Below are 72,089 nucleotides of genomic sequence, written 5' to 3' on the forward strand. Positions count from 1 at the left end.
ATAAAGTTAAATATTGCCATGTTACTTTTGTTTAGAAATCTGCTGTTAAACCTCCAGCTAGATAAATATTACTTTCAATTTGAAAACCAGAGAGAAATTTACGGAACTTAATTGAAAATTGCATTACATTTAAATGTCCTCTAGATGGCACTGTTGACTTTCTCATTTCCCAAGAGACAGAAGTAGTTTTATGCATTCTTTCCGCTATACTTATAGGCTATACAATATGTGTGGTGTAAGCCAATGTGCATGCATGTCCTATTTTAATTTACAGAAGTATGGTCTTTTTCGAGTCGTTATTCGTTCTTATAATCAGCATTATCAGCATTAGTAGGCCTATTAGTATTAAAAGTGACTTCGCTATGGGAACGTAGTAGGTGTTTCTACACAAATCTCGCGATGAGTCGTTGCCGGTATTCTCCAAGGACAACGTACGCCTTTGGCGTTGACGTTCTTGCGTCAATCACATACCATTACGTGCAATAATGTGCGTATCCCACCTACAACTACTACTACTACTTTACAGAGTTGAGTGCTGAGTTTGTGAGAGGGAATGTCAAGCGGAGAAACATTGGTTAGTGAGGCAGACGGGAACGGCGGCATAATGGGTGAGTTTTCTCACATTTTGAAATATTTCCTGTTCTCTTGTGTGTGTAAAGTTGACCCAAGTCCAAAGTTAACAGAGACTTTTGTCCAGCGAACCGTTTCTGTTTAACGCTGAGCGAAATGAAAGGCTTGGAGATAAAACCGCTCGACAATAGTTACTCAGTGTTTAACGTTAGCCTAGCCCCTGGTAACCACTCTCGTAGGGGAATATCACACCAAACCCCATGTAGAAATATGATCGTTTAATGCCTCAGTGCTTTTTCGTTCAGCGTAGCGAACATTGCACACCTCGGAGATCATTGTGGTCTTCCGGTAATTTTGGTGCATAACCTTAGCACCTATTTTAGAAACTTAACCTCGTTCACCCTGGTCGCTACCGCCCACCATGCTGTGTTATGGTGTAACTTGGGAGTTATTGTTAACATTATTCGTCGGGCTAACGTTATAGAAAAGTGTGTCGTAAAGTTGAAAATCTCTAGCTGAATCTGTTGCTTGAGTTGTCGTCGTAACCTTATGCTAAATTGAAAACTGGATTTTAATGAGTGCTAGACTGACTTAACGTAACATTATGCTAAGACAACGATTAGCCTGTAACGTTATGTTACACGTTCCAGCTATGCACAATCTTCAGATGCATGAATGGAGTTTGGCTAGGAGCTATCTAAATAACATTTAACAATATAAGTTGACATGGTCGTTTTAACGATACGGCCGTAGTTGGTTTACACGTTAGCCTGGTATTTCCTGTGTTTTGTCATGAGTGAGTAACGTTAGCTACGTAACTTTAGCCAAGCCTGCTCATTACAAGTGTAGCTAACGTTAAGTTAAGACTTGCTGTTGTTGCTATCAAACCAACCAAGACTATCTAAAACGGTGAGACGTTGTTTTCCAAAAATACGTCGCAATAGCTGAATATGGCTTAACTTAGCTACGTAGGTCAGTGTCATCCTAAAACAGGTCTCTCTGCAATCCTGACTTGTAATGCTATTGCATTGTGGATCGATCACGTCATTGATTTCACCCGTGTTCCTGTTGAGTTTGCGGGTGGTTGGCTTATAATGTGACATGTTTGGTGCTACATGACTCATGTTACATGCCTGGTCTTCAAAGTTATGCCCACTACATCCAGACCCACAACATTCACATCTAATTGGATCTGAATAAGGACACCGCTGCAGCCGCATGCCATGCCATCCAGGAGAGAAGAGGGGGTAGAAGTAACGTTAGATGCAGTAATTAAACCTCTCATCATGGGAACAAAATTGGTGGTATCTTGCCGTCAGAGCCAAGTGGCATGTTGCCTGCGCTGTTTGCATAGTGGCAATGACATAGCACAGATGGGCAGGTCAGGCGTTCAGCCAGACAGACAGAGAGTGTCAGATGGCGTGGCAGTCAAATACCAGGGGAAGTCTGTGGTGACCGAGCTGCGTGTGTGTGTGCTCTCAGTTTGTTCAGGTGTGAGTGTTATAGAGTTCACCCTCTCATTTCTAAGGGTGTAAATTACCATCATTTCTCTACATGCAGTGAGGTGTTGTAAGTCAGCAGTTGCACCACATGTCTAAATTGAATTGTCCTTATCTATACAGTGATGTTACTGTGCACAGACACTCATGTCTCTTTTGGCCGTTTGCTGTGCGTGTGGTCTAGCTTACATTTCTGTGAATGTAAATGAAGTCTTCCGTTTCAGTGTTTGCTCTGTTGCAAATGGGGAATAAGTTGTTGTCAGTGCAGTGCTGTCAGCTTCAGTATGCTCCAGTGTGTGTATTGAAATGGACTGTAATTTGTGTTCAGGCTCAGATGCATGCCCTCACATCTGATTTTATAGCATAGACTCATGAGGTTGAGATTAGATTTTGAAAATCAGAAAATGAGACAAAACATCAGATCGTTGTGTTGTGAGTGCATAGGAACTATATCATGTGAATAATTTCAATATTTATTGGATGTTTGCGCATGTTTTATTATTTGCCATCTAATGTTAAGATTCTGCAAACAGTTCGCTTTATCCTAGGCAAAAAGAAATCCTGATAATAATCAAGCTCAACAGGATTTGAACCTTTTTATGATTTGATGTGTGTATCACAGACAAAAACACGTATTCCAGTGATACAATCGAAATGTAGCTGAATGCATTCGGCCATAGGATTCATGTGATGCTGCCTTGTGGGCTTAGTAGCACTTAGTGTGTGAGATGCTGAGAAACATCTGTTCATGTGAAAAGTGCACTGCAAATGCCAGGAGAGAATGTATGTCATATGCAGGATGTGATGTCACGTCACCATGAAGCAAAATTGTGACAGTTATGTGGACAATTGAATGAACGGTGCACAAAACATATGAAAGAAACATGTACGGTGCAGGGGTGCAATTAAAGTGATCTATTGTTTAATCAACATGCTTCAAGATTTGAAACTGAGTGCTATTGAATATTTTCCACTTGTAGATACTGTGTTTCACTAACATACTGAAGTGTCATGTGCTGACATGTCACTTGTGCTACTGGCCAATACTTCACACATGAAATGAACTGAAACATTGATATTTTGACAATATGCACTATTTGGCTTATAGCTAGCTCTGTTCAATGCTACACTCACTATGTTTGCCATACCGGGCTGACAATTCGCCACAGCTAATCCCACTAATTTAGCAGTTAAAGTAGCGTTAATCACATCAGCAACACCTGCCTACAAAATATCTTTTCAAGTGGTGAATTGGCACTGCATATGTGGTGGAAGAATGCAAATTGCATGCAGGGTGCAATGTTACCATGAAATAGCATGCTGACAATAATTATCTCAGCTAAGGAGGTTGTTGTCGGTCTGGTTTGCCGGTTTGTTTCGGTAAAGCTGCTGATTAATGTATAATGTGAGAGTAAATAACCCTCATGATGTCATCATTTTAGCTCTGGCATGGAGACTATAGATTGAACTCACTGACCATCTTTAACATTTCGTATAAAAATGGGGGTAAAATGTAAAAGTAGCTCATCTTAAACTTGCTGTAAACATTTTAAAGGAATTTGCTGTAAACTGTCCATCTCTTTGAAACTCTGTCTATTCCCATGTGAGGGAACCCAGTTCGAATGGAGCCAAGTCACATCAACAGAGACGTTTGTAAGAATAACAGTGTGGGATGATGCATGAAATGTCTGAGCTCTCCTAAGGTCGTGGGAAGGGGTTTGTCAAAAAACACTGTTCAACCTCAGCGCTGTCGAATTCATACTCAATGCTGAGAGTCCTGCCTCTAGGCTAGTTGAACCTCCTGGTTACCCCGGCTTCCTGGAGGCTCACCACATTGTTTCCGGTAGTTGAGCAAACAGCAGAGTGCACCGTGCATTTTTCTGTCTGTAACTGTCACATTGCTTTCCTGCAGTGATTTCATTTGTCGGTGACACTGGCTTGGCGCTTCAGCTAAAGATACAGATGTTGGCCCTCTTTGAGAGAATGGAACTTGTTCCACCTTTTGCAGTGGTGTTATAATTATTTATTGAATGGTGCTTTTTAAATAAGCTCTGCCTTCATTTGGTCAACACCTCTCAATATGTCAGCAAGTATTAAAAAATGTTGTTTTTCCTAATTTTTGCATTGATTCTGTGCAGGGCAACTGCAATTACCCCAAACAAGTTGCCTCAATTCTGATTTCTGTGATGACAGTGTAGAACCCAATAGACTTAAAGTAAGGCATGTCTGTCTGTGACTGAAAGCTGATGCACAAATGGACGCAAATTCAGCAAGCTATTTTCTGAAATACAAGCCAGGTTTTAAAAAGGTTGGATGCTATGTAAAACATGAATAAAAACAGAATACAGTCATTTGCAAACTAGCTGTATTTACTTCCTGAGCCCATGAGTAATCTCCTTTGTACAATCATGTGTTCACAAAGCAGTGAACCTTGCTCCATCCTCGCTTGTGAACCACTGAGCCTTTCGATGATGCCCTTTTCATGCCCAATCGCGATACGATCACCTGTTACCAATCAACCTGTTTACCTGTGGAATGATCCAAACAGGTGTTTTTGGAGCGTTCCACAACTTTCCCAGTCTGTTGTTGCTCCTGTACCAACTTGTTTGAAAGGTGTTGCTACATATAAGCATATATTTACAAAAATCAATGAAGTAGATGAGGTCGAACATGAAATATGCTATCTTTGTACTGTTTTCAATTGAGTATGTATCAAAAAGGATTAGCAAATGATGGCATTTTTATGTTTTACACAGCGTTACAACAGGGTTTTATTTGTGTGCATTCATGGTTACAGTTTGGCTGAGAAATTGCAACCTAGCTCATGTGACACCTCTCCTGTCAATAATAGCACCATATCTACAAAGTGTTATAATAAAGCAGTTCAGTGGCTGCTGAAGCCTCAACATATGCGAAAGTATACAGCACAGAGACATCATTTTTTAGTTCAATGTAGACCAGAGCATTTGACCATTAGTTGCACACTGTTCTTGTGTATGTCGTGTATCCCTTCACATTGGAGATGAGGTTACATTTGCAGCCGTTTGCACATTGTTTCAGGCTGAATGTTTGACTGCTCTGCTTTTTGTCAACTGTCTCCAACATGGGAAGCAGTTAGCAGAGGGCTCATGGACATAAGCCAATAGGCTGCATGTGTGTCTGCGTGTGTGTGTACATACAGTGAGGCCAGTGTGACGACTGGAGGATGCATCATCTTAAGCGTTCAGATTAACTGGTGACAGTAACTATAAACACACAGGAAATAACTGTTTTATGATACTGTCCAGTTGCTCTACTCTGGGTCTGACTTTGTTGAGCCACAGCATTGAAATAATGTGATGTGCTAACAGTCTGTTTCAACAATGTTTGCTGAAGCTGTCTTCAAATCAGACTCTTGTCATATGTATTTTTCATGGCCCCCTTGTGAAACTTTGTTAGCTGAGGTGATAACGGTGGCAGTCTAACGGATGAAAAATGTGTGTCCAGCTGGTGAATGCAGAACTTAAAACATAAAACAAGGGAGTGGTTGGCCTCACAGTATTGCACATGGGGAATATTGATATTGCACACATGAGTATGCACTGATATTGCACGAGTTAATTTGTCAGATTCAGGTGTGTGGTCCTCTGGGAGACCGCAGCAGGAAGGAAGGACCTGCCGTATCTCTCCTTCTCACACAGAAGGTGAAGCTACCTGTCTAAGAAGGAGCTGCCTAGTGCCTTCAGAGTGTCCTGCAAAGTGACGTCCCACCCCACGCCGGACAGTCTGACACCATCATCTGGCTAAACGATCATCCCTGACAGCTAAGCTACCATTAGGCATGATAGCTTAGCTGTCATCCTCCTTTCTCCCACTACCTTCACTGGGCCAAGAGGGGCATCCCAGAGCAGAGCTGGCCTTCTTAACCAGTCTGTTATCAGATGAAGCTTTATTACATACATCTAGCTAAAACTAATGCAGACTATTACAACAATCCTGCAATGACTCCTCCCTACACGATGGTTATAATGTTCGGTTTTTGTTAAAACTGTTTCAGAGAGGTGGTGAATCAAGTGCATGATGATTTTGGAGCATGTAGTTTGTAGTACTGTTGAACTGTACTGATTTATACAGAGAGGCATTTCTGTTATTTAGCATACCTGTCTTGCTATAAATGGGGTGGACAAATAATTTAGAGTCAAATCTGAACACAAAGATGTACACATACTGTGCTCCAATGCGAATAGCACATGAACTGCTAATACATGCAACATGCACGTGACTGAGCTTCTTTAGCTGCTGCTGTATTTAAGAAAAGCTTAATATTATACTTTATATTAATTATATTAAAAGCTATATATTGTTGGATGTTTCATGTCTGTTAACAGGCAAATAGAGATGCATAAAAACACCAAAACTTGTTCTCCATATACATTCATTTGTGTCTGCTGTTATGCGAAACAGGATATTTCATCCTTGTCTAGGTTGTGCCTGTTTTATGTCTTTATGTATATTGGTGAAGAGCAAGGCTAAAAGAGAATTGCTGTGTCATTGAAAGTGTCCTTTTACCAATTTCTCTCTCTGGTTCTCTTTTCTCTTGTTGTGCTCCTGCCTTATGGACCTGCCGTCATTGACTGCTGCCTTCCGACGTCAATTGTTTTATCATCTTGACAATCTGTCCGCTCTCCAACCCAGCTGTGAGTACTCTGCGTATTTTTCATCAGCCTGGAGGCCCTCTGTGCAGTACAGATTGTAGTAAAATGACTCATATAAATTCATTGTTCACTAAATGCCTATAGATACAGTTGTCTTTGTTTTTTTCGTTATTTTTCGAGTTGAGACATTTGAGTCTAGACATATGTGTACTGTAAATGAGTTAGTTGATTGTACAGTGCACCTTTTAAAGTAAAAGTAGAATAATAATTAAGCTTTTAGAATAGAACAGGTTGCATTTTTAAAATTAGGTAACATAAAAACATTTTAACCACTTATACAACCACTTGATGAGATTTAATTGATGTTTTGACCCTCTTTTCATCACCATGATACATATTGTTACACATTTGAATGTAAAGTTTACTGTTGACCTTGAAAACAATAGTTTGACACCTCATCCCACCACTACTAAAAACCATCTTGACTCCTGGAGGGCTGGGCGATAAAATGATGTCGATAGTGGATCTGTACATTGATAATGATGATAAGCTTTGGGCATCTCTATATGATATGGATTGATTTGACAGCCTATCACACAGCAGTAATAAAGATGGAGCCAGTCAGAACAGCCAGTCAGTCTGCAGTTTTTGGCTTGCGCATTAAAGTATAACCCCATTTCCTACCGCACATCATCGTTTGAGCTACAGGTGATGAAAGTAGATTTGAATGTCTTCTAGAAGAGAGTGACCTTTGCCGCGCTGCCTCTGCTCTCTCTCTCCTGGAAATCCTGGAAAACAGTTGACCACTTTTCCATCCATGAAAAACACATGGAAAATGAGAGGAAAAGTAAAATGTTCTGAATAATCTTGTGTTGTCCTGAAACATTATCCATCACTCAACTATTTTCCTCAAGTCATTGCCATCTAGCTTAAGTTATGTTCAGGATCAGATTAAAATTCAAATGGGAGTTGATGGACTGTGTTTTGAATAGGCTGCTCTTGGTAACGTTGTGGAATAGCTGTGAACACACACCTAAGTCATGTCACATGGTGCCACATGCAGGCTGCATGACATTACATTTAAAGTGCTCCAAACTCTGAATAATCTAAGTTACATTATCGTTGAAATGTAAATATTAGTCACTGCTGGTGGGTAACTATGATAGTTTTTATTACGTTGATAGGTTAACTAAGCTCTCCTCCCAAATTGTTTTACATGGCTGAATAATGTGAAATTGGTTAGAATGTTTGGTTCCATTGGTTATATCTTCAATGGTTTAAGGTTTGTGATTCGACTTTGGCATAGGGCAATGGTCTCAGATGTACGTTGAGCATTGTTAAGAGGGTCGGATAATAATGACTGGGAAGCCAGGGTCAAAACAATGAATGGTAGCCCAACTCTATGTGAGTCAAATACAGTACTTCAAACAACAGCACTTCTACTGTCATTGCCTCTTCAAACGCAGTGCTGCATCATTAAAGTAAAATGATGTAATGATGCAGTAATGGTTAGTACAATTCAAAAGAAAAAAGGGATAAACAATAGTGATAATAATACATTTTATTTACACAGCACTTGACAAGCATAGACCACAAATAAAATCAAATGAGGCAATGCTATAAAAACTTAAAAATACAATGACAGTGTTAAAACAGACAAGGGAAGCTATATAAAGAATATTCAACAACCCAACAACATACTGGTTTAAGTCAAATCTCACAAAGAAGAAAATCGGACTTGTTTTGTCTTAACGTAACTGTGCTCAGTTCAGTTCAATCAGAAATCAGCTGTTTATGCAGGCACAATGTATTTATTTTGTTATTGAGGCACCGCAGGATAATTGGGTCATTTTCAAAGTGCTTTGTGACATCTGAGCTTACTAATGTTGCTATCTGCCACAACCTGTGCTTGTTTTCTACTATACTATTGTGGCCCTTGAAGAAAAGTATCAGCTATGTTTTCTTTTTCGTCCACAGCAACAGAAGAACCTGGAGGGCTATGTGGGCTTTGCAAATCTCCCCAACCAAGTTTACAGAAAATCTGTCAAGAGAGGTTTCGAGTTCACACTCATGGTTGTGGGTGAGTAATTGTGTTTGAGCTCTGTTGTACATCCTTCCTTTCCTCAGTCTATGACAGAATCAGGCATTCATTTAAACAAGCGCTGAGAGGCCTACACTCTCTCAATCTGTTATCTTATTCAAGTGTGAAGGTTTTAAAAGATGTTGGTAGATGTAGATAGAGTAAACCTGCGTCTGTGTAAGAGGTTGTGGCTCCTGCTGTACTGTACATGTGTTGAGCAGGATTGAGTTTCACAGAAACGTCATGGCCGAAAGCGCAAGCAGCTGGCTCCCCAAATGCATTAGAGATGGGTTTCATTGAGGAGGATAAGTTGCACATAAAACAAGACTCCAGGAAACTGTATTTAAAACAAATGTTTGCCATTCAGCAGTACAGGCAGTCCACTTCTGCTGCATGAGTGCCTTTGTGCTTGTGTGTGTTTCACTTGTGTCTTTTGGGTTGTGTGGTGGGAGGAGGTTTCCTGTCATTTCATTCACGCAGCCAAAGTCAAAAGCCCAAGCAGCTGATTCGAAGGGAGGCGCACCCATAGGACCCTTCCTTTTGCTGCTGCACGTTGTCCAGCGGTACCTGAGCAGGAAGCTGCACTGAATGCCTGCATGATGTCACATCCTGCCCCCTGGGTTCATGGCTTTCAGTGCCTACCTGCCTCCAGGCACAAAGAGCCTGTCTCCATGGCGATCAGATCACCCTTCTCCCTTCTGGCTTCGTTCATGTAGTCACGCCCTGGAGTTTCCCCCTGCTGTGTGCTCTCAGGAAGGAGGCTGTTATGTAGCAATTTTGTGTGCAGCATGTAATTAGAATAGCAGGGTAATTGGCAAAGTCAAGTGCTTGTCACACTGGAGTAGATGAAGCGTCAGATAGCGTGCGCTTTTCCTTAATTTTGAAGGGGTTGGTGGTAGTGCTATAAAACACATTTACCCACTGGGGACCCACCAGTTATGGAATTTATGGGATATAATGGAATTTCTACAGGCATATTTCAGAAAGAGACAGTTGTGAAGTGAGGGAATTTATGTTACAAACTTTACTTTTTTCACTGTATTTTAGTGCTCACTTTATGAGACATTACAGCATTTTAATAAATAAATATGGTAGAAACCAGACTGCTCACACCCTCAGGAAAGTATAAACACTCTAGAAATGACTACAGTTTTTTTGGTATCTTAACTATGTGCATATATATACACAACTAGTACACACCCAGTACCCACCCATTATTGAACTTGTTGGAGAGTTACATCTGCATTGTAGCTTGCATGACAGAAAGTCGTGACAGTGATAAAATTCTACACAGATACACACATACAAATGCAAAGAATACCAATAACTAGACTTGAAGTGACATATAACTGGGTCTGAGCACACTGACCTGCCAAGAATATCGTTAAGTAAGGATTAAACAGATGGTTCAACTCAGGTCTGTTTGCATGTATGGGCAGCCTCGGAAGAGGATTTTTTTTTGTCTCTTTTTAAAATAGTTTCTCAAAAAACTTTATATAAAAAAAAATGCAAAATTTCCTTTCGATGTTGTAAAGAACGATTCAATTTAAGAGATCAATTCTCCACTATGAAAGAGGCTGGATAACAGTGGATGGTAATGCACTTCCTAACTGCCGATGGTGCTAGATCAATGGAAATGTCAGAGCCCTAGTGGGAGCCATAAAACCGGTGTATTTTTTATTGTTCAATGTATATGGGTTTAAATGTACATTAGTGTTAGTGCGGATGTAGTGGGGGGGCTGTTCACAGAATGCAAGTGGAAGTGGGCCAGAGCCATTTGTTGGTCAAAGTCAATATTTGGCAGTGATTTGCACATTGGCAGGAACTGACCTTGATGTTGGCCTGTAGCTGGAGCTCATTGTGTTTGGTTCTGGTTGACAGAGAGTTGAATGAGCTCTGTTGTATCCTTATTGGAAAGAACCACCTCACATAAACAAGAGGAGCTTTGAGGAGGAGGAGGCGAATCTGACACAGGCAGAAGGAAATTGATGGCTTTGCCAACAGATATGTGTGTAACCCTTCTGCCGTTTTCTAAATGTGTTCAACTTTTACTGTCTCCTGCCCCTTTTGAAGGGAAAGTCCCTTCATAAACATAGAGCGGTGAAGAGAAGATGACTGCTTTCAAACGCTAATGTTGAACATACAGAATTTCCCTCTGACAAACGAGCAGACGTGCACATTATTAGCCCAGTGTCTTGGAAGCCCTGTCAAATGAATGAACCCAACGCAGGCTCCCTCTCACAAGCCAAACTTTTCCTGCTTCCCCTCTACCAGCCTCTCGTATGCAGTGGGAAGTGCCTTTGAATAAACCCCCATGGTTTACACAGCTGCTGGAAATTTCCTTTAAAGGAAGTGTGTTGGCTGCTGAGCGAGCCAAGCAGCGAGCCGGTGGGCCCGGCTTGGTGGGCCAACTCAGTGAGAGTGGTCTTCCTCTGGTGCTGCAGTTGGGATGCCCGGCTGTAATGACAGTGAGTGGCTTCTTTATATGTCCCACTTCAATTAGCTGGCATGGAGGACTTTAATGAAACTCTGTAATAGCAAGGAGCCTTCATCACTATGTTTGTGCTGACTAATGCAAAAGACCCATACAGCATTCAAGCACCCTGCAGAGTTCCTCCTAGTAATGGCGTCTGATCTTAAAACTAGAGCTGCCCCTTAAATGTCACTGACAACATGGGATAACAGCATGGCAGGTTACAAAGTTTTTCAAAGGTAGTCTTGTTTAAAAATGACCTAACTGGAAAACCCAACTGTAATGGAAGTCAGAAGAAGGCTGATGGAAAAGGAGGGCAGAGCAGCATGATGCACGCCCTGTTTCATCACCTTCCTCTCTCGCCCCTGGAAACTCAGCTGTGGGGCTGAACGCTAGTGAGGTCAGTTAAACTACTCCTGAACCAGACTGCACTCTGGCACTGCTTCCACCACTGCCATACAGCAGCATGACTACCACTTTTCTGACAGTGCTGTTGGCAATGACCAAGAGACGTTCCACAGTTTGTTAGGATTGCATTACTGAATTACAATTAGGAAGCAAACGTTTTTATTCCTTTCAATATGTCTCTTCCTGTGCACCTGGGCCATCAGACCAAACTAAGGAAAAAGATTTGACTTTTACAGTTCTAGTTCTGGAACAGCCCTACTGAAAATTATAGACAATTTCACTAATTATACAGTGTAACTCATTATCTTTCTGCATTTTTTTTTCTTTCTTAAATTGAGAGGTAGAAATGTAGGGAAAAGAGGAGGGGAATAACATGCCACCAAGCCCTCAGCTGGACTTAAACCAAGGACCTGGCAGTGTGCGTAGTTTGCCCCATCAATCTGCAAGTTACTAAGTACAACTTAGCCACAGCTAAACCTACAGTTTTATTAATTTGTAGTACAACACTTACTTATTCTTTTAAATATGAGAAAATTGCATTGAACATTACACTTTTTAAGCTCTAAAAATGATTTTGCTCCCAAAAATCCTGGCTAAGATCAATTATGTATTACTGGATTTTGTATAATTCAAACTTCACCAAGACTACCAAAATTCACAAGAATCAAGAATCAGAATTCAGTTTGCACTTCAGAGAGCTCAGGTCAGTGAGTGTTATAACTCACCAGCACCACAAGCATTGGGTGAACTGTGGGTAAAGAGTCAACTTCATATAACTTCATATATTGGTTTAGTCTGACTCACAGAGCAGCAGGGAGGGGTGCTGAATATTTTTCAGTCAGTCAAAGCCCATTATCATCTCATCACATTTATGTATAATGGTTCACTTTTACTCAGATTCTCGACCCCCTCCCATCCAAACAAGCAGCCACAGCTCTGACCAAACACGATCAGCATCTTCACTCAACCCACCACCGCCACCACCATCAAAAGAAAGATGAAAGAGTTTGGTTCTCTTGTAACCAGAGCCCCTCATCTCCCCTCTCCTCACACTGGGCTGAGACTTGGACCTGGACCTCACTGCGTCTCCCTGGTCCCGCTGTTCTCGTCAGCTTTTAGCTTCCCTAATTCAAGCCGACATTTTTATCGCATATTTCACCCACAGTTTGCACAAAACCACAGCCTTCCCCTGGTACCCATCAGTCTTCAGTGCATAAGAGCTCTCCATTCCCTTTCAGCCTTGAAGAAATGTTTACAGCGGTCTTGCATGTTTCATCACAGACCAGCTACAATCGCCGAAACATTTCTGTGATTGCAAGATAAATGTGACTCGGCCCGCTTAGGAAAATATTTATGACTCTGAGAGCGCGTTGAGTGAAGGATCCTTTTGTGCGGTGTTTTCTTCATCTTGCCGTCCTCCTCCCTGTTGGAGCGCTGAGTGGCTGAGTTGTTGGCAGCAGTGGCTCGTTCTGGCCTTGGCTACTTGTAAAGGTCAGGAGCAGCTCTTTGGCTGCGGTGCCAGCCCGGCGTATGACTGCCTCTTCTCTCACACTGAAGCCTTTGTTCAGCACCTCCTTGTTGCCCTCCACTCGCCCCAATCTTAACAGGCACACTGCTGATGGTATTGGATTACTACAGTCAGTCCCTCCAGGTTCTTGCAGAAATGTTTGTAACTCTTGTAGCTTTAAAAGCTCCTGAAAAATGTAGAAAAAAACACTGAATTTCATGCCCTTCACAATTTCTGTGCGTTTAAGTTGGCATCTTCAGATTGCTTGTTTTGTATGAGTAACAGTCTTCAACCCCTTAAATATTCAATTTACATTGATATAAAACCAAGAAAAGCAGCTGATAGCCACACTTGGGAAGCTGGAATCTGGTATTTTTGCTTAATAAATGACGTGATTAATTGATTATCAAAACTGGTCCCATTTATTTTTTTGTTGATTGTTTATTCAAGGTTTAGTTCTACAAAAACATAAGCAAAAGTAAAGACAGATTACCTGCTCTAACGTCTAATGCTAGCATACCTGGCTACAGATACTATCCTACACCTAACGCTAGGATCGCTCCCAAAGCCAAGAGGTAGCATCTAATTAGTTACCATGCCGTGTGGCACTAACAGCAAGCTCCATAAACCACCAGCAGGCTTCCATCAGTGGAGGTTCTTATAGTGGAAGGAAGTAGTGGAAATATATTAAGCTTCAAAGGAAAACAAAAGAAAGTAAATTGATCCAGGTACGACATTTGTCAGGATCTGTCTGTGGCATTGATTGATTGATCCTATCGTACGCTCACCCTGCAGGAAACAATGTCAGGGAGAAAAATGAAATGCAAGTGGGAATGATTTAACTGCTGGGCTGTGTAATTTCTGAAAACGTAATACTGCTGTTAGTTCCTTCATTCAGTAGAAGTAGCCAGTTAAATGTTGGAACTGACAAGTGTCATTATTTGTCATTATACAATAGAACTGCACAATGAAGTGCAGTTGGCACACTCCTCCATACTACACACACGCAGATATGTATAAGCATTTGATGCCAACTTTGACTTCTTGAGTGTTTTGACACTTTTACGGACACAGTTTGATCGATAATAAAAGTATTTAGATTTGATGCTCAATCCCGCCTAACCATGTTTTATTTTGTCAAATGATCAAAGTTTATATTAAAATAAAAGAAAGGACCTGTGTGAGAAGATTGTGCCTCACCTCTGTTACTCTATAGAAACTCCTTTTTATAGTAGTGGAGTGGATGGAAGTGTCGGTTGTCTGATTGCTTCCTGTGCCTCGGATGTCTTCGAGTACAATGAAATCTGTGCTTTTGATTTCTGTTTTCATTCCCATGTTAGAGTGAAAATTCATGATGACTGTGGTGGTTAAAAAAACCTTCCTTCCCCTCTCCTCCCTTCCCATGATTCTCCGATTAGATTCCTGAAATGCAGACAGGAAAAGAATTTGGGAGGACAGAACTTCCACCCTGTCTGTCTCCTCCTTCGTCTCATGTTAACGCTAGCCTGTTTTTAAAAAAAAGGGGGTTAAAAGGAGCCATTTCCTGTCCTGAAAAAATGGTTTTGAATCTGAAACATGTAAAGAATGAGAAACGGTGAAAGACTGCATTAGAAGTGGAGTTGATAAACATCTGGAGATCGTGTCATGTTGCGCCTCAGTCTGCCATGAAAAAGCGGATTAGAAAACAAGTATAGCGTGAAATGCATCTCTCGAGTTCTCCCGCTCACTCTGGCTCTGTCTTTGTCTTTCAGGGGAATCTGGGCTGGGGAAGTCGACGCTGATCAACTCACTCTTTCTGACAGATCTGTACTCCCCTGAATACCCAGGTCCTTCGCATAGAATCAAAAAAACTGTACAGGTAATTTATTTATGTATTTATTTTCCCCAGAAATAGTCCACACCTTCCATCTCATCTCAAGTGTCAAGACTGTAATGATTTCGATCTCTGGCAAACTTTTCTTTGTTCTTTGTGGATGAAGCCTTCCTCTTGGTATGACTTAGCCACTGATCTCACACAGGGCCAAAGGTTTGTCTGCTAATGGAAACATGATAGACGGCCCTCACCCTGACACCGGCCAGTTTAAGTGTCAGAGCCTGAGGCTGCTATAACACAGGTGTGCCCTAACCTTTTTTCACAGTGTCTCAGCGTTGCAGCCGTCAACTGAATAGTTGCTGTGTGAGACTTATTTTGTGAGGCTGCTCCTCCTGGCTGTTGCCACCCATGTGTTTGTGTTAGACAGTGAAACCGGTTCATCTGCTCAGCTGCTAACAAAGGGATGGTTTGTTGGCCAAAGGCAAAGATTTGTTATAATTTCAAATTCGGTAATGCAATGCGATTGTTATTAGGTTTACAGCTATAACACTTTTTTTAAATTAAGCATTTAACACAAAATCGACCCCAAAACAGGCCTGAGATATTCCAGAGATTTTGTTTAGGCGGCCATGATGAGCCACACTTGAAAATACACATCCACAACTTTTGATGATATCATCTGAATGGAATTCTTGGAGCTAATCCTTTGACGGGGAAAAAGAAATTCCCAAAGCGTAGTCACCATTTACAACCGAGGAATACTTGGATGGAAATACATGGCCCATGTTCACAGATTCAAGGATGGCCAGTCACATTTTCAAACGTTCTGTGTGTTTTTAATCTATTGAGAGACCTAAAGTGGTCACACATTAGTTAAATAAATAATTGCATGAGTATGAAATAAATAATCTTAGAAATAAATACAGACAAAATATTAAATTAACACTGAAACTGTGACTGATCCAATGAACTTGAAAAAGTCTTCTCAGTGTCACAATGTTTTTTCACCCTGCTTTTTCTGTTCAGCTGTCAGCGGCTCAGTCAGAACAAAGCATCAGACAAAGCCTTGGTCCTTTTTGTCTTCACCATAGGACAAAGACTTTGTGATGAAAAGAGGGCTGTATGTGTATAAAGCATAAAATGTCTTGGATCATTTCACAATTTGATGACAGTATTGCACATTTTGTCTGTATTCATTCACATGATTATTCATTTCATAACGTTCTATCTATTTATTTATTTATGAACCTTTTTGCATCTCCATATTGAGCCAGAGTGCATTTTGCACTATAAATCAGTACAAGTGGGAGTCGAACATCACTGTTACTGCTATGTAAAACAAATTGTATGACCAAACACATATATTTCTGAAAATTCCATAGCATAAGTATCTTTGCCAAAGTTGTCTCATTGCATCCTGTTACAGTAATAACAAATCAATTATGACTGAATGAAGCATCCTCAAACAGCTCTCCTAATGCTTCTTCTCTGTAAATCACTGCTTTAGCAGAACCACCACGCCGGCTCTGGCTGTGTGGAGTTTGTGGAGTTTGGAAAAAGGAGGCCCATGGCTGCAGCAAAGCTCTGCTTGAATGGGCTGACTTGCCAGCCCCCACAGAACCTCTGTTATGTGGGCTGGAGTATGGATGAAATGCACAAGAGGGAACATGAAATTTGTGCAGAGTAAATAACAGCAGATAGATGCGATGCGATGTGAAGTGAAGTGAGGAAGGCTACCTTATTGATTGATACTGCTGGTTTCTGGAACTGCGTGGGCTCCTTCCACGACTGTGTGAATGAATGAGGCTGTGCTACAGGAAGGGTAAGAGTCCTTTTAGTTTCTCTTGAATAAGTTAACTCTGAAACAGTATATTGTTGTGCTGAAAGGGAAGGCTGGTTTATAGTATGTGCATGCAGTTGGAGTGAGGGAGTGAAAGTGCATGTGTCATATGTAAACACTTTAATGGAAAGACGTGTGCCAGTGCCAGTTGTGACAGTAGAGGATTTAGTCTGAGTGGAGATGGCCAGTAGCTGTGCTTGATTGGATATGGACATCTCAGTAAACAACATATTTACTTTTGTCTGCTCCAAAAGGCTCCAATGTAAACATTAAGGAAATATTGCCAAAAAAGGGGCCTGTCTTTGTTTCTCTTAAAGAACCAGTATCTCTCATTCCTGTGAAGACATGAGTGGATTTAAAATCCAAAAGGTTTTCATTATATAAATGCATGCATGAAGACAAATGGACACATTCCATGCAATGGGTTTAGTATTACCATGTCAAATGACATTGATTCTTTTACTAAGTTTTCTTTATTAACCCTTTGAACCAGATTTGTGGCAATTGTTAACTAAAAAGTTAACTCAAAGAATGGGAGGAAGTCACTTATTTCCATGTTACATTATACTTCCTTTCTAACCCAAAGCATACTGGGAGCCCTGGTACATGGTACTTCCTGTGTCTCAAAGATAGTAGATCTCATACACCTCATTAAAGTGATTACTGCTCAGAAGCTCAAACAAACAGACACCTTCCTCTCATGATGCACTGATAAAACGAGGCACGCGCCTCAGTATGCAGTACCCTGCCCTCCGCATTCAATGACAAGAAGCTTCCTCTTGATATATGACAGCAGCATGACTCTGCAATGGCTGATTATTACTTCACACTGACCCTTGTGTGTTAGACTTCCTCTGAAAGATGAATTTTGCACTGAGTTTAAATTGATCCTTTGAATGGTGTGACCCAAACACAGTCTCCTCTTTCAAAGAGTCACACCAAGCTGAAAAGCATTGTGTGGTGGACTCCTTATAGTCTTGTAGTAAGTTATAGACTAGTTTCAAGTAGGACTCTCAAATCTCATATTCTGATATATGGCATTTTATATCTAGATAATGATAATGATTTTCTCCTTTTATTTAGAACCTTGTAACAAAATATAACATTTTAATGTAGAAAATATAAAAAGGTAAATATAAAACACTTCTCAGCTGTAGTTGCAAACAAAATAAACACAGGCCTAAAATGTGAATATGGTCAAAAATATCAAAACCAAGCAAACAATACTCGTTTGACAACAAGTATATGATCACCCATTGATTCTTGGCACTTGGTAAAAGATGTTAGTGGTGTTTAAGCGTGTTGTGGCGCCTGATCTGTAGCATCGTTTTCAGTGTGTGTTTTTCTGGCCCGTTTTCATGCCCAAACCACGCGGCTGAAGATACCTTCTTTTAGCTACGAGCTCCTCATTTAGTCTTGGCTGGTTGGAGTCCTTTTCCTGTTGTCACATTCACTCCCATTCATGTTTGTTTGTGTTGTCTTCATGCAGATTTTCTGCCTGTGTCCGAGCCGTGCGGAAGAACGCAAACCGTTGTCCAAATGATGAAAAATATTGCCATCAAGAGTGTGATTTGCAGCACAATGAACGTAATATGAAAGGACAGCTGGTTTTCTATCATCACAGCAAACATTTGCTCATATTGCACAGCCCTGGTTTCAGGTCTGTTGCACCTCTGGCCACACCTAGCATCAAAAACAATGTGCTGTAATAGTGCAAGGCATGTCAGTCACCCAGCACGTTTATCCAGGTCACATGTTGTCAGGTCAGTCACTTGGACCATTGAACAACAGGTTTTTATGACTGCTTCACTATCACTTATACTTAACCAGCTTTGTCATTTGAGAGCTAATGTATCACAGCACTGGTGAAGCACATGAAACTTCCATTGCAATAAACATGATCAATAGACAACATGGTGAAGTGACTCAATCATAGGATTTAGTGTAAGTTACACCCAGCTATACTAACTACCCAGTTCTAGTTGATTCCAAACAAATTAGATTTTTCCCTCCCAGACATCTGTTTGCAATAGCAAATGTTAACGCTTTCATGAGCTCACTATAGGCTGAATAATTGCCATGTTAAATCAAGCAGTAACACATCAAAGCTGTAGATGTGACTGTGCCAAGAATGAATTTGCTACCAGGAGCGATACAGAATGTGTGAGGCATGTGGTTTATGCATCCTGAGTCTTCAATCTTTGATGCTGTTTGCAGTGACTGTGCAGGCGATTAGGGTTTGGCAGTTTCCTCAAATAGAGCGCACAGCTGCATAGTTTGACTCGAGCTTTCTTTTGAAGAGTGAAAGTTGATACTGTTGGTGCGAAGGAGCTCCAGCAGGCTTGTCTTCCCTGTCCTCAGCCTGTAGCAGGGAATTGTAAGTGTTCAGTTTGGCTGGTGTACAGTAGATCAGCTGCATGATGAGGATCTTCCCTTCACCTGTTCCTTTTGATCTGCTTCTTAGCTTTAAATCTCCTTTAATCCCTGGCAACACAATGAGGGGCTCTGTCTGTCCTCGCCCCACTGCTACTTCCAATTTGTTTACCTGCCTATTACACCTCCTCAGCTCTTATTAAAAGTTTAAATGAGATTTAGACATTGTGTGCGCGTGCCTGTGTTGGCTCCCAGACTGAATGCTTGAAGGTTCCTCGAGGTTTCCTGTCCAAAAGGCAAAAATTGAGAGCTGAAATATATGGTTAAAATGAAATGTTCAATATGTGTGTGTGTGTTACGTGTTGTTTATCATTTCAAGAGCTAAGACAATAAATATGGAGAACAGAGTTCTTCTTTTTGTCTCTCCGGGAACCACAAACTAATTACATTGCAAATAATTGTGGCCATTTTTTTCCAAGTCAAGCCAGAGAATGTGATTAAACCCAGAGGAATGCTGTGTGTAACAGAATCCAATTTATCATTTAAAAGAGAGGAAGAAGATGATGATGACAGCCGGGTGGACTGAGTGGATGTTAGCTGTTAGAGGTGATAGGCCAGGGAGGATGTCTCTGTGGTTCCTCGTTAATAATGCTCCGTGGCACTGCAGAGCATACAAGGACAGGGACTTGGTGATTAGCCAGAAAACTGCCTTATGCACTGAGCTCAGTCTTGTCCTGCCGGCGCACAGACATGCCTCATTTTTTATACCAGACACTTGCTCCTGCTTCAGGGGAACTGTAGAGATCAAAATAACAAGATAATCAGATGGAGTCAGAATTAGGGCAGGGCCTCTCTCTTATTCTCAGTTTGTGTCACTTCTTCTAGATCAATAGTTTTTGCCAGCAGTTGTAGTTTTAGCCTGAACTCCATTTGACTGTTTAAAAGAATAATAATAGTTGGTAATGGTATAATAGTTTTTACTGTAATGTTTCTGGCCATGGTACAATAGGGTTGGGTAATGTGACAATAAATGCCATGAGATGCTATAAGTTAGTCTATAGTTAGAGTGGTATCAAAGTAAAGAAGGACCTTGACTCTTCAGGACTTTCATTCACTGGATCAACCAAAAATGGATGTTCTGTCTGTTCTCAACTAATCCAGAAATAGTTTGACTTAGCTGAAGGTTTACTAAAGAGCTTTTTCTGGAGCTTTCAGTCTTCCTGGAGCATCTTACAGTCTTCATCAACAGATGAAAGGTTTTTTTCATTAGGTTTGCATTTGCTTTTGTTCTTGACCCAGGTGTTAAGGCGCAGACTGTGAATTGCAGCATCCCTGGTTCACATCTGGCTGGGACTTAAGTTGCATGCCATTCCCCCTCTCTTTCTCCCATCATTTCCTGTTGCTTTTTAAAAGGAATAAAAAATGCTCCAAAAAAGTATTTTACTAAGTCATCTTGGTCGCTTGGTCTCCTGTGCTGCTGCCTGCAGCTTTGACACGATCATGTCCGGGAGAGCTGGAGAGCCCCTGCACTTCTAGACACAGCAGTTCCAGACCCACCGTGTTAGATGTATGCATGTGCCACCACCCCCACCTTTTATTAAGCTATGTTACTGACACAGTATTGTTGCAGTATGCCACCAGTTTTACACTGTTCATTGACGTGAGCCACATGACGTGAGCCACACCTAAACAATAATAATCTTTCTTGTTACTTGTGCTTCTTTGTTGAATGACATTTAATCAAATGAATCTAGGCCGGAGACATGACAAGACTGCATAAATGAAAAGCAAGATCACTCTAGGTATTAAAAATGTCTAAATGTACAGTTATATAGATTATAGACTAAGTTCTTCATCCAGACGTAACAGTGAACGAACAAAATCGATCAAATCATTAACATTAAAACTCAAATTAGTGAATGCTATCTTAGGTATAACCAGCACCGTTGAGAGAAAGGGTTAACCCTAACCTTCTCTCTACATGGCTCTCGGTATAAAGTAGTCATTGACTGTTTTTTAAACCTGCACATGCAGGGCGATGTATCTCTTTTTATGTTTCTGAGAACCGCTCACACTCGACATTGCGCTTTATTGGGTCCAATGATAATGCACCCACCCAGTGTGAAGTCCATCAGATGAAAGATTGTTGAGAGAATTGAAGGACAGACATAAATACATACAGTGCTTAACAAATTAATTAGACAACCTGTCATAAAAATGGGGAAAGCACAAATATTTTAGAAATCTGTCAAAAACCTGTTTCAGACAAAACATTTAATTGCTTTTTATTCAGCAAATAACAAACTGGAACAATCAAATTGTCCGTATCCACATATATTAACCAAATATCTTAATATTTTTATGACCTCCGTTGCCCCTGATAACAGCTTACTGGCATTGTTTTTATGTACTTTTCGACAGTGTTTTTTGTTATTGACCCTAACCCTAACCCTTCCAAATAGTTTCTAGCTGTTCTCAGAGCCTTGCTTTGGATGAAATTTTTTTGTGATCTATTTTTGAATTTAATAAATCCCAGATCTGTTCAAAGGGATTCAAGTCCAGACTTTGACTTGGCCAGTCCATCAGTTCCAGAACTCCAGATTCCTTTTTGTTGGTCAAGTGGTCTCTGCACAGCTTTGCAGTATGCATGGGGTCATTGTCTCCTTGTTATATCAACCCCTGACCCATCAGGTTCAACCCAGAAGGGATTCCATGATGCACCTGTTGTGGTAGACCTTCTAGTTCATGATGCCGCCGATTTTAACTCATTTGCCCATGCCGTTTCCACAAAGGGAACCCTATGCCATAATGGAATGTAATGATTTCACTGTGTGTGTGCAGCGCCTCTAACATCAGAACGTTCAATTCAAACTTGGACTTGTTTGTCCAGAGTCCCTTCTTCCAGTCATCCACAGTCCAGTGTTTGTGCTCCCTGCCAGAGTTTAGGCGTTTCTGGATGTTTGCAGGCCTCGATAACGGCTTCTTAGCATCTATTCTTCCCTTTAAGCCCTGTTCCTTCAGTCATCTGCTTATGGTCATTCTGGACACTTTCTCAGATTCTGATCTAGAAACATTAATCTCTCCCTGAAGATCAGCAGCGGTCTGTAGTACTAGAAATCTTGAGGTGCCTGACACCTGCTTCAGTTAGCTTTTTTTTTTAAGTAATAAGAAAGAAAAGTAATAATTTTGCATTTAGAAACTTAACATAATTGAAAATACAATGCTTTTACTTCTGTGGTTACATACAGTATATTGCTGATGTAAGCACACAGTTGTACAGGAACAGACAACATGAGCAACTTAGATTCACCTATTGTTAAGCTGTGGTGACATTAGCTGCCGGTGAAGCTGCTCTGCATTTAGGCTTGAAACAGGATATGATGTCACAGCATTCACAGGATGCAATAAATACTGAGCAGAGCGGTCACAAACTGAGAGCGATGGTGCAGTTTGCAGTCAGGTCATGTTGTACTAAACATGGTGACGGTGCATCATTAGAGTAATGACTTGTATTTCAAACTGGCAGATCAAAGATAGGCCTGAGATCGCATCAAAACATGAAGCACATTCTTGAAATTGGGCTGCAGCTGAAATGAATGAATAAACAGAGCATTCACTGGATGGAAGGATCTACCCTGATGCACCCTCAGTCCATCATGTGTAGTTTGTTTACTACAAATGAGTGTTTTTATTCCAAGTAAATAAGCTTGCAGTCCTATGATCCAGTCAAACACGGTTAGTGGCTGTGGTGCTGCCGTCTTACATTACTGTCCTTGTGAGACATGGTGTAGCCTAGTGTTGTTTTCCCATGAGCTCACTGTCTGTGGGCAGCCTGTCTGGTTAATAAGCATGTCTGTGGCTTGACTCATCCTGTTATGCAGTAGAAGAGGAGAGACACTGCAGCATTCTTCAGTGCTGTCCACTCAGCAGTCTTACACTTTTACCTTAAAGTGTGCCGTATACATGTCTACATGTCTACATCTAAATGTGCAGCATGTTTTTATCTATGTCTGCCTGACATTTCTAGAGTCACAATAATCATTCTGTCATGGTCACATTGGTATAAAAGTATTTAAAATACTGCAGATTTTCTGACACTTTTTTCTTTTCTTATGAGCCACACACAACCAGCATGGACCAGCATGGTCCAGCCACCCTGCAGTAGCTTTCATTTTCACACTAGTTGAGTTTGTACATAAAATAACATTTGTTGGTTGAACTTAAGAGATAAGATAAGCTATACTTTTATTGTCCCCATGGGGAAATTTTTCCTGGACTCTGTCCAGCTACAGTTTACGGGTGTAAACAGAAAAGAGAGAACCAAACATATATATATATATATATATATATATATATATATATATATATATATATATATATATATATATATATATATATATATATATATATATATATATATAAACAAAAGTATATTAGAAATGCATAAATACACACACATGTATATATACATACATACACACATATACACACCCATAACTTGCACTCACTGTGTGGTAGACATGTGTTGATGTCAGTCACCTCCCAGTAGCAGCTCTCAGGTCAGACGTCAGTTTATAGGCACCCAGTGGTTGGTAAGTATAACAATATACAGCATGCTGTGAGACATATAAATATGTCTTCCATCAAAGATTCTGACATGCTGTCCATACTCTGATATCTGTCTCTTTAATATGTATTAGGCCATTGTTGCTGTTACTGTTGCACTGTTTTTGGATAATTCATTGAAATAACCAAAAACATACAGTGCTGTCTAGGTATTCATCCATTCACACTTTTTGGATGGAGAAATTGTAGTGTATTAATATATGCAGTATATTAATATTACAATGTGAAATAACATTTACGATGAGAGAGGATTTCATTAGAGTTATACCAGACCCAGAATATATTTGTAATTTGTGATTTTTTTTGTTTTTGGAAATGCATTATTATTGATGTTTTTCTCCAACATACCTTACCTGCAACTATGAGGCATATATTATTTGCTTCCGCTCGCAATGAACATGAAACTCTTATTCCAGCGTACCGTCACAAGTGATGGTCATACTGGAGGCGCAGTACAGGAGGTTTGACCAGTGCCTGCTTCAAAAGTATTTTAGCCAACTTCACCAACATTCAGCACCGATGCTGAGAACAGAAATGAGTTTCCATCACCCTCCTCTATTTCCCTTAAACATAGTTTTTATAGTGAAGGGAAGACCTTCTTTGTAAAGGCATCTTGATCCAGCAGACAATGTGAGATTAGACCCGGAGGCTTATCGACTGATAAGCGGAATCATTGCTGTTTATGGAACAGTCCTAGACTTAATCCATAATACCCAGTACTACACCCAAACATAAAGTCTGCACAGAAATGATTCATTTAATCACAGAGGTTCTTTTGCACAACTTGCCATTTGACTCACTTGTCCTTGTTTGAGGAGGTTTGTTGTGCTGTGAGGAACTGGTTTTGTGTGTGTAGTGAGAGTGCAGCTCAGCCCCAGTCAGTGAGTGTACCATGGGCCTTCTGCAGTGCTACTTCAGTAGAAGGCATCGGCTCTGTTAAGCACCTTTAAACTTCTATACGGCCAACCCTCAGGGATACTAGCTGCTTCTTTAAGACTTCTACAACTTCACTACACAAACACTCCTTCAAAGCATTTTTCTCTCAGGTCATCAGCTTAACAAAATGTTAAGACTTGGACTGAAATCAAAGGTTATACATGGTGTTGTGAGGTCAGTGTTGTCTGTCTGCTAACTGCTGTGTGGACTTAGCTTTACCTCGGTGAGGGTTTCTCATCACTCACTCACTCTGTGGCACGCAAGGTTGGTTCAGATCTACTGATTAAATGAAAGTTCATCAGCTGATCACGAGTTGTGCCCCGACCCCACGCTGATCAAAGTCTGGTCCTTCTGGCCAATCTGATGCGTTCACCACGTTCTTCATCTGTCCGTGCAGATCTTAGATTGGATGCTTCGTGGATGCATAATAGTTTTGGCTTACTGTGGTTTATTAGTTCTGCTTTATTTGTATAAGTACACTGAGCGAATAAACAAGTAGCCAATTGAGGTGTCCACACTGTGAGAGCGTGGAAACTTTGGGTTACACACACGGTTTTCTAAATAAATTTACTCATGTTGTCATTTCAAGCTGCCAACATGTGAAGTCTTTCGTTGCTTCAGCTATACTCGTTCACTTCAAGCAAGCAAACAAGCATGGTGATAAATGTGTTTTAGGCAGAAATTGGTTGATGGAATTGGCTGTATTGTAAAAGAGTTAAATACTGTACACAAGTAAATAAACAGTAATTGACCATCTTGATCGACACAGAATTTGCACATTTCTAGACTGATTTGTGTCAACACTCTTCTCGACAGGTGGAGCAGTCTAAGGTTCTGGTAAAGGAAGGAGGAGTGCATCTTCTGCTCACCATCGTTGACACCCCCGGCTTTGGAGATGCAGTTGACAACAGTAACTGGTGAGCTCAGCTATCTGTCATTGGTTCCTATAATACACAAAAATTGTATCACTGTACCTGACATTGATATGAATTATGTGTGGTCCTCAGCTGGCAGCCGGTCATCGATTACATCGACAGTAAATTTGAGGATTACCTCAATGCAGAGTCCCGGGTCAACAGACGGCAGATGCCAGACAGCAGGGTGCAGTGCTGCTTGTATTTCATCGCTCCGTCTGGGCATGGGTAGGTACTGCAGGGATCCTACTGATCACGGAATCTCTAAAATACCATGGAATTTTTAAAGCTGTACTTTAATGGATTTTACACCCCAGCTACTTCAGTACAACATAGCAATGTATGTTCAGACTTGTTTCACTTGCATTAGATGATAAACAAATGGTTTAGAGTAGAACCCTAGTAATTAACTGCTTCAGACTTATTGGGGCATTTTCAGATAGTTTTGAAAATCACATAAAAGTCTTTAAGGTTTTGAAGGGCCTTAAACGACACTGTTGAGTTAGACTACATAACTGACCTCTGTCGTCAGAAACAAATAAAGATGACTTGCCAGCCTACCCAGAATATATCCCTGACAAAGGAAGAACCAATCAGGACAGAGACTGCTCATGTGTCTTTACTATGGCCAGAGATAGTGAGTGGAAATTAAGAGACAGAAGTATAAATGGAACAAACTGAAAATGTTGGGGGTCACATATGGGGAAAAAGTCAAGTCACCTAATTTAGACATTGCATTTGAAAATGACAGAAGTTGACCAAAGAGCTGTGCAAGGCGTGAAAACAAGCAATACAGATCTAGAACACAAACAATGGGACATAACAGAGACTTATGGATGTTCAAATGCAGAAGGAATAAGAGGAAAGAATTCTGGATATTGTTCGCAGTTGGAGTAAACTAGAGCTAACCACTGAATTGATTTGCCTCTCACAGATAAAGTCAGAATGAAAAACGAGTCTTCAGAGCCAGTATTTGGCTTTGTTTAGCTGGAGAAAGTTACTGGCCAAGTGTAAGTATTCATTCAAGTGAATGTATTTATGGAAAAAAGAAAACAGGGCCCAGGATAGATCCCTGGAGTACACCACAGGACATGCTATAGAGGTTGAGAAATTGCCCAAATTGACCTAAAAGAACCTGTCAGAAAGGTCAGAGGTCAGTACTCTTCTTCAGGACTTTCATTATGAGGCTGTTTTTGAGGTTTCTCCCTCACCTCATGCATGGGAAGAAATAAGCAACAGACCTGCTGATTTCAGCTGTTGTGTTTCAGCGTTACTCCCCTGTTGCCTCATTCTCTGGCCAGCAGTTAAGCAGTCCAGACCCAGCCAGCTCTGCCTGTGGCCTCCTACCAGGCTACCAAGCAGGAATAACACTGGAGTAATCTGTCCTGAGCTTGTTGACCTGGAGACCCCATTCCTCCCATCTGTGTCTTGGCTCTAGCCACTGCCAAGCATACACACACACACAGTTGCCCTGGCTGCCTTCACACACTAGGCCACACTGTGCTGCCTACAAAAAAAAAGGTGGTTTCGCTGTTGAGCCTTTTGCCCACAGTGACCCAACGTGGATTACTGACCGCAGCCTTGTTGTCTTTCTTGGCAAATGAAAAGCACCATATGGCCCCATTAATTTTCAACACCTAGCCTGGAGCTGTGTGTATTTGTAAGGGTGTTAGGGTTGCACTGAAACATTAGACCAGCATTGGCCTTTTAATAAGTGTACAATTAACAGCACAGACTACAGGGGGTTATTAGGCTGTTTGTATTTAATCCAGGCCTTTGCAACAGTTTAAGACTTTCAGTATATGTATTGTCATGTAATCGCATTTTCTGCTGCTTTTCTCTTTTACCTTTGATAAATTCTTCTCATTAGTGTCCAGGGGCCGGTTTTCCACAAATTTCTGCATGTAGTCGAAACCTGCATCTGAACTACATTTTATTATGGAGAAAAACTGGTCTCATCAGAAGGGACAAGTGCATGTTAAATGATTAGTAAATAAAAACAAGCCTTACAAATGTGTGTAACATTTTGGGGCAAAAATAATTCAAATGTGCCCACATACAAGTACCACCGAACGTGAATAAATATTAAACAATTCAACAAGCAAACATCAAATAACTGTTAGAAATATATGTAATCTCCCACTTCAAGTTGAAATGCTTACAGGGCATGTAAATTTATAAATGTTGGTGGTTTTTTTTATTGTCAAATCAATGTGCGCAGATCACCTGATACGTGTGGATTGGATTGCATTTGTTTGGAGTTTTAAGACTTTTTTTCATTTATTCAAATTCGCTGATGTCATTTGTTGGACAGTGTGGTCACATTTTTTTACTAGAACAATAGAGTTCTAGTTGCTTGCCATCTTTGAAGTGGATATGCAATCCCAACCATACAAACTCATCTGCTCCTCGACCGTCTTTACAGAGGTGACCTGAAGTTATGGCCTTCATGTAGTATGTTGTTGTGGAAAATCAAACAGAATTGATGCGCAGACGAAGAAATTATGCTGCGGAATTATAAGATAAGATCAGATACTACTTTTATTGTCCCCGTGGGGAAATTTTTCCTGGACTCCAGCTGTAGTTTATATATATATATATATATATATATATATGTATATGTATATGTATATGTATATATGTATGTATAAACAAAAGTATATTAAAATATATAAATACACACATGTTTATATACATATATACACACATATGCATATACATACATACATATACACACCTATATACAAGAGAGATGTAAACAGATTATATTGCACGGATAGGAATTCATTGCTCCATGTATCTTATTGCACAGGTACTGTTGGTTGTTTACTAATTCAACTTGTTTACTGGGTTCTCATTTATTAAAAATATTCTTCTTCAGTGCAGCTGCATTAAGAATGCAAGTAAATGTGCACTGTTGTCAAAGTGGACCATCACAAATACGTACAGTTTGAAAACCATTAAGAATGTAGCAAAGGTGTCGTGTGATTTACTGGTGAACAGTTCAGTGTTTTGTTGAAAAATGGATTATCAATACATAATGTATTGCATCAGCTGATTGTGCATCAGCTGTTTTTTTTTGTGTGTTTTTTTGTAGTCAGTTCTTCTCATGAGGAAACAATATCCCACAGATTGTTGGTGGTTGAGGGTTGGTTTTGTTATCACTGGCTTCCTGGATTATTGTGGAAAATTTGCAGTACGTGCAAAACAACAGAAATCTCTTTATTTTAGGCATTTTGTAGGTTTGGACAGAGCGCGGATAGTGGTTTTCTCCTGCTTCCAGGCATTATGCTAAGCTAAGCTAAACAAGTCCTGTCTCCAGCTCTGTACACGCAGACATGAGAGGTATTGATCTTGTTATATCACTCATGGAGAGAAAGCATATTAGTCAATTTCTCAAAATGTTGAACTATTCCTTTACATGTAATGGCACCAATATAAACTATTAGCAGTTTAAATCTAAAAGCTATTGGTATCAGCCCTCAAAACCTTTTTCAGTCACATACAATAGTAAAGCATTGCAAAGCATTATGAATTATAATTTGAAAGAGGATTTTCTGAGTCCAAACAGACAGATTTATAATGCTGTCTGGTCCATCCAGATGTTCAGTCTGAGGTGAGCCAAGCCATGAAACATGACTTTCAGCCCTGTGTGTGGTAGCAGCTCCTCTTACACCAGAGCCATACACCGACACGCTGACCTTTCAACTGTCTCTTCTCTTTGCTTCGTCACCAGACTGAAGCCCCTCGACATTGAGTTCATGAAGCGGTTACATGAAAAAGTAAACATCATCCCCCTCATCGCCAAAGCCGACACAATGACTCCCGAGGAGTGTCAACAGTTCAAGAAACAGGTGTGTGTCGCTTCTGACTGAGTGGATGTATTCCTGTTTGTCTCGCATCAAGCATGATGTGTTCAAATGTTGTTTGATCAGAGCACTCTGGTCATGTGGCTAGATTATTCAATGACAGGTGTCCTTTCAGTACGCACCCACTGTCAAGTACAGTCGACATCTGCTTCACTAAATGCAGTGCAATCATTATTCATGTTCTTTGGTCTCCATTTGTGGTTGTAGTTGACAGTTTTATTTCCACTTTTTTTGCTCGATCAGAAACGTGCTGAAATAGAAAGTTGTGTTTCTTTGTTGTGAGGGGATCTGGCTTTTCTGAAGCCATCAAAAGCTCTTCATTCTTCCACCCTCATTTGGCTTCTTGTAACATTTGTGCATCTGGTTCTGGAACTGTATAGATCATTGCACAGCACTAGATGTGATTTTCTAAACAAAATGGTCCAAACTCAGTGACACCTTTTATTGTGGACAACCTATCTTTCTTTATTTATTTTTTTTCTTTTATTGTGAAAATAAGTATTGGAGCTGTTTATTTTAAGCTGTATTATTTAAAAAATGCTATCCAGTGCCCTCAAAGCAGCCTTAATATTTGATCAACACTGACAATGAACCAGTGCTCACTTATGTTACAACATAGATTATATGATGGCTTTAACTGACATCGTATTTACCGTGCTTTTTTTACTACTACTTTTTTTGGACTGGATATAAGATCAGAATACTGAAAACAGTCAGGTATCTATAATTTAACACTGGATCAAAGACTTAATGGGTATTCAGACCAAAAACAACACTGAGTTAAGAGAAAAACCCGGGTTTGTGGAGGCCAGTTGTTTTAGGTACTGGTGAACTGATTAAATGCATTCCAGAAGTCCAGTTTGAGTAACAGGTCCATACGTTTGAAGGCTTGTCAGACACCAGAATACTGCACGTCCTCTGTTTCAACCATCGCTGGACAAACAGTAGAATTCCTGCCTGTACATATGTGATTTGCTACCACAGCGTTCGGCTGGATGAGTTGAGCCAGGGTCAACTTTTTTACAGCCCGCTGCATCAGCCGCCCTGCTGCGCCAGAGCAGCAGCCGCGCTGACATGACTGACTGAGCTGAGATTTCTTTCAAACAGTGACGTGTCTGTCTGAACATTGATACAGTGTTTTATTAATTTAATCCTAATTTAATGTAGGCAAAGTTCGTGTGTAGACACAATTTAGGATTGGTACAGCTCATTTTGTTGTAAATAGAAGTGACTGTTTATATTTCTCAAAGTGAGGTATTGAGAACAGTATTGCTTTAGCGTTGGTACAGAAACTCAGATATTGCCCAGGCCAATAAAAGCAAACAGGATTTGCAGTCACTTGTGACAGCAAATCATCCAGTTTATTTATTAAATGATACATCAGCAGTCCCAGAAACAGGGCACAGGAAGTTCAAGTCAGATTTTCCACCACTGATGAAGACCTCTGTTTGCTTTAGTGTTGTTGTGCTGTACGCTTATCAAAATGTTGGATTTCAGAGAGCTGTGTAAGTGTAGCCCACTGTATTGATACAGCATCAATACACAGTCATATAGTGCCCGTGTGTGTCTGCTGAATGTATACTGTCAGTAGGTTCTTCCTCCCGTGTGTTGTCGACTAACCTCCAGCGTGACTATCGATGTTTCTGGACCTGTTTGTCCCACATACAGCTCACTCTACCCATCACCCATCACCTCTCATGCTGTTTTTCCACTTCTCTCTGCCTCTCGTTTCCTCTGTGCTGCGTGCAGATCATGAAAGAAATCCAGGAGCACAAAATCAAAATCTATGAGTTCCCAGAGACAGATGATGAGGAGGAGATGAAGATGGTCAGGAAAATCAAGGTGTGTGTTCTTAAAGCAACCCTCAATGAAACTTTAAATAAAGCGGCCTTTCGATACGTGTCATTCATACTATGTCTACACGTGTGTGTCAGGGCACGGCCTCAGCCTATAGTGTATTTTTAGCCGTTGTGCGTGAGCTATGCAACAGTTGTGTCCCCTCCCTCCTCTCTACAGGATCGTTTACCCTTGGCTGTAGTCGGTAGCAACACCATTATCGAGGTCAATGGAAAGCGAGTGCGCGGCAGGCAGTACCCCTGGGGTGTGGCTGAAGGTAAGAGGTTAAAGGTCAACTGAGCCCAGCTGAGTCTCGCTCTCTCAGACAGACATGCAAACACACCAGTATCTGCACAGTTATTGAATTATTGAGCATCATGTGTAGATGATTTGCAAAGCAGTAACACGATCCATGTGCTCCTGTTTTGCTCCCATCCCAATATTCAGCACGCACACACACACACACACACACTGTGGAACTGTGTTATTGCCACAGCTCACACTGTGATAGTAGACAAGACAGAGATTGCATCAGCATGAAAAGACCAGATTATTTTAAAGCCAGCTCTTTATTTGTTTATTTTCTGTGGCTCACCATCGGCTCTGTGTAGACGGGCCACTCGCTCTTTAGCAGTGCTGGGTCCGTTCATTGTCAACATGGTGTTCAGAGTTTGATAGAAACATGAGGATTCAATGGATGGACCGAGCACGTTTGACAGGCCTCAAGGATTCAGTGTTTCAGTGAACAACAATGAATGTAAACAGAACTGTGTTTGAATCAAAAGAAGATTATAAGATTACTCCACAAGGCACCTTTAATACATGTGTTTCTAATCTGCTTAACTCCTAAATGAGCAGATGATGAAACATCTATCACATCATTCATGTAATGTTCAGTCATGTTTCATGTCATGTATGAACTGGCTTCTGTTTCTTCTGCTGCCAGTTAAACGACTTCTCATGAACAAAATAAACCTTTATGAAGGAAACACAAGCAAGCGAAAATGATAATATGAACGCAAAAAACAGTGTTCAGCACAGGATATGAGAGTCCTGTTTGACCTGACACAGGAAGTTGCTGTCACGCTGTGGTGAGACGTATGAAACATGACAGCAGATTAAAGCAATGAGGACACAGTCACCGTGAGAATATCTGTACTGTAGCTAATGGATTGGAGACAGTGAGGGGAGCACTCCAGGCCCAACAGATTCTGGTGTTATCGTCTCAGAGAACAGCAGCAGCTAAAGATCTGAGTACAGTACAGCCTGGTGGATGACCTGTAGGAGTGCTACTATGAAACTGGTTTGCCACTGGTGTTTGCCATCCATGGGGAGTGAGTTTTGGAATACCACAAATGCTTTTGGCTCCATGTCAGCATAAATATGGAGAGAGGGCGGGAAAGAGAGAGGGCAAGGTCCCTGAGAAGCTATGCAAGTCACTCTACCACAGCAGTCCAGAGAAACCTCAGGGGACTGTGGTGAGCTTCACTGTAGGAGGGACGCGTGATGCCACCTGCTGGTGGCTTCTGGTGCTACAGTCGTCCACATTTGTGCTGCTGCTGGATGTCTGCAGGAACTTGTAAAGCCCGATTGAGTCTTGAGACAAATTAGTCGTGGAGCCACCAAAACCAACAAAAGGCAGATAAATGAGACCAAATACTTCAGTAAATAATCCAGTTAGTGAATTAAAGAGATCCTTAATCATTAGGAAAATTGGAATCATTGTAGGATAATGAGTAATGTTGCCTGGGTAAAAAAGGGAATAAATAAATGATTCAGTGTGTGCTGAATAAACTGAGCTAGTAAAAGATAAAAAGAAAAGAAAAACAGTTTGAATTGATTTAATCAAACGACTGATGAATCATATCTTTTTAGACCAGGATATGAGCGGATGAACACAGCATGCATGTTGTTGATTTTCAGATTTGTTTTCTTCAAATTATCATATTATTATTATTATTACTTATTTGTATCCATTGCCCTTATCTTGATATCTTGATTTACGATTTTCTCTCCTATTTCATGCTGTATATATTTAAGTTTTTTGGTACATTGACATATTTTTATTGCTTTCTCTCACAATGAGACACTCATGTTATTTTGCTAATACTTAAAGCTTGAATTCGCTGGTCTTTTACAGCTTGGTTTGTATTTGTGCAGCTCTGCCTAATGGTTCTTTTTGTTATAGCATTGTACTCAACTTCTGAGACCTCAGAATCTTGCAGCATCACTGAAAAGAAGCTCGGTTAAGTCATGAGCAACAAGAGCAGTCAAAGGATCAGACAGGCTGTGGACAAACATCAGTTAACTGGAAGAGAAAAGGACCATACTTATTGTAGCTGGGATTATACAGACACCTTCATTTCAAGTTTTACCTTCAAATAAAGTGGTCTACATTATCTGGCTGTACAGTTGAGTTATCCAATCATCTGACTGCTTGTGTGTGTTGCCCTATTTTTAGCAGCAGCGGCATATTCTGAGAGCAGTCATCTATTACGATAATTGTTTCACTGTCGCTGTATTCAGGGGATCAGTTATGCTCACATGCTTGTTGTATTTAAACGGCTGTTTGTCTCTTCTTACAGTGGAAAATGGAGAGCACTGTGATTTTACAATCCTGCGGAACATGCTCATCAGGTGAGCAAAAACACGTTGTTTCTTCTTCGGTACATCTGTAGTGTTATCCCATTGACTCCACTAACGTTTAAAAAAAACAGAAAGGCTACATCAGATTTATCAGTCTATATCTCGAGTCATGTCTATCTATGAGCCAGCGCCTCTCAGGGATAAGATGTTTTCCTTCAGTTCTACGTTCAGTTAACCTCACCTGTGCAGGTTTAATGAAGATACAATTTCCAGTCCAGAAGTGACCAGAGGGAAAAAATCAAATCAAGTTTTAAAAAACACTCATTCGTACTTGTAGTGAGAGTAAAAGTGCTGTTTTTCTTCACTCTTGTTGTTTTCCAGGACACACATGCAGGATCTGAAGGATGTGACAAACAATGTTCACTATGAAAACTACCGCAGCAGGAAACTCGCTGCGGTCACCTACAATGGTGTGGACAACAACAAGACCAAGGGACAGCTAACCAAGTAAGTTCAGCTGTCCAGTATGCACAGAACTGCAGCGTCCATGCTGCTGAAATAGTTTGAAGTGATGGGATAATGTTGCTGATTTGGCTGCCGGCTCCATCAGCACCCTCTGGCAGCTCACTGACCGTAACCATGGAGGAAGCTACAGTTCAGAGGTCGAGGCCTGCGGCGACTGACCCACAGATTAAAGCTGGCAAGCTGTCACTTTGGCAGTCCAGCCTTTTAAACCCATTCCTGGCCCAGACAAGCCAGCACTAACCCCCCACTAACTGGCCACCAGTATCATTTGTGTCTAATCTGACCATACTAACTGAGGCACCATCTGACTCCTAATCCACCGGCTGCAGCTGTCAGTAATCAGCAGCACTCTCACAGACTAATGCATGGTTCACGGCGGCATGCTAAGTGTCTGCGTTTGTTTGTTTTTAGACCTGAGACGGCTGACGGCATGTAAGTGTTACTTCACTTCTTTAAAACCTCTCCAAACAACTCATTTTCTCTCCTGTCTCTGACCTTTCAGTTTCCCTGCCTCATAAGATTTATTCTTTTTCACCCGCACCCATTTAAAATGTGTATGTGTTTAATTGACTCATTGAAGAATTGTGACGTTTAGTGATCCTGTTTGGCCACATGTTGCATAATCTCATACCAGTAGAGACAGCTAATACCATCAAAAAATGTCAGAACTTGTAAGCTGGCTTGGCTACTTGCTTTGCAGTTTCATTACACATGTCTTATTAACCAACCTTAAGATCTTACTGTGCTGCTCCTGTGCAACTAATAGCTAAATACTACAACCCAGAGTCAAGAAACATTGGGATGCTTTGGAAAACATGGATAAAACAGAATGTGATTGTAAACATCTGCTGATTCTGAATTTGATGCAGCAATACATTTCAAACGAGTTGGGACAGGAGCAACTTAAGACTGGGAAAGTTGTGGAACGCTCCAAAAACACCTGTTTGGATCATTCCACAGGTAAACAGGTCGACTGGTAACAGGTGACAGTATTATGATAATTGCATTTAGTATTAATAATGAGGATTTTATTAGCCTCCATTAGCATTTCTTACTAACGTCAGAAAAGTTTTATATTCACCCAAAAGGTGAGCTGAAGACATGCAGTCAAGTTTGTTTTTCAGCTGGACAGCTTGTCTAGCTTGTTGTCAGGACTTCAGGTCACGGTTTGTATCAAAGTCAGGGTTTCTTCTCCCACAACGCCTGTTCTCCTGACAAGCCCCTGTCACCTCCCCGCCACGACCCTCGCTGGAAGCCCTCTACTACAGAAAGCTTCCAGGGAAGGCGAGCAAGCCCGGCCTGTCCTCCTTCTCTCCTCCTGCCTCTTCTCCTTTTCATCACTCTGCAGTCACAAAGACCTGGGGGGAGGGTGGGTGTGTAGTGGTGAAGTCCACCCAGCCATGTCACGGATGTATGACCATCCACATACCCTCCACAGTCTGATGAACACTGGCTTGTGTCTCTAGGAGTCCTCTGGCCCAGATGGAGGAGGAGCGACGGGAGCACGTGTCCAAGATGAACAAGATGGAGCAAGAAATGGAACAAGTGTTTGAGATGAAGGTCAAAGAGAAGCTCCAGAAGCTCAGAGACTCCGAGGCTGAGGTGAACTAATGGGGGTGTCTTTGTTGTGTCTTAGCGTGTGTTCCGCTGTGACTGCTCGGTTAACCTGGACTCTACCCTGCTGTCCTCGCAGCTCCAGAGGCGTCACGAGCAAATGAAAAAGAACCTGGAGGCCCAGCACAAAGAACTGGAGGAGAAACGTCGCCAGCATGAGGAGGAGAAGGCCGCCTGGGACGCCCAGCAGAGGATTCTGGAACAGCAGAAACTAGACGCCTCCAGGTAAACATGCTGTCACACGTGATGATCAGTGACGGTGTATAGATTTGAAGAGAAGGAAATACAGACTCCATTTGACTGTAGACTGAAGATGTCACACATACACAGCCTTGGAGAAAAACCTGACAACAAACTGTAACCAGAAAACCCACAACCTGAACAATAAAAACTGACAATTGTGATTTAATTGGCTCCATTCACTCAGTACAATAGGAAGTAATAAGACAGCTATTTAGAGGAGAGATCCAACATAAATAATCAAAACAAAAGCCCCCTCAGAATCCCACATTACCACTTTGATTTCTTTTATGTCTTTTCTTTTATGACTTTGGAATGAATTTCATCGCAGAGGGATGTTGCAGCACTGGTTGTAGCGTCTTCTCCAACCGTCACACAGTGCAAGTTGTCAGAAGATTGTCTTAGCCCTCCAGTAGCCTTTCCTCACCACTGTTATACTGTGTGGACAAGTAAAAACTTACTGCAACACATCTGAGTCTAGACGCTTTCATGCCACAGGCAGGACGTCCACTGGTGCTCCTGAGGGTACAATATTTACAACTAGAATATTTCATTTAAATTGTTTTCATGAACACTAACTACCACTATGTCTTATCCTGGTTTTAGCCATGTTCAGGATATAAAAATAATAATAAACTTTATTTATATAGCACCTTTCATACAAAGTCAAAGTGCTTTACGACAAAGAAATACACACACTGTCCTTCACATAAAGGAGACATAGAATGGACATTAAAACAGTGATAGAAAATGAATGTATAATAAGATGGAGAATAAAACCCACTTGATAATAAAGCAGAAATAAGATGAACAATAAGGATGAACATAGATTAGAGAGAATGCATAAAATAAGATGGAAAATAAAAGCCAAATTAAACCAAGTTGAAGCAGAATACATGAAATACAATTTTAAAAGAAATGCAGCACTTTCTAAGTTCGAGGCAAAGCACGTCAAGATATTCGGGCCTGTATCAGGAAAGTCATACTTAGTTAAAGGCTGAAGTGAAGGGATCTCTCTTTTAGAAATAAGCAGTGAGCTCGCTTCCCTGATGGCTGTAGGTTGTGTGATCAAGAGCTTTATTAATCTGAAATCCCATCATGCTCATTCTCTCTCATATTTGTAGAGATTGTAACATTTGTTTTCTCATAGTGATCTATAATATATGGAACATGATGGTGTTTTCTATTTTCCCCCAACCTTTTCTCTTCATGACGTCTTAACACATTTTTCACTGCTCCTCTGTCCTCTGTTTCCAGGACCTTGGAAAAGAACAAAAAGAAGAAGATATTTTAATAACTCTGGACGACTTTCCTGATCTTACAGTGTATTATTTTTTGCCAAGCTGCCAGCCTTGATTGTCAGAAAATCTGTCAATCACCTACATCCGCTGTTTGACCATATTACTGTGTAATAATCAAGTGAAAGCCAGGGGGCAGTAATGTCTGGACTCTGAATTTAACCACCTGCTCTCTGCTCATCCTCATGTTCCTCCCTAAAGAACTGTTAATATCTCTGTATTGATTCAGTATACTGTCCTGTTTTGGGCCAGCACTCAGAAAAACATGTATGTTGACGTAGAAAACATAACTGATGTTCTGACTGGAGGGCAGCGTTCAGAGTTCAGTCATTCTTTCCTCTTTTCTTCTTCTACTTTGGGAATGTTGGATGCTGCAGGGCTCTGTGCTGCATCCTTTTAATGCCAAAAAACAAACAAAGGGGTCAGCCTTTCACTTCCTGCACACTGGCAGACGCGAAAGGCTGAAGCTCACCTCAGGCACTGTTTTTTGTTTTTTTTTTAATATATGTATATGTATCTTTCGGTTGACTTATTTAGGTATCACATTTAATTTCCTCCCAAGATGTTATGCTCTTCCATCTCCTGTAATGTAAATTGTATAACAAGGAACTGCAGTGTTTACTTCAGCCATGTGTAACATTTTCTTACTTTTCCTTTATTTCTTCTTCTTTTTTTTGTATTGGCCCTGGCATTGTTCATTTTTCATTTAGTGTTTTTTTTTCTCGCCCTGCTCTTGGAAACCAAACATGTATTCCTGACTTCACTCATGCTGAGTGTAACAATGTAAAGAAACTGCTCTTGAAGTGCTTTTATGTGACTTTACTTTAACTTCTTGTGCAGATTCTATATAAAAATGTTTTCCAGCAGAATCAAATCTTTCCGGGGGCAGGATGGGGAACGCTTGTGTTGGGTGTTGGTGGATGTCGGTAGCTGGAGCTGAGACGCTTCAGTCAATGCTTCAGTCAAGCAGACAGCGGTGAACCCAATAACTGTACCAAGCTGGCTTTCTTTACATCACATTTAGCACTGTTGGTTTACTGCATCTGTACTTTGTAATGTTTTGTTTTTATTGTACAAAGTCACATAATAAAATTGTGATGGGGAAAGATACAGATGATCTTGGCGAGATGTTTGGAAAATAAACACTGATGTGATGAAGTATGGGGATGCACCTGTATGTTACTGGTGAGCATGTTATTCTAAGACCACCTGCTGCACTCACCACTTTTCTGCTCTCAGGCTTTCCATCGGATGGAACCTGGCTAAGAGTCCAGCACTGATGGTGGGTGAAAAGGCCTGGCTCACAGTCGGTGGTCCAGTTATCCCGAAGGTGTTGGATGGGGTTGAAGTCAGAGTTCTGTGCAGGCCAGTAAAATTCCTTCACACAAAAACTGGAAATCCATATGGGCGGTAAACAGTCTTCCCTGAATTGTTGCCATAAAGTTTTAAGCAAACTGTATCACAGTATGCAGCAGCATTAAGGTTTACCTTTATTGGAGTAAAGGGTCCAAAAAACGCCTGTGTCCCTGTTGTCAGTTGTCAAATGTTAGTGTACGCTAATCTACAACAATGCAAAATATTTCGATTTTTAGAAAAACGTATTGCTGTTTTTAACCAGTTAAATATGTTGGCTTCTTGTTTACGAAGTGCAAAAATGGTATATAAGAATAAGTGTACAGCACATTCTGTGTAGTTAGTATGTAGTGTGGCACTGGAATGCAGAATGTGTAAATCAGCCCCAGACCAACAGTATGTCCAGACATAATAAGCATGTCATGTAGGGAGGGAGCAGTTCGTTGCTAGAAGCACAAAATGTTTCTTGAAGTGTTCAAGAGACAGGAAATGCAAGAAAGAGACAACTATAAATATGATAATTGGAAATACAAAGATCCACTTTGACAGCATTTCTGGGATTCAAAGTGAAGAGTTAGAAGTTTGAATTGAGACCTTAATGATGTTTTGTTCCAGCAGGTGGCAGCACTAGACAGCGCTGACGTCCCTCTTGCTGACAGATTCAGGGACTTTCTGTGCTTTTCATCAGCCTTATCAGTGTCTGAACTTTCCCCATGACCCAGCTGTGTTTGTCTTGTTGTACTTAAAATCTTAATTGTTCTTGGTAAAAGATTCACAGCTAGATTGTGTTGTTGTAGCCTTTCACCTACTGAAAAGATCTCCCTCTCTATCCTCCTGCATTCTGCCTTAATAAATTAGATTAGAGACTATCAGGAACACAGCGCACCTCCATCTGAGAGTCACTGAGGTCATAGCTGCCACCTTGGCACTGATGACATTCAAGGTTTTTAGTTATTTATTTTAATTCCTTGAACATTAACGTAGGGGGTTGTTTGTGGAATTCTGAGAACACTGTGGGCACTTGAGGGGCTGCCAGCAGTCATTCAGGAGGTTCTAGGGATTGTTGATGGTATTCCAGGATTCCTTGGGGGCCTACTAGAGGATTCTTGGGATATGGGAGGACATCCTTTTGAGGCTCATGTGGGTAACGGGGGATTCTTGAATGAGCCTCTTGAGTTATTGTGGGAGTTTCAGGAGCTCTTCAGGAGATTCTAGATGTTCTTGATGCATTGTTCTAGTTCGTGAAGGATTTTTGAGGCTCCTCGGATCCCTGAGAAGATTCCCGAGGTCCTTACTCTATGGAGTTGTAAGGATTCTGTTGAGGGTGTCAGGACAACTTAACGTTCTGGGGGTTCATGAGAGGATTCCAACTGCACATAATAGGATTTCAGGGGTTCTTGGCGTTAGTTCCTGGGTTCCTTGTAAGGGTTACGTGAGTAACAGGGTATTGCTGAAGGAGCTCTTTGAGTTATTGTGGGAGTACTAGGGTCTCTTAAGGGACTCTGGTTCATGAGTCCTTGAGGTGATTCTTCAGGTCTTTTAAGGCTTACAGGGATAACAGAGCATTCTTGATTCGCCTTGAACTCTTGTGGGAGTTCTTTGGACTTGTGGGGCTCTAGAGGTTTATACATTTTAAGGGGTGAATTCTTAGGGAGGTTTGGCCATTGAAAAGATTCCATTTAGTTACAAGTTTTGAAGCGGTTCTCTGGGTTCTGTTAGTAGAGTCAGGCCTCCTGGATTGATGACAGGATTCCAGGTACATTTAATAGGATCACAGGGGTTCTTGACAGGAACTTGTGTGAATCTTGAGGCATTCCAGGGATTTCTGAAGAGGTTTCAGGGATCACTGAAGAGATTCCAAGGCTTCTTAAATTGGTTCTAATGTGTCTTGAAAGGATTACAGAGGTTCTTTGAGGGGCCTTTGTTGGGTCTAGGGGATCCTTAAGAGGGTTCTGAGATTTTTGACTGGGATCCTTGTGAGGTTACCACATGGGTAATAGCATATTCTTGAAGAAGCTTCATGAGTTCTCATTGGAGTTCTAGAGGTTTTTAAAGGACCTCTTGATTTCCTGAGGGAATCCCGGGATTATAAGGAGGTTTCCGGTGTTACTGAGAAGATTCCAGAAATCCTTAATTTCATGCATTTCTGGGGTCCTTAAGATGACCTTAAAAGATAACAGGTGTTCCGGTGCACCCATTCCAAACATCCAAAAAATAATTGAATAATAATCACTTTTCTAGACTTGGCCTTAGTATGTGTCATTTTTTCCTAAATGTCACCTTACAAAAAATGTGAATGATATTGCTCGTCATCAGTATCGGTCAGTGTATTGTACTTGTGGGGATGGAAAAGTATAGGCATAATAATAGGCAAAGAGTGTCCCAGGAATGGTGTTGCTATGAAACCGCTTGGGTCTAGATTTACTTCCTCTCCACTGTTGACTTTAGCCAGCACTGCAACAAGAGATGAGTGAAAGCACATTTAGTGAGGCCTTCCCGCAGACAGCCAATATTTCTATCTGTTCCACAATAAATCAGTCAACCTGCATCATATCCATATTAGATATGGTCAACAGGTTTTCACTTTTTAAAAAGTAGTATTAGCTCCAATTATTGACGTAACCTTAAATTGGTCTTTCCCTCTGGCTTATTCAAACAAAACCTGGACCCTTTGGACTCCCAGTTGCTATGTGGAGTACAAAACACACATCCTGCTGTACTCCAGCATCACACCACAGCCTCCCCAGTCTGGCAACTAATCAGCTTTGCCCTCGCCCCTTGCTGATTGGCTGGCTGTGCCTATAGGACACCCAAGTGAAGACACCCTCAGCCAGTTACAGAGGTGTACACTGAAATCCCACATGTCAGCCCATGACAAGATGGTCACAAATCTACAATGCCTATGGCCCCAAAAAGACTGGGACGAGGCATGACTGCATTACAGTGATGTCTGTGTGGAGTGAATAACCCACCACCCTGTCCGTTCACTGTGCCTCACCTCCACCAGTGCTGCCAAATTCTCTCCCTCACCAGGTCGATCGGAGGTGGATCGTGTTTGGTTAATTGCCGTTATGACATTGACCTGGTTCAGTGCCGCGGTGTTTTTGGGTTAGCTCCAGCCGTGGGCAAGATCACAAGACTGCAGCAAATATGTCACTGAGGCCGTGAACACTCCTCCTGTCTGAATCTGATTTCATACACTCCAGACAAAGCATGTTATTCTCAGAGAAGACAAGGTGAGCAGTACTCAGCTCTGGAGCCAGTTTTTTGAAGATCAGTGTCAAAACTGAGCATTTTGTGTTAATGTTCAAACCTATTTTACTTTGACCATTTTCATGCTAAAATATGAACTCCAAATGATCTTATCCTTATTGAGAATGGAAAAGCCTCTCATCATATAGCAGCTCTGTGAGGCTGTGCATCATGATGCTCATGCTATGTAGTTTTAGCATGCTAACATTTGCACAAATGGGGTTAATGGCACTGTCATTCGTTTTGTAGTAACTTCCTATACCAAAGTCCTGGACAAATTAAGAGAGGCATTATTAATATGGGAATCGCCAAAGTTATTACAATCCATCCTGTGGGGAGAATGTGGGGCCTTGTTGTCAGGACATTTCACCCAAAACCATAATGTCAAATGCCATGGTGGCGCTGGAGGAAAAATCAGGGGATCACCAACGCCATTGGAATTCATCCTCAGGGAACTATGACCAAACTTTCATGGTAATTCATCCAGTTATTTGAGATATTTTAATATCTCCAAAAGTGGTGAACCAACTGACTGACGAACATTACCATCCATCGAGCCATGTGCAAGTGTGGCTAAAAGTGTGAAGACTGAAGAAAATATGGAGACAGACATGCACAATTTTTCTATTCGTGGAGCCTTGCAAGTAGAAAATCCATAACAATACAATTATACAACTAATAATACTTATAACAACAATAATACAACAATACAACTGGAAACCTTTGACTCTTGGTGGACAAAAGACACAGAGGACAAAACGAGGACACACCAACAGTATTTAATGTGGAATACAGACTGACTGACCAGTCACTGCATAACATCTGATCTTCTGTGGCCTCGGTCCATAGGCCAACATGAAGCTTCAGTTACCGGGTCGATAGTCAAGAACTGAGACTGCTAAGGACCCCTGGATTAGAACTCTTAGATAACAGACATGGGAAGATATCATCAGAGAACATGAATCCTCAACCACTGTCATGTTTTTCAAAGTTATATCACTGTGAAATCTAAATCCTCATAACTGATTTGGATCAGACTCCAGAATCATTCCTGTCTTCCATTTGCCTTTTTTAGGGATGTCGATGCCTTCGGTTTGAAATCCTTTCTTGGATTATCTCATTGGATCGTAACGGTGCTTGGGATCTTCTGCTTGATCCATGTTGCATAAGAGCTGAGGTCAAGAAGAGGTGGCCCTGTCCAGTATTTATGCCATGGGGCATCCTGGCTCTAAATAGAGCTGTGATGTGAACAGTGGCTTAATCTTTCACTAGCAGACGATCCTGGCATACAGCTGACTGTCTGTAACACACTGTCTGTCAGGGCCAGAGATCCATGTCACTGGTTACTAAATGAACACTGAACACATTTAACACATTTGAGTAAACAGTGTCTGTGGAGAAGAAACAGTGCTGTCCATTACACCTATGATCAAAATAATAATCCTACATACTGTCTTGGTGGAAAAAGCTATGTATGTATCCAGTTGTCAAATTAAAGTTAACAGTTTAAAGTAACTGCTGGAACCTTACCAAGGGTCCCAGAACCCTAAGGACTCCTAGAAACCTTTTAAGACCTCAGCACAGAACCACAAGAACCCCAGAAAATGCCTCAAAGATCTCAAGCATTCCCTATAATCTTGGAATCTTTTCAAGAACTCATGGAATCATCATAATGACCCATGAGTCCACCAAGGATCCTCAGAACACCCTTTATCTCTCTGTAGAGCTCCCCTTAAAGGCACTGTGAATCCCACAAGGACCTCTCAAAACCCAGTTACAATGCTGAAACCCACCAAAATGCTATAAAGTCTTTGGGTTCCTTCAAGAATTCCCCCATCAGAACCACCACAAGAATTCCTCTAACTCCTTTTAAATTACCTCCTAAAACCCCTCTCACATCACTGGAGCCCCTCAATAGTCCATGGAACCACCCAAGACCCTACAGAGATTCATTTAACATTGCACTGGACTTCATCAAGAATCCCCCCTTTACCCCCAGTACTGTGATCTCACAGGGATCTCTAGCCCTAAAATACACTTAATGACCCCTAAAATTCACTAAACAACCACTAGAACCCCATCAAGAACTCCTGATGGTCTCTGAATCCCCCTTTGAAAGTTGTAATACTCGTACATCAGTATGAAAATAATGCACTCTTAGCACTCAACATCAACATCAACAATGGTGGACCTATTTATTAGTCTCGCTGTGGGTGTCTGTGTAACTGTCCCTTTGTGACTGTGTTTCGTATTTCCATTTGCAAAGAATACATTTAATGAATGGGGAGCTTTTCAACACCATTACAGAAGAGAGAAGGCATAAGATCAATGGATAATCACAGGCTTTGTTATGAAGAACGAAACCAAAGCATGTGTCTTATCTGAAATTTTAATGCTATGATAATTCAATCAGGCAGGATCAGAGCAGAAGGAGCCAGAGTGATACTAACATCCTCCCACCGATGGAGGCCACAGGCAAACACTGAATGCTTTCACCACTTGTTGCATAACAGTCCTGCATTTCATAGTTGTTTTCAGTTCAAATATTAATTTGGAAATATCTTTATTTGTATATAAAACATCTTTGTAAGTTCCTTGAACCCAAGAAACTTATATATCGGTGGGAGTTCCTTTCTGCCTAACCTCAACCAAAACCATGCTTTTAATTTACAGAATAAGTGACTGGAGAAAATGCAGGTTACAGCCAGTCATTCTGACCTCCTTTAAACTGAAATCTTAATGTAGATTACAGTCCAGAACACTTCAAGGTTCAGTGTGAAAGGTCTTTACAAATACTGATAAGCAAACCAAACATTAAAGAAACTCAGTTTCATCACCTTGGTCTGCTGGTTTGTGCTTTTTGTTGCTACATCTGAACATCAGGCATCAATAATGACTATTAACTAACCAAAAGTAAAACAAAACCTTAAATTTGAATTACATACCAGCTCCTTATTAGGTTGTCATGCTTAGAGCCACGCCTCCAGCTATGACTGATGGAAAGCAGTGCTCGTGACAAGAGAGGAGAGTGTTTGGTTTCAAAATAAAAGCCAGATTCACACCATTTCTGATTTTAGTTTTTTTCCCAACTGTGGAACCAAACAGCTCCAGGCACCAAAACAAGAAAGCCAAAATATACATTTTATGGAGAGATTATAAGTACATGAAGCACAGTGGTTATATATGAAGTTTATACTCGTCTAGCATGGGGGCCCAAATGGTACAAGGAAATAAATAAATATCGAAATCGAAATTTAATGAATTCGTTTAAATTAAGCCAAAAAAAAAAAAAAACAGATACATCAAAGGTTCGATTAAGAAAGATGACTTTTTTCCCATTTATTGTATATAATAATAGAGGCATAAATTCATCAAATCATTCTACATGTTTGTGAATATATGTGATTAAATACAATAAGTACATGTGGAAATAAAAAAAACAGTATTATTTATTTAAACTGACTCGCATGCTTCATCCTCTTCACTCGGGCTACTTTTATTTTGAAGACTAACTGTGAGTGTTCCGGTATGTGCCTCTCTGAACCTGCGTGACTTGACGCGTGTCGGGAGCAATGGTTCGTATTGATGGGAGAGCTGGCGTGTCCCCGTCAGTAGAGTGTGCGTGGAGGCCGACCTGTGGTCAGCCAGGGCGAAGTTTACCGTGAAGCCTGCTCGTCCAGCTCTTATCTGGCCCAGAGGAGCCGCAGACCGGATGCAGCTGCACGGGGAGCCGGGAGGCGCTGCGCAGGTGTGTGGGATCCACGCAGCATGTAGCCCGCACTGAGGACGACTGCTGTGAGGTGCGTATGTCCGATATCAGGTTAAATGAACCAGTGCGTAATGGAGGGAAGAGGGTGATATCTGTGTGTTCGGAGGTGTGAATGTGTGTGACTGTCACCTCTCTGGTTGTTGGTGTTTCAGCCTGTTCTCTCTGCCGTGGCCCACCGTCTGCTCCCGTCCGCTGCGCCGATCCGAGCCCCGGTCACCGGCTGGAGTCATGGGTGGGAGTCTGGGCTGCCACCGCTCCATCCCCAAGGACCCCACAGACTTCAGCTGCGGCAAGCGCAAATTCAGCGCTGCGTGTAACTTCGGCCACATTCTGGTGAACCAGGAGCGGCTGAACATCAACACGGCCACCGAGGAGGAGCTCATGACTCTGCCGGGAGTCAACCGCACTGTTGCGCAGAACATCGTGGAGTACCGGGACTGTATCGGGGGGTTTAAAAAGGTGGAGGACCTGGCTCTGGTGAGCGGGATCGGGGCCACCAAACTGGAGGTGATCAAACTGGAAATATGCGTCTCCAGCAGGACCAGTTCGTCCCAGCACTCCCCGTCCTCCCTGCGCAAAGATCTGGATCACCAGTCGTGTACCGGGATGAACATTAACACCGCCACCCCGGCGCAGCTCATGAGCATCCGAGGCATCACGGAGAAAATAGCCAAAAACATCGTGGCGTACCGGGCGGAACACGGCCCGTTCAAGAGCATCGAGGACCTGGTGAGGGTCAACCACATCAACAGCTCCCTGCTGGACAAAATCCGCTTCCAGGTGTTCGTGGAGCGCTCCAGGGCGCCGTCCACCAACACCAACGGCGGGTTGACCTGCACCACCAAGTCCCACCCCAGCCCGACTTCATTCAGTCTCATGAGCGACGACCTGGACCTCCCGCCGGGAGGACCGACCCAGATCATCTCTGTGCGGCCCAACGTGGAGCCCCCGCCCGGCCTGCGGGACGGGAAGCCCGTGGTGCGCCTGGCCACCTGGAGCCTGCAGGGCTGCTCCTGCGATAAGGCCAACAACCCGGGGGTCAAAGAGGTGGTGTGCATGACCCTGCTGGAGAACGAGTGAGTAAAACTTCCAACACTTACCTGTCTGCACTCATGACGGGTGGTTGGGACAGATGGAGGTGTCATGGTGAGGTGGTGTCAGATGTGAAAAGGTGTTTTTGTGTGAAGGTGGTGGAGAGCAGAGTTCAGGCAATGCTCACAAGTTTTTGAAAGCATTCATTAATATGAAGAAATCACTATATATACTGGTATATAATGAAAACAATATTACGTAGGAAGCAGACAGCAGTATGCAGCGCACATCCTTTTCATCCAGAGGTAATGAAGGCCCACCAGAAACCGTCGACATGCACATTACAACAGTTTTCATTCTGAATATCGCCCACAGAATCTTCAAAAATTCTTCAAATGTGCTGATTGTAGACCAACAGTACAGATGTTTGGAGGTTGTGCTGATTCAATTCCATACAGATTTTGAAATTTGATCTAAAAGACTGGCCTAACCATGGCAACCTGCTCTGATATGAAGTTGTGGGCCATCAGCTGTCGGTTCATCCTCTGTCCATTCCTGGCACGGATGCCTCATGCCAGCGTGGAGATCAGTCTGCTGCTGCATGTGTAAGCATTCCTTATTTGTGTTGTGAACTGATGTCGTGACTGACAACTGCTGATCGTTCCCATAACGCAAACCATTCACCAGCAGAAGGAAGCAAATGAGAAAGTTTGTGTCACTAATGATGCTGTGACTTTACTGGAGTTTCTAGACTTTAGAGCATTTCAGTGGCTCCAGTTAGTGCAGAGAAAACTTCCTGCAATGAAGGTGACAACAGTCGTCTGGTGTCAGACTCTGCACCTGCATCGTGCTGCACAGTGAAGTGCAAACATTCAGCTGTAGGAACAAGAAGAAAAAAACATCTTTGACTGAAGGACGATTTGATTGATTGATTAATTAAAGTACAACATTACCTAAAGGTCCAAGATTGTTACATAATCTTGTGGGCTCTGCGGAGTGTCAAAATCTAGTTTTAAGACTGTTTTTAGTTTCTGTTCTGCTCACATGGTGCCTATTCCTAAACACAGCTGTATTTAACTACGCCTCAGACTAACAGACGCTTAGAAACCTGTGAGCAGCTCACATGAGTCTGCTGGTTGGTTTGTGAGTCTTTTTTTAAACAAATAAAACAAAAAACCTTGAAATTGAATGTTCAAAATAAAAATAAAATTTACTGGAAGAAAGAAAAGAAAATCACCTTTTAAAATATTTAAAAAAAACAGTTAAATCATAATTAGAAAAAATGCTGACCCATGTTAGACAGTTTGAGAAGTACTGTTTCCAGTGAGACCTGGTCATGGAGCAATCATCATGATCATACATAGTGTTTAAAGCCAGACACACACAAAAAGCCAGAAAAGGTGGTGTGAATGTAATAGAACAGAGTAAAATTTCCTTTATAAGCTCACCAGGCGTCAGTCCAACAATATCAAACCAGCGAGTTTCTGCCCAAACCTGATTTCTAAAAACAGGGACAAGCTTTGAGTCTGATGCAACATACCGGATTCTTTGATCCACAGCATGGTTGCTTGACACTTGGAATGAAATGGATGAAGAGCATGGAGAGCACTGACCCTGCTCTTTTGACCTGGGTGCAACATTTGCACTGATAGCAGGAAAATGGGCCTCTGTGAATCCAGGTTAATCTGCCCAGATAAACTCTGAGGACAGTGTTTCAGTGTCAGGTTTCACAGTCACTGAATAACGAGATTATTTCAGTGGGATTCGACTTGAATTCGCTTGACAACAAGCTGCTCAGCTCGCCTCGTCTAACAGCTCTATTAGCACAGGCCCAAGATAGCTCAGTGTGACATAACATACAAGATGCGTACTTTGTTCTGCTCACATGACCTGCTCACACGGTCGCCATGTCCTTCAATGATTTTCTGTTCAGAACACACACTTCTTGAGACGGGCGTAACCTCTCTCTCTGAGCGTCTGCTGGCGCCAGGTTAAAGTAGCTGGATTTGCCAGATGAACTGCCTGAAGCTGCGCAGTACCCTGCCTGGGTGGTGAGCCCGGACCTGCTTGGAAGGCGAGGTCATCGGAGGGCATTCCTGCAGGAAATGTCGAAATGCTGTTACATCTGAAACTGTCGCAGCCGGTATAATTAGCATCCTCTGCAATGCAGCCGTCATTTGAGCCATCCTAGCTACCAAACATTATGTTCTCTGTCACACCATACCAAACTCTATTTGAAAATCTGTGATTTTAATGTAACTTTGCTTAAGGGAAAACATACTTACTTTACTGAGCATGACCTCAGACCTTTGTTGAATCATCTGCTTCTTTTCATCAGTTCATCATCAATTTATATGTCTTTTTATTTATATTTGAGTAAGGTGCAAGAAAGTACATCAAAACATCCCCTTTTCTGTCTTCTTCGTACATGTTAGTGGGGCTTCCTGGTCACTGTGGAGCCCTGTGCTACTTAGTTCAGCTCCAGTTAGCCCTCTTTAGAGGCTGTTCGGCTGATTCAGGAGGTTGAGGTGATGAGAGACAGATGCCGGAGTGGCTGTTCAGCCTGTGAGACAGTCATTTCACCCACTTAGTACACTTTCTCATTATTTTTATCTCCTTTTTGTCTTGGAGTATATTGTGTGTATCTTGGGGCTGTGACGTCCATGTAGCTGGTGGTTGCAGTATCAGTGTGTTCACATGCAACTGCAATAGAATATTTAAGGCAACAAGAGGTGATATGATGCAACCTAAAGGTCTTTGTGGTCTTTGAACAAACTGCTTGTCAGATTTCCTAATAGTCTCCTCTCTGACAGTGGAACCATTGTGACCGTTTGTGTAACTTTCTGAGCCCGATCATTCAGCCGTGCCCTTGTTGTGCAGTGATTGGTCAGGTGTAGGGTGTGGCTGTGCTTCTCCTGAGCGCTGGCTTTTTTCATCTAGATGCGGTTGTGCGACGAATGAAAAAAGAAAGCTTGAAAGCTTGACAGCTGTGACTGGACTCAAGTGGCATCAAGGACGCATTGAGAGCAGATCGCTTTTAGCAGTGTGTGTGTGTGTGATTGTGTCCTGGGCCACACAGGGGGACCACCTACTCAAATGACGTCCCACAAGGCGCCATATTAAAGTGGATCGGATTGTTGTGGATGGAATACAGACAAAACACACTGTCTGCTTTCTATTTGGAAAACAGAAACTGTATGATTCATATCACAACTTGTTCTTTCATTTCTGGCAGACTTTCCACAGGAAGTGCATCGCTGCCTCCCACCTGTTAAAAACAACAACGCGTGTCGTCTTCACAAACAGAAGTGATTACGACGTGTTTATTTACATATAGAGCGGGGTAGTGAGATGATGAAGTATACTCAGGCCTTTATGCCCTGGCCAGATACACACTTGCTGATAATGACGACACATCAAATGTTGCATTTTCTGAAAAGAGTTTGGTGTGTGACATTTTCTTTGTACATATAACATGGTTGTAATCAGCCATATTTATTAAGCCACACCCAGCGCAGACAGCCTTAGGTAGAGTCTGGAGCCTCACATGACAATCCATCTGATCCAGGAGCGACTGTGTTTTGATTAGAGCTGTTGATTACCTTTGGCTCCATCTTACATCAGCCTCCCTTCCATCAATCCCACCCGCCCTCTTATAAATCTCCCCCACTTCCCTCACTCATGCCTCCTGCTTCCTGTGTTCCCAAGCCATGTGTAACCACCCTAATGGTGATACTGGAGGGATCATTGTTATGGTGGAGGAGGAGGAGGCTGCGGAGGAGATACGGCGTATTTGCACAGTGCTTGTGCGCCGCTGTTTGAGCAATCACAAGATCCAGGCTGAGCTCACACACTTCCTGGCTTCCCTCCAGGCACAAGCAGAGAACTACTAGAGTTCAATGAACTCCCACTTAGCAAAGGTTACGCAGCAAACCGCGCTCAGCCACCACAGCCTCCCGGGCCCGCTGACGTTAGTCATCAGCCAGCCATTCGTCAGCCTCGCACACTGGGCTGACGGGAAGCGAAAGAGCCGCCACTAGCTCTTAACAGCGGGGTTAATATGGATCGGGGTGTAGGTGTGCGCTGGCAAATGTGGCTGCAGTAGTGAAAAGCTGTGTTGCTGTCAGATCTGCTCCAGGGATCCTCTCTTCCGACATGACAGTTTGCAGGAGGACGTTTCTGTTTCTGCAGTGTTCACTCGGGGTTTTTTGTGCTTCGCCAGTCTGCTTCTTGTCTTGTGTCACAGAGAAGAATTTGGCTCTCTCCGTGTTAAAACATTCACACGACACCTAATGTGTTTTGCAGTACTTTGCAACCTCGAAGCTGCATTAAGCAAGAGTGTTATGCAAGGACCCATCCTCGCTGTCCAAATTGTAAAGCAGGACAGCACGAGAGAACATCCTCACAGTGTGACAGCTTAACTTCATCCGGTTTACTGTCCTGCCTGCCTGACGCTTAAATGCACACAGGAAAAGAAGAATTTAACCAAAAAAATTAGGAAGCCTTGTTAAAATTAAGATCCTGGCAAGGACTGATAATGTCATTTACCAAAAACCTGACAGCTGATTCTTTTAACTGGACAAAAATGGCTCCCACAAGTTTTCCAGCTTCACATGCTGTGAGAATAGTTGATTTCTCCTCATTGAATAACGAGTCAAGGAGAAATAAGCTTGCATCTAGATCTCGTAGGTGGAACGCTCAGTTCCCTGAGGTAACTCGAGGCTGTTTTTATGTTTTTCAGCACAATGTCAAGTCACGGGGGGGTTTGTTTTCAGTGGTTCTGCATCTGTGGTCGACCCCTGACCTTGCTGACAGGGCTGATGATGATGGGAGGGGATGGCCGGCTGACATCACACACGAGTGGAGAGTTCCTGCTTAAAGCCAGCTGTAGTTCCTCAGAACAGCTCAGAGCGAAAAGGGAAGGAACGCCAGACAGAAATCTACATCCTCATACAGTCGGCCACGTAGCAGGTTGCGGTTTCTTGTTCGTGTTGGGTTTATTTGCCTAATGATAACTCACTTGTATGTCTGACAGATTAGTTATCATTTTTGCAGAGTACACACTATCAAACCGTGTATCCAAGCACATAATCTCTAGCTGATATATTCCAGGTCGGGTGAGGTGAAAAAAAAAAGCTCCACATGTCATATCTGCACCATCCCCTCATTTAGCAGAGGTGGCTAACAGATGACAGCCCGGCGTGCCGTGTTTACACTGCAGCCAGTAAAGCCAATAATATGGTAATGAGTTGCTTGTATATTCCTGCTCTTTGAGTGACAGGCATACAGATGGCAGCTGCTGTCGTCACTCTTGTTAAGTATATTATCTAATCAGATCGGCTTCTGCTCTTTGTTTACCTCCAGCACTGCTTTTCAGGTCGTAGCTAATTAGCTAGCCAGCTGTAACTCATTGCACAGCAGGAAACGGACCTGCAGGGCCTCTCGGAGGATACTGGTCCCAATGGTTTGATACCACTGCTAACAAAATCCAGTCTGACTGTGTGTATCTGACAGATATGCTTTATTTGTCCCACTGCACACACACAAACCCACTTACAGGCTTTAGAGAAAAGAAGCACGTCCAATTAATCCAATAACTTTTATCTTTCATTAAATCATTAGACTGAATTTGAAAGTCACGTTGCCATTGTTTTTGATGCATAAAAGGCCGACTAGCTGTGACGTAGTTGGACTAAGTGAATCGAGCTGCGTTTCATAGTTTCTGAATCATGCAGCAGTGTCATCTGATTGAACTGATTCTTCAGTAGAAATGTCAGCATTAAACTAATAATGATGGCATCCAGCGCAGGTCGGCTTCTCAGAAATGAACAGCGCTTGGCTCGTGAACGCGCCATAAAGCCATAAAGGATGGAGTCTGGGTGTGGCTGCGACAGGAAAACGCAACATGACAACAACACGATTTGGACAACATACATGTCGTCCAGTTCTCAAATTCACGTGTCAGATTCAAAGCATGAGTCATGCTTTTGATAATGAATGATGGATGAAGATTTTATTACAGCTACAGTTCCTTTGAGCTTTACTCTAATCATTTTGATTACCTCCCCTGTAACATTTATGGTGTCATGATGGCGTGTTTATGGTTTTCGGTCAGAGGTTGTTTGTCATAAATGCCCTGCTGGGCTGTATGTGAAAACTCAGTGGAGAAACACAGAAGCAGGTCCGTTGCAGTGTTTTGAGTTTTGAAATGTCCACTGAAGCCTTTTGGGAAAGTATGTTTGTCTCACTCCATAGGTCTTAGCTGTCACCTTAAAGGAATAGTTCAACATTTATGCTTATATGCTCATGAGAAGAGAAGATAGAATGAAATATCATGTCTGTTTGTTCAGGGTGGAGCCGGAACTGGAAGAAAACAGTGAGTGCATTCAACACAAAAAGCCTTCCATCATTTGATAGCACAAAATCCATTCTGACCCACCGCAGAGCCTCTCCCAGGCGTCTGTGTTTGCATGTCTGAGGTTGCAAATCTGCCCGTTGACTGCAGCGTACCCGAGCCCGGTGCAGCTGCTGAGATGATTTACCCAACATCTGTGGTTTATACAGCGGGCCTGGATTATGAGATAAAGCCAGCACAGAGTCTGGCAGCAGCGTCACACACTCTTTTAATCCCTGACGGAGCTATCGCAAACACAGAAACATGATGGCTATTCACTTTTTCAGTGATGGTAGCGCATCGCAGAGACAGTCCGGTTCACTGAAGGAACCCAGTGAGGTCGAGGCCAGCGTGGGTGCTGAGGTCATGAGGACGGGGTGCAGCAGAGGAGGTCTGTGCTGAGCTGACGCAGGGTGTTGGGTGCTCATGTGGAAATTTCCATTGGCGCAGCATTTTATTGTGGGTGGACAGTGAGTTAGGGGCATTGCCCAGCAAGTCCCGCCAGCCAGGAGTCACTCGGGCCAATACAGTGCTCCCAGCCCCGTTTCTTTTGCTAAGCGAAGCCGATTCAAGCTTGTTTGTCTCCTGCAGCAGTAAATCAAACTGATTTACTGCCGTCACTAGTAAGATGAATGCAACTCTACTTTAATCAGTGGAAAGACTGAGGAGTCAGTGTAAAATACAGAGATTGTAAACAGAAAGCTTCATCTAAGGATCAGTTAATTAATCCTTTTATTTCTGTATGTTCATCGCTGTATCTCTTGATGAATGATTGATTGATGTTGGATCACCTTACAGCGACCGAAGCTATGGGTTACACAGCCGATAGAAGAACCAAAACCAAAGTGACAGTTTTTACAAAACAGCAGTGATCCGGAGTGAACCACCCTGAAGCATTAGTGCATGTATCACCACTGTCAGCACCCCATCGGGCTGTGCGCTCTTTAAATGTGCCTGCTGTGGTGAACTGCAGCCCGGAGCCCTTTCCTCATTCAGGGCTAGAAAATCCACAGAGGCGTTATTTATGTTCAAGGTCATCTGCGCTGCTGCCGCTCGTCCTTTCTGATTATGCAACCTTGTGTCTGCCCTCAGATTTGCCTTAATCTGACAAATGCTGGAGCAGACTCGGTTTTGTTCCATCATGTCCTGTTTGTGTCTGATATGGAGCCTAGAAATTCACTGCATCGACGGCAGGCTCTGTTGTCACGGTGACACTGTAGAATGAGGCTCGATGTCACGCCGTGTTTCTGCAACCTTTGGTTCTATTTTTTGTGCTTATGTGCGTCTTTGCCAATGTCCATCACTTCTTAATGATAACTTACATCAGAACTATCTCCCACGAGGCCTCTGAAGACCTGATAGTACAATCGCAGCACAAGCTGCATCACTGACTCGACATTATCCTTCATGTCCTGATGACACGGCTGAACCTCAGGTCAGCTCAGGGTGAGCTGGGATTGAATCCCTGCCAGTAGAAACAGGAGGATCAGGATCTTAGCCGGCGGGGTGCCTGTGAGAGTTTCTTTCATTGTGCAGAGCGATCACACCTACAGGAGAGGAAAGGGGTATTGTCTCTGTGGCCGCAGGCCTGTTTGTTCTGAAAACAGGATCTGCGGACTCGCTGATTGCAAAGGCGACAAAGTTTCTGCTTGTGATCTCACCGACGGTCAGTGTTGTGTAATGTGAGGCTGTTCTGTCGGGTGGAGCAGGATGGTCAAGCAGGAGAAATGTGGATTTGCAGGAAAACTGAAATATGGATTATTGATACTAGATCCATTTGTAAGTAGAGATCCAATGGCATTGTTTCATAAAGAGTTGCTGTACCGTTTGCTGTGGGCTTGATATGGCTTTGGCTTTTTCTCCACTGTTTCTGGATACTGTCGCTAGTCTTCAGCGTTACAAACAGAAACTATGCACACATCATCTCTACATACAACGTTGCTGTTACACCAGACTTCTTAAACACAATCTAACACAGGTTAGCCTCACTCCTGCAAGAACAAGAACAAAAAAAACATGTTAGTGTTTTCCAGCTGTTGCAGGACTTTTAATTTCACACGAGATCAATGATGATTAAAACATCATTGACTCTCATAAAACATTTGCAAAGTCAACTTTTTAACCAGAAAGTTCACAGGATACCTTTAATTATTGAAGCTAACATCAAATTTTTATGCTGCCTTGAGGCCTTCATGGTTCCCAGAGGATCAACTCTTTCTGTTTTGGACAAATAAAAGCTTTCTTTGAGCACCCTCCACAATGCATACATGATATCCTCTAACCTTCTTACCGGGAATTAAATCCACTGAGCTCGTTCGTGCTCCCCAAAGGATCAACCTTTGTGATTTTAAAGGCCGCATTACCTGCATCACCACCTTCAGGACAAGCATTTTCAGCCCCGCTGCCGGTGAGGCTGGAAGACGTGCAAAGTCGTCAGTGTGTCGTGAAGTGTGCTGAACATCACAGCCACCACACTCGCAGCCTCTGGTCTTGTTGTGTGATTTAGTTTGGGATTTGCTGGAAAATATAGAAATAAATCCGATGTCCCTTATGAAGCACATGCATGTTTAGTAAGAACAAACAAATTGGAATTTATGACTACTGGAAAGTCATTCTGTGGGACATTCCCTTTTCACATGACTACAGCATTAAATCCATTAAATAGCACACCAGCGTATAAGCATATCCCCGCACTGGATATGTAGGGCTCAGCCTGTTCATCTTAAAGAGGTGTCTCAATAGGCCCTGAGCTCTTCACATGTCTTTTCCCTTCACTTCACCCCCAAGCCTCTGTGTCCTTCACCTCTTGTACTAGCTGTAGGCTGTGAATATGCATCAGCAGCTGCTTTAATTGATTTGAATTCCAGTCACAGTGAAGGGGGGGTGGGGGGGTGGGGTGGTGGATGTGTTTAGGATTAAGGTTGACGTACCTCGAGTCCACAGTCAAATATGTGGCTGTAGTTGGCTCACTCTTATTTACACCATGCAGTGCTCACTGGTTTTTGTCAGAAATCCAAAGACCAACAGAGACTGGTGCCATATGATGCACGTCAAAACACCCACACCTACAGTCTCCTTATCACAAATCATCACGAGATGATTCATGCTGACTCATCAGGATACACTACTGTCCTGTTTCCAGGTGTCATGGTCTGCTGCAGGCTTGATATGGCTTAATGTAGTCTTAGGCTAGTGTACGCTGTGAAACTACACACATTAAACCTTTTAAACACAATCAAAACTCAGCAATACTTTTCGTTACCCTACATTTAGAAATTTGCACCATAAGCATAAGTCGAGGCCGCTGTCACTTGCTGGAGCGTATTTGCCCCTTGGATTGACCCTTCTCTGCTCCCGTACCTTGACGACTTCAGCGCCTCCAGTGTGTGCACATCAAATGACGTGATGTCATGTTGCACTGACAAAACGGTAGCCACTTTGTGTAAAACCTTGAACATTAGGTGAGTGGAATCCTCAGGTAGAGAGGGCTCTGCCATCTTTCCTGCGTGACCTGAATGCTGCACAACAGAATCAACATGGCGGTCAGTCCTCCAGTGCAGAAGCTGGTCTCCTCGGGCCTGAATTTGCCCTTGACAGCTTCACAGCCTTTTGCAGCATGTGTACAACCACGCAGAGGATTTGTGTCGCAACTCCTCTATGTTCTTGCTCACAAGTGCTGACCGATGGCGTTACACATGCTGCCGGCGCTGGTCGCCGAGCCTCGGTGGAGCACTCAGCTCAGTGGGTGCGGGTCATTCTGGAGAGCTAACAGAGCTCCTGTAATGGCCAGCAGCAGCACTTCGCTAATAGAAAAGACTGTTATGCAATGTGATTTTCTGTGCGGCTGATTTCAGATTAGTAGGTTAGAGGTGATTGAGGTCAAAGCGTTGCCACCAACTTCATTTCATTGTGTTGCACCACAGTGAATCAGTTTAGCATACGGTCCTGCAGACTGAGCCGTGAGCGTGTGCATTAGAATAACGCCTTGTGTAACTCAGTGAGGCAGCAGTTTTTCACCTCTGGCTCTAATAGAGTAAGCAGCTCAGACTGAGCTCGTGAAGATTGTGGGTGTCAACTAGCAGGATTTCAAGAACTTATTTGATTTCCTTCTTATTACCATACAAGATTTTCTTCATGCGCGGAGGCCATTTGTAAAAGACGTTTATCCAAATGAAGTAGCGAGGAATTCTTTCCTCGCTTCTGGTGCTAATTACATTACAAAGCAGTTCCTCTGTGGAGCCAAATGGAGGCAGGAGGAACGGCGCCGGGGCCTCTCAGAAATCCGTAGCTTTTTATTGTGCTGTCTGGAAAATCATTTAAAAAGTAAACAGATAAATGTTTATAGGGCTGTAAAGGCCCCTCCTTCGCAGTGCAATAACGTGTTGGCACATAGAATTTAGGACATCAGTCCAAACTCCCTCAGTCAGAGTTAGTCAGATTTTCTCAGCTCTCTGCCAGTTAAAGAACAACAGAACAGTGCCTTTGCCCTGAGGAAATGTGATGTTTATGTTGAGGATCCAGTTCTGGTAGTGCCACTGGTTGACACTATCTGACTCTCTCATTACTGTGTGCATGATATGAATGTGAATAAAGCCCTGTTAGCATCATGAAACATTACTGTGTATGTTAAACATATATGTTATAGATCTCCAACATTTCCAGTGTGTTCATTGTAAGTAGATGAAATGTGCAACTCATGGCAAACCTTTGAGTTACTTACTTGTGAGGATTTATTTAAAGTTGCTACTAAAACTAGTGTTCTCGATTGTTTCCTTTACATCTTTCTAACATTTGGAGAAACCAGCAAGAATAAGTTAGATTTTGAAAGTGCACCACCTGAAAATCCCATCCAAAGCCAAATTCCTCAACTCCCTCAAAACACATGAGCATGCCCTGCTGACTGCTGCTGGATGAGAGAGCGATGGAGAAGATGAGTTCTTTTAATAAATCTAGAAATTAACAACTGCGCTACATGCCGCAGTCATATAAACCCAGAGAAAGTAGCTGTGACGAGCGTACCTTTCAGTCTGAACGGGGTACCTGGCCTGGCAGTTACCGCTCACTGCTGCGGGCGTTTGCTTTGTGCTACTGGGTTAGCTGCTGTTGGCTCAGTGGGTGTGACTGGATCCAACCACCTCATTTCCATGTAAGAAAACACCTGACATCATCATAATGAATGTAAGCAACAAACATGGTTATTGTTAGTACTAGCAGCTGTCAAGCTAGCGTGTTAGCATTGGGAAATTTTGGCACCACTTTCTCTGCCACTCTTGTGCGAGTAGCTCGCTAAAGCGTTAGCGGCACAGCGCAGGCAGGTAGGCAGGTGCGTTGGTAGGTCGACAGGTAAGCCAGAAATGATTGGATGGGTTTATTACAGGCCTGCACCAGCCACAGACACCAGCTTTTTTTATCTTGAACATTTGATTTATTGATTGCTGTTAGGATGTAAACAAAAAAATCTTCTAAAATGCACTACCTGCTCTAGCTTTAGAGGCTCAGTTGACTCAACTTACAGCACACAGAGAGGGCTGTGGTCTAACTGAGAGTTAGTCCAGAAGTTCCTGCTGTATTTCTAAATCTAAATTTTCATTGCTGTGAGCACCACAGATAAATCTATTTCCTCTCCATGTATTGGAGTGAAGGCATCTTAAAAACAAGTTATACCACAGCTGCCATATCTGCATGTCTGCATCCCGCTAGCAGAAAGCGATAAAACGTCTGCCTTTCGAGTGTTGATCCAAAAGATCCTGACTGCTTCGAGTCTCCATCTTTCATGCTGAGCACTCGCTGCTGTGGTGTCCTAGAAACCATCTATGAATCAAACAGTGTGGGCAGCGCTGACACATCTCTTTGGATTGTATCAGTTTTGATAATGTGAGTTTATTTAGGTCGTGTGATTTTCTGCTTCTTTGTGTTGCTGGCGGCAGGTTTTCAATTTGTTTAAAAAGTTAACATTTGGGTAATTCAGTGGGATAATGATGGATTTATTGAAGCATGAACAGATGCAAAACAGGATGTTTTCACAAAGTCATTTGCACCAAAATGGAAATAACTCAACCTCTTAAAGATTTATAAGCAACAAAACACACCATTCACCACACCCAAATACTTTGCAGCTAATCTATGCTTGGTTTTAGCATGTAAAAGATAAACGTGGAAGCTGGGAGATGTTCAAAAGTTGCAGTGTCCCTTTAAAATCTCAGTTTAAAGCGACCTTATGAAGATTTGAAGATTTCTGGCTCTGGCATCCCCCAGTGATGGTATCAAATAAGACTGTTTTAGCCAGCAATGGACACAGCTATCCCACAAACATAGGCCGAGCCTTTAACCAGTTTGATTTAGGCGGTCAGTAATATTCAATTTATAAATGAACAGGTGGCTGTTTGTGGAGGTCAGTTGCCTGGTGTGCAGATGTTGGTCTACATACAGTCAGAATGTGAATATGTAAATGTGAACTCATCCTCTCTTTCTGTTTCCAGCATCAAGTTAGTGGCGGTGCAGGACCTGCTGGAGCGGGAGGCTCTTGATAAGGTAAAGTCTGCCGGGGTCACGCTGGTTGGTGGGGAGGGCTCTGTTACTGTACGTGTAGAAGGCTGAAGGCTTTGATTTGCAGCACTGTAAACGAGATGACTCCTTTCAGGGAAGGGCACTCAGAAAGTCTCACTCAGTGTTTCCCATTTATTTAATGTGTTGCTGTTATGCAAATGTCCCCTCTTTCCTCCCCCTCTCTTCTCTCCCTCTCTCTGCCTCTGTGTCTCCAGAGTGTAAATGTCTTCTATTTCTAGGCTCACATTAGGGTTTGAACTGTGTTAGCGCTCTCCTGTGCTTTCATGACTATAAATATGACAGTGGTTGCTATGGGTTAGAGGGTGTCCTCTTCAGCACTGTCAGAAATCAGGATACGCTCATGTTTGGTTCACACTCTTTTGTAAAAGTAAGAAACGTTTTAGCAAAAAGATGCTGGCACATTTTGACTGACGGCTGACATTTTTACGTCACATTACACGTTAATGTTACATCTCAAAGAGAAGAATCAGTTTTAGAATAACACAGGTTTTATTGTAATAGTTGTTGTTGATGAAGGTTAGCCTGACATTGCACCACTATCATTGTAAGTACTCGCTGTCAGAAACAGCTGAAAAGTGCACTTCAGAAGGTCACCTCCTAACACCTGGAAAGTTTACTAATTAACATGAAGTCATGTGTTTAATCTGCACACAAACAGCTGGTTTTAGAGGGAGTGAAGTGTTATTTCTGCTAAATAACCGCCAGAGAGGCCGCCTCTGTGCAGTGTTTCTGGTTCCATGGAGGTCAGACATGGTGAGCACAGGTTTTGGTTTTGGTCTCTGAACAGGCCTGAAGGCATCAAACTCACAACCTCACTGTGAGTGAGGTTGTGAGTTTCAAATGTTGAAATTACAGACCACAAACTGTGATTTCAACATTTGTTCTAACAATATTACAAACAAAATACACGTATTTAGAAGCGAAGCGGCTTGGACTGGAAGGCATAGACATGAGATTCTTGCAAAGAGAACAAATAGAGATGTTATATGTTAATGTATGATGACGGTCTAATCTCACAATATCAGTTATATCTATATTTCACTATAACTCAGTTCAACTCTGTATGAAAAGCAAAGTCAAGAACATACTTTTTGATTTGGTTTGATTCTGAAGATGTAGTGACTAGCTACTTTCAAGGTCCTTTTTACTGTAGCTGGCAAGCTAGCCACTTAAACGTGCTAGCAAGCCAGGAGCATGCTATCACTAATCGATTAGATCAAAAACCATCGCCGCCGGCTAGCTCACTAGCGAGCCGGCTAGCTGACTAGCCAGTCAGTTAGCAAGCTTGTTAGCTTGGCTCTAATGAGACAGTTAATTCACACCACTTAATTAAAAGATGTTTTTGTGGCATTGACTTTTGTCTCATAACTCTCTGCCCCGACAGACTTTAAAGGATAACTTTCGTTTTTTTACAACCTGGACCTTATTTGTAGCATTAAATACGCCCATTTACTCACCCAGACAACTTTGGTGGCATTTGGAGTCGTTTTGAAGAAATTAGCCCCAGAGGAGCTGTGCGCATATCCGTATAATGCGAGTACTCGGGGCATCTATGCGCAGCCTCTATAAACGCATAATCTGCGGCGAAACTCGTTCATATTCCAATATTTTGTTGTGATATGTTGGTGCTATTCCCCTCTGAGCCGGCAGTCGGCTAGTTTAGCTGTAGTTTGGCACAGCTATGGTTCATTATTGCGTATTTGTAGCCGACCGCCGCAGAGTTAGCCGTGTTGTGGCTGGCTGCTCGCAGCGCTCGGCATTCAGTAATGACATCATCCACGTCAGAGGTAGTTGCCCAGAGACGCTGGATATTGATGCCACCACTAATTTCTTCGAAACGACTCCAAATGCCACCAAAGTTGTCTGGGTGAGTAAATGGGCGTATTTAATACTACAAATAAGGTCCAGGTTGTAAAAAACGAAAGTTATCCTTTAAATAACAGTGAATAATGCAACAGCTAACATGCTACGATAGCATCCTCCGGTTTGAGCTCTCCGACTCTGCGTTCCCCTGAAGGTCGACACCGTCAAAAGATTTGTGCAGGTTTACGTTGCCCAGAGCAAAAACACTGACTGAATGGATTGATTTTGTTCTGAAGTCTTGTCATATGATATTGAGGTGATGGAGCCATAAGACGTTACATTTTGGGGAGTCAGCCAGCCGGTGTGATCGCAGAGGAAAACAGTGGATGAACTCACAGACAGAAGCACTGACACATGACGTGTGCTGCTCAGTCTGATCGGCTCCATCCTGAGCAGAGATGTAGGTCGAGCGGGCGGACACACAGATGTCAGCGTGTCCGTGAAATGTCAGAGTTGAGCAGCGCGCTGTGAGCGGTGCGATGCCTTCCCGTTCAGCCTACACTTCTTTGCGTACGTGCAATGTCACTTTCGGTATTGGCTACCAGATGGTCCTTGGCAGAGAAATCGGAGCTCTGTGGAAAGGGAAGTAGGTCAGCGGCAGAGTATTTTGGACAGAGAGAGGGAGGTGGTGGGAAGATGAGTTACCTCTGGACACTGCTAGCCCACATTGCAGCGTTTTCACTCCTGCCAGCCTCCCACACTGATTTTCTGCCTGGTTCCCAATCTCTTCTGTCTTGTCTTAGTCATTAGCAGCCTCTCTTTTCATCCTCTGTGCCTGCAGAGTCTCTTCCTGCAGAGTGAATGAGGAATGTTTTCCCTCTTAGATCTTTCACTCCACTCGGTGCACTGCAGCTTGCCAAACGACATTTTATGCCTTAGTTTTGCATTTTGCTCAGAACTGAAGCTTTCCTGTTGTAGGCCTTGAAAAGGCATATTTTCAAATAAAAGCCTTTAAACAGCTTTCTATTACTTTGGCTGATACACTGTATTCATGAAGTACATTGTCCAAGGATGTTTGTGTGGATGAATTCTTCATTTAACAGTAGTGGAGTGTCACAGAGTGCTGGGTACCTCGACATTAAAGAGCAGCCAACCTTAAAAAAATGTCAAGAATGTTTCACTGCAGAGTTTATGGACCCATGATCATATTTAATGGGATTTTACACCCTGCACTGGAGCTCTTAAGTATATTTCTGTCAGCATTAAAACATCCTATCTAAAGCTAGCATGATGTAATGATCACTCTTAATATCATTTAAAAGTTGTGTTCAAATGAGAAACATTTTATTGCACTGAACATCAGTTATGTGTTTTCATGCTTTTGCATGTATTTGCAGTTTCATGATATATACTGGTGTCAGAAAATGTCTTTAATAATCTTGTGATCATGTCGCCCAGCCACACCCCATCGTACAAATGCATATCCACCTGTCAGTGTGATTTAAATCACTCTACCCGTGGTTTCATACAGCACATTCTGCAGTTCCCATTGAAATTATGGACGCGGGACGTGTCAGATTAGTATCCAAGCTAGCGAGCAGAAAGCTGCTCATTGTCCTGACTGAACTCCGCCTGCCAGCCCCTGAAACAGAGGACTCAGAGGAACAGAGGGGGGACGTATTTCACTAATGCAAATGGGCTGTATTCCACATTAATATTCCACAGGTTTCTGCTTGGCTATAATTAGAGACTGCACTCTGTAGTGGTGCTGTATCATATTAACTCCCAGAATCTTTGAAGTCTCATACAATGGCCCTCCGTCACCTGAAGTTGAATTAAGACTTGTAGTTTTGCATAGTCTCTCCTCCGGTCCATCGCCCACAGTCTGGTGAAGGGTGGATTTCAGTTTAAAGTTCGCCTCTATCTCGTCAGCTCTGAAGCTACAAAATCCACATTTGGGAAGGAGGTAGAGGAGCTGAGCTGGGATACACAGGCTCTCAGATCCTGTCACGAAACCTGATCTGTAAAAACTGTACAGGTACATCCTGATAACTGATGAGGCATAGCTGACCCTTGGTGGATGAACCCCCCACTGTCTGCCTGTGTGAAATGTCTACTTAGTGCCAGGAAGTTTCGACATCTACGAAAGCGTTCCGCAGTAACGCGTTGTGATCCAGCTTTAACACTGTTGTCGTCTGTTTTGTCGTGAAGGAACCCTCTTTCTGTGGTTAGGTTTCAAACTTGTGATTACTCATACTGTGTAAATGCCTCACACACACACACACACACACACACACACACACACACTCCTTGTTGTTTCATGTTGTGTGGATACTGGCAACCCCAGACCGTTCTCTGGCACTCCTCTGACGGTTCAGTGAGTTCACTGTTGTTTGCTCCTAAATTTCTTCCTTTGTCCTTCCTGCTTTGAAGAGGCAGTTCAGTTTTTATGTCTCCACAACGGCGGCCATGGACGGAGGCGTTATGTTTTCACATCGTCAGTCCATCCGTCTGTCCCGCCTTGAGGGAATTTTACTGCACCTGGCACAAACGTCCACTTGGATTCAAGGATGAACTGATGAAGTTTAGGTGGTAAAAGGTCGCTGTGACCTCCAAATCATGTTTGTTTGCCATAACTCAAGAACTCTTTTGCTGATTATGACAAAATTTCAAAGAAATGTCTCATTGGATAAATGATCAAGTGATGGCATTTTTTATCTAAAAATGTCAAAGGCTGATTTCACTGTGACATCATAATGTTCCTCAAAAACACTTTTGAGGAACTCAAGACTGTGACCATAGTTTACATTTGGTCAGATCCTTGGTTGACACTAATCTTGAAACTGTGTCGATTGTAAAGATCTGCTGTGCTGTCAGGGTGAAGGTGTGTGTGAAGCGTCCACGGCAGCAACATCCATATTTGAAGCTTTTTAGTCGACCATAAGCTCATTGGTTCTGCTGATATTGAGCTTCAGGTGATTGTTGTTGTTGCTCTCTGTCAGTCCTCTGTGCTCCTCTGGAAAAAAACTCTTAGATCTGTTTTCAGGAGACATTGATCACATGGACAGAAACATGACTCCATATGAATGCTAATGTTGTTCTGTGTCTGCTGGACATGTAGCTCAGCAAGTAGCCTGTTTACTGACACATTTGCATTGTAGTTTGTCCCATTAAAGGCACAAGCCACTTGTGACCAGTACAAACCAATTAACCAACTTGTTATTTGGTTCTTAATGGATTTTAGAGATCCAGATCCAGTGAACAGTAATTTAGAAAAGGACACTCATGTGATTTTGTGCTACGCTTCCCTGAAAAATTTGAAGTGAATTGAGAGTGGGTCGTCAAAATTGATGCATTAGAGGCTGAGATATCCTGACTTTACTCCTCACCTGCAGTTTGGGACACAGGTTTTATGTTTAGGTGTTTCATCTTGAAGCTGAAGGTAATATAACCCTGCAGACAGGTTTATTTTCTCAGGCTTTAGAGAGTTTTAAACTTTGTGTTCTACATGAGAGAGCATGGTGAGGAGCTTTTACATCCTCTGCCTGGACTGTAGATGAACACTCAATCTCGTGATCGGATCATTAAGTCCTCGGCAGTGACAAACGAGCCTGTGCGTGCTTCAGTAGTTGTTCCTGTACCTGGTCTAGACCAGGTGGCTCTGCCAGGTGATTCCTCCAGGCCTGGGCTCCTTGCCAGGGCCCTGACTACATGCTGTGCCCGCACTTTGGTCCTCACAGGCTGAATTATGAGGGTGATTTGTGTTTTGGCAAAAGTTCTCCTTGTGAGCCATTCATCCTTGTACACTTCACAGCATCAATGGCCCTTGGGGACTACAACTGAAAGTGAATGCTGCTGGGGGTTCCTAACCTCCTGACAGTCTGAAATTGTTTTTTATTAATATTATTACGTAGTCAGCGATGAGCCAGTGAAAACATAAAGCAGTTCACAGTGACTGGATGTCTGACTGCAGCCTGGTGGAGCTGTGGAGGCGCTGCCTTTCCAACGGTTCTTCAGTGTTAATCACTGTTTCCAGCCGTGTGCTGCCCTTTGTTAAACTGCTACGGTTTGTGTTTCAGTACCTGTGAGGACAAAATATATGAAAACAATAGTTTCCAGAGGTCTGTCCAACAGTTTGCCCCCAAACTTTTGCAGTTTATGTGGCACAGCATGTTACAAGTACCTGAGCTTTGATGTCTGGAGCTTTCTTGTCACACATTTGATTCACTTGGCAGATCCATCTCTTTTCTTAAATTCCAACAGAAATATCATAAATAAACAGATGGTTGCATTCAGGTGCAAAGTTCATGTGCATTACATAGTTGCACCTGATTTGATTATGTGCAAAGGACTTTGCTCTTGTAAAGCACAGTATCAACGAGGCAGGTCCTGTATCAGCCACTGGTCGTGTGGGTGTGTCTGGGAAAAGTGCCCCATGTGGAAATCTAGTTTTGAGATGGTGATTATTTCAGTTTATGTCGTGCTCACATGGTGCATATTCCTCAATAAAGTTGTGTTCAGTCAAATTGCCTCAGGCTTAACATTCAGTAAATTTAAGAGCTCAAATCAGTGCTCTCAAATTAAATTCTGTGCTTGAATTACAGTAACAGAACATTAGGTTGGACAGTACATTGTCTAGTACTTTATCCTTAGAGCCCAGGTCTCAGGAAAAAGGAAAAGGTCCCCCTCAAAGAAATCTCTTAATATGTTTAAGGGATATCAAATGAAGATATCACAACATTGTTCAATAGAAATGTCTGATAGCAAACGACTCCATATTTTCATTCCTCTGTATGTAACAGTATGCTGCCTTGCATTAGTTGTTGAGACAGGAGGTGCGAAACATCGCAACATCGCCAACAACAGCTCTATTCCAGACTAACAGTAGATTTTTCAAGTCTTTAATTAGTGGCCTTGACCACATATCTTGCCTGTGGAACAACTGTGTTTGAACATCCTTCAAACATGTGTTCAAGTATCAACAGTGTTGTTTAATGCTACGTTCAGTTAGTTCTCGTGCATTGATTAGTCATTCGAGACCCCGAATTCCTTAATTCAAGACCATGAATTAAGTAAATTAGTAAGCAAATTAGTAATTTGTGCACAATAAATGTTTTTTTTAACCACAAGTTATTTATTTATTCATTCATACTATTCTCTCTATCTCTCTCTGTCTCTCTCCATGACCATCCCCCCCTTTGTATTTTGTGACGTTATGACATAGGGATGTGCCTCAGTATCAGAGCTGTGCTGACATGGCTAGCAGCTTGCAGCTTCACCAAACCTTTGTACGCTCTACTGCTCAGCCTTATAAATATACGTTTTATATATGATTCTATCTCTTGTTATACTGCAGCTGATTGTGGAGTGGGTGTGATGTCTGCGTGGGCCTGTCATGGAGAGGTCATGTATGTGTGTGTACTAGGTGGGCTTCCTCTGACTCTCCCGCTGTCCCTCAGGGAGCCTCTCAGGTTAAATTTAGAGCCAGTGGCAGGTCAGCCAGAGCAGCAACCTGAGCCATCATGAGCATGTTCCCTGTGCACCTTCCTCTACTTCACGAGTGTCCAAACTTTTTCCCTGATCGGCCCGACACTGAAACATAATGGTGGGCCGCGGGCCAAAAGTGAACACTTATTGTATTATATTGTAGAGATGGAAAAAAATGGTACTTGGATCCCAAGTTCCCTTAATTGACTGATTTCAGGCACACAGTGTCACTCTGCCTCCTCCTCATATTATGGACAATAAGTCATAATAAGACATCCTACATATTTAAAGAGCATTTTTACCTCAGACAAAGAAAACAGCATAAACAGTAGAAAGTAGAAACATCTGGCGGGCCAAGTTTGGCCCACGGACCCCACTTTGGGCAGCCCTGCTCTATTTCTTACTCTTACTCTCACCGAGTTAACAGTTCTCCAGAGCGTTGCACCTCTGCAGGGTTAGCTCCCTTTCAGCGATGTTGACAGAGGAGTCTTCCTCTTTCTCACTGGGTTTCCTCTGAGAGACGAGACGAGGCTATTTGAGTTCACCGAACCCTGTATTGTTTCTCCGCGACTGGTGCGCGAAACATGTTTTTGCTGACAACCAGTTAATCAGTTAAAACAAAGCGCTGCTCTCCATGTGAACTGAGCAGTGTCATGTCTTTCAAACAGATTAGAGGCTAATCAGAGACACAGATAAGTGAAGTTGGCATTTAATTATCAGACAAACATCAGGAGAGGAGTTCAATACTTGTTATTATCCTACAACCCTCATAAAAAGCTAGATATCCTCATTGTTAAGCTCCCTTATACCTGCGTATTACCTGTAAAAACATGTTCATCTTTTCATGACACAGCTGACAAGAAAATAAAAAATAAAATAATGTCAATATTTACATTCAAATACACTGTAAATACTCAAAAGTAATCCTTACATGTGAGTGGATTGCTCTCACATCGTCGGGGAGGGTGCGTTGTTCTTTTGAACAGATAAAGATTTGTTCACGAGAAGAAATCACGGCTGTGTTCAAACATTCGGTTGGAGTGTGGAGAAGTTTTAATCCCTGAGTGCACACTGTAAAAAGTTAATACCCACCTCCAGTCAAAAATCCGGTCTCCTGGCAAAATCTTCACTCCAGCGCTACAAGCTTTAACTTTTGCTAATAAAATAACTTCTTGCATTTTTTTGAATAAAAACATTAATAATCGCATTTAGCAAATAATTTGGCCAGAATATCTCAGTTTTAACTTTAAGTCAGGAGTGACTCTCTGATCTTAGCGTTAGCATGGCTATCTTAATTTGGAAGGTCTAACTATGTTATACAAAAGCTACTTTGGCTAACTTGTGTCACTTTGCCGTAGCCTGTACTGACTGTAAGCTGCTTTTAGAAACTCTCCATCATTTCACGGTTTAGGTGATATTCCATGGTTTTATAGCAGGTTCACTTCCTGTTGATACTCAGAAGACTGTGGATCTTCCTCTGAGAGGTGTCAGCAGAGCTAAAATTACCATCAGCATTTACATCACTGCCAAATGAAGAAGCGAAACCATCAAAAATCATGTATCTGTGCTAACAGCATTTCCTCCCTGTGTTCGGTGTTGCAGTTCTGTGTGGAGTTAAACCAAGGAACGCTGGCCAGCGTCCGGAAGTGGAAATGGCCTCGAGGGCTGTGGAAAAGTGTTGTGTCTGAAAAACCCACTGGTCACTCCAGCAAGGTACGGCGGCCAACTTTCACTGCACTTCAGCTGATCTGTAGGTCCTGTTTGAGTGCGCTTTGGGCGTTTGTGCCTGGTGGAATTTAGGGGAATTTACAATAAACTGCTGACCATCAGCTGATGCAACTTCAGTTCACCAACACTGGTATCATCAGTCCTCAAGTACCCAAACCCCTCAAACCCAAATGTTTGCCTTCTCGTCTCCTAATGTTAGATCTCAAACCTCACAGCAGGTTTATTTCTTCGGTCCAGAAAATGAGGTGTGTTCAGTGGTATTGGCCACACCAGTAAAGCTCAGCCTGGTGGATATCTTCAGCTTACAGGGGTTGTCTCTCTTCTCTTTAATATCTGCCCGGACATCGGGAACATGCTGCACAGCAGAATGCTGTTTGTTCCCATTGGACAGCAGCCAGTAGATGAACCCCTGATAGAAGCTTTGGGCTGGATCAGCTGCATGTCAGTGGCCTCGGTCACGTAAGACGGATGGTTGAAATAACAACAAGGGCTTTTAAAACACCCCGCCACCCCCAGCTGGCAGTGCTTTCTGACAGCGTGATAGCAGGGTTAGTTCCAGGGGGAGTTTACGTGTGTCTGCAGTCATAACATAACACTGTGGATATCACTGTTTTTTAGATTTTGTATATTTACATTTGACTACTTTTAGGCCAACAAAAATAACAATAAAGCATTTAGAGAATCACTGAAGTCCCAAAAGCTGGTCTTTTTTAAAACTGTCTCATGTTTCAGGACTTTTCTGATAGTGTGTAGATGACTTTGAAACAAAATCAAATTCAAGCTTGAAATCTTGGTTTGCATGCTGTGCCAGAAATCAATCCGACACAGGAAAGGTGTCGGGTAGGGGTTTTACAAGCCTTGTCTAAAGATTCTGCATTCAGATGCAAATATCTGTTAATAGAGATTAATGAGTGTGCTTTTTGCTCTTCTCTCTAATGGACTGATAAATAGTCAGTAGATCATAGACCATCATAAATGTTTACGGTTGCTGCCTACAGTGCTATAAACGCTGTTACAGCACTGTTAATTAGACCATCACAGCTTAATTGATACAGTTCAGAAAGCACACAGTTCATATTGATGGCCTTGTGATGCAATAAGTGGTCATAACCTATTCATTATCCATGGTGTTGATGGAATTTAAGTAGTAGGTTTGAAAATCTTTAAACATATCCATTTCCCATGATCCTCTTCTTCCCCAGGGAGTAAGCTACTCTGGCTTCCTGTGGGATAGTTCGTCTGGTGTTGACTTGAGGGATGCTGTAGTCCTGGAGTCCCCTGTTGTCAACGGCAATGGGAGTCATACCTACCCTCGACTCTACCTGGCTCACTTTTCTGTAAGTAGTGATTGATTCCCAAAACAGACTGCAGCGTTCCCACTGTGTGGAAAAGTGTTCTGTCCTGTCACAGAATATGCACAGTATTTGAAATCGTGGTATTATTGTGTGCAAGGATGCATTCTAGCATACAGGACATCTATTCTAAAATGATCATCAAAAACTACAAACCGAGAACAACAACATGTTTTTAACTGGTGTCAGTACAGTCCTAACAGGTAGCTCAGTGTATAACCCTGTGTGTAACTGGAGTCTGGATTCTTTTCTGTTAGGTTGGTTCATATGAGCTGACACTGGTGAACGTCCACATTCAGGCCACAGCTGCATCAGAGTCCAACGGCAAGAACCACAACACAGATGAAGCCAAGTGTCACCGCCTCTCCCCCAGCATCCAGGAAACACTCAAAGGTGAGTCTGTCAGGTTAGACCAGTAAAAGTCACCACCTCGATACATCACGTCACATGTCAGACTCGCTTTTCCCATAAAGGGAGCGATGGATCAAAACTTAACTGATGGCAGACCGACATCACACCCTGTGTGTCTTCTGCCTAAAGGTGAATCATCAGAATCATTCTATCTCACCTGTTGTCTCCACATGCTTCTCTGCAGGTGAGAAGGAGTTGGTGGTTTTGGGAGATTTCGGCTGCCCTCCTCAGAGCTCGGACCTGGACATACTCAGAAAGGAGAAGCTCTGTGCCCTGGTACCATCCACCCAGTTCACCAACATCAGCACACGTTCACCACAAGGCACCCGATGTCTGGACAACATCTGGCTGAGCCGCTCCCTCAAGAAAATCTACGCTGGTACGTGCACTGCATGGGGCTTTTTGGACAGCGGGAGATTTAAATTTGGAATTCGAGGGCGTTCATAACAAGTCAGATCTCAAGTCAGTCAATCAAGACAAATGGTGTCTCAAGAAAAGACATTTGAGACAAGTCAAAGTCAATTGAAGCTCTGTGGAGACATGCCAAGTCAATCCTCAAATTCAAGATTAGTTTCAAGGCAAAGACATTTGAAACAAGTTATTCCAAGTATATTATCCACTGATACATTGTTCCTGCTTTCCCATCTCTTCGTGTCTTCTGGTCACAGGTCACTGCATGGTAGTGCGGGAGGGCTTGACCAACCCCTGGATCCCCGACAACTGGTCATGGGGCGGTGTGGCGTCAGACCACTGCCCAGTGGTGGCTGAGTTTTACGCAGACGTATCCCCTAAGGAGCTGAGCAGGCCTGGTATGGCAGTGGTGGACAGAGGAGACATTATGCCCAAACATGAGCGGTGACAGCATCCACAGTCACAGAACAGACAGCAGGGGATGACTTCAGACTTTTTCCTGCCTGGATCCTGCTTTGTCTCAGTTAGCCGTGGAGCAAAGAGTTTCCTGATGAATGTGAAGAAGTGCCAAGATTGCCTTTTGGGTTTCAGTTTCTCACTGTATAATACTAGCTGGTAAGTCATAGAGCCATAAAAATGTTCAGATAAAATATATATATGATGTTCTTTAAAAAGAAATGTGCCAAACATTTTCTATATGTATATAAAATAAAGAGAAATGAATAAATGTTCCAGCTGCGTCTGAACCCTCATTGATGCAAAGAAGTGCTGAATGTAATCAGAGTCGGCTCTTCTGAGGCTGTGCTGTAATGCTCGGTTCAGAGGGTGACAACATCTTAGCTGTAGAGCTCGTGAAGGCTGCTCTCTTAAATTATGTAAGCCAGGCCTC

General features: G+C 42.4%; 2 protein-coding genes across 3 annotated transcripts in view; both read left to right on the top strand.

The window, feature by feature from the left end:
- The first annotated feature begins 477 nt into the window (after positions 1 to 477).
- On the top strand, positions 478 to 38,751 carry LOC121620175 (septin-7). Of its 2 annotated transcripts, XM_041956148.1 has the most exons (15): positions 478 to 608; positions 4,433 to 4,434; positions 8,681 to 8,783; positions 14,923 to 15,029; positions 25,576 to 25,676; positions 25,767 to 25,901; positions 29,410 to 29,527; positions 31,292 to 31,384; positions 31,559 to 31,655; positions 33,964 to 34,015; positions 34,346 to 34,471; positions 34,901 to 34,921; positions 35,956 to 36,091; positions 36,183 to 36,328; positions 37,601 to 38,751. In XM_041956148.1, the coding sequence occupies exons 1-15, from the start codon at positions 554 to 556 to the stop codon at positions 37,635 to 37,637; spliced, it is 1,329 nt and encodes a 442-aa protein (XP_041812082.1). In that variant the 5' UTR covers positions 478 to 553; the 3' UTR covers positions 37,638 to 38,751. The 2 variants fall into 2 exon arrangements, with proteins under 2 accessions (XP_041812082.1, XP_041812083.1); XM_041956149.1 differs by lacking the exon at positions 34,901 to 34,921.
- A 7,040-nt stretch (positions 38,752 to 45,791) lies between these two features.
- eepd1 (endonuclease/exonuclease/phosphatase family domain containing 1) overlaps positions 45,792 to 72,089 on the top strand; it is a 26,700-nt gene continuing 402 nt past the window's right edge. The window contains exons 1-8 of the mRNA XM_041955567.1: positions 45,792 to 46,046; positions 46,168 to 47,091; positions 59,921 to 59,972; positions 68,901 to 69,011; positions 70,229 to 70,363; positions 70,636 to 70,771; positions 70,974 to 71,168; positions 71,458 to 72,089. The exon at positions 71,458 to 72,089 is cut by the window's right edge and continues 402 nt beyond it. Of these exons, the coding sequence (XP_041811501.1) occupies positions 46,244 to 47,091; positions 59,921 to 59,972; positions 68,901 to 69,011; positions 70,229 to 70,363; positions 70,636 to 70,771; positions 70,974 to 71,168; positions 71,458 to 71,648 (1,668 nt within the window). The 5' untranslated portion in view covers positions 45,792 to 46,046; positions 46,168 to 46,243 and the 3' untranslated portion in view covers positions 71,649 to 72,089. The remainder of the gene's footprint in view (positions 46,047 to 46,167; positions 47,092 to 59,920; positions 59,973 to 68,900; positions 69,012 to 70,228; positions 70,364 to 70,635; positions 70,772 to 70,973; positions 71,169 to 71,457) is intronic.

This window comes from Chelmon rostratus, chromosome 16 (genome assembly GCF_017976325.1).
Source record: "Chelmon rostratus isolate fCheRos1 chromosome 16, fCheRos1.pri, whole genome shotgun sequence".
In the NCBI taxonomy this organism is placed as follows: Eukaryota; Metazoa; Chordata; class Actinopteri; order Chaetodontiformes; family Chaetodontidae; genus Chelmon; species Chelmon rostratus.

Coding starts and splice junctions, on each gene's coding strand:
- LOC121620175 (XM_041956148.1), top strand. CDS start 554: ATGTCAAGCGGAGAAACATTGGTTAGTGAGGCAGACGGGAACGGCGGC. Junction 31,656..33,963: donor CCCCTGGGGTGTGGCTGAAG/GTAAGAGGTTAA, acceptor CTCTTCTTACAG/TGGAAAATGGAGAGCACTGT. Junction 34,922..35,955: donor CCTGAGACGGCTGACGGCAT/GTAAGTGTTACT, acceptor TTGTGTCTCTAG/GAGTCCTCTGGCCCAGATGG.